Source organism: Equus asinus, chromosome 11, assembly GCF_041296235.1.
Source record: "Equus asinus isolate D_3611 breed Donkey chromosome 11, EquAss-T2T_v2, whole genome shotgun sequence".
NCBI lineage: Eukaryota > Metazoa > Chordata > Mammalia > Perissodactyla > Equidae > Equus > Equus asinus.
The window spans coordinates 81296814-81368902 of record NC_091800.1 but is presented as its reverse complement, the minus strand read 5'-3'; the positions used below and the strand labels follow the sequence as shown (position 1 = coordinate 81368902).

The 72089-nt window shown below is 44.0% G+C and overlaps 2 long non-coding RNA genes across 2 annotated transcripts; both read right to left on the bottom strand.

Moving 5' to 3' along the window:
* Nucleotides 1-4863: 4863 nt before the first annotated feature.
* Nucleotides 4864-14766, bottom strand: LOC139046523 (uncharacterized). The gene is made up of 3 exons (XR_011506660.1): nt 14512-14766; nt 11795-13518; nt 4864-11689 (listed from the first exon to the last, which is right to left on the bottom strand). It is a non-coding gene; the product is annotated as an uncharacterized lncRNA (long non-coding RNA).
* Nucleotides 14767-40863: 26097 nt separating this feature from the next.
* Nucleotides 40864-52219, bottom strand: LOC139046580 (uncharacterized). The gene is made up of 3 exons (XR_011506732.1): nt 49241-52219; nt 45553-45764; nt 40864-41645 (listed from the first exon to the last, which is right to left on the bottom strand). It is a non-coding gene; the product is annotated as an uncharacterized lncRNA (long non-coding RNA).
* Between the last annotated feature and the right edge of the window lie 19870 nt (nt 52220-72089).

Here is a 72089-nt window from a genome sequence, read left to right as displayed (position 1 = left end):
TTTGTTAAGGTTTGTTTTATGGCCCAGAATATGGTCTATTTTGATGAATGTTTTATATGCACTTAAAAAGAATATCCATTTTTCTCGTTGAATGGGGAATTTATGATGCCAATGAGCTACAGTTGTTTGGCGTGTTGTTCAGGTCTTGGATTTCCTTGCTAATTTTCTGTCTTCTTCTTTGATCAATCTCTGCAAGACAAGTGTTGACATCTCAAAGTACAGTTGTGGTTTTGTCCGTTTTTTTCAGTTTTTGCTTCATATATTCTGGAGCTTTGTGTTTAGATGCATATACATTTAGCATTATTATTTCTTTTCGATTAACTGATGCTTTTATTATTATGAAATGTCTATCTTTATCCTTAGTAGTTTTCCTTGTTCTGAAGTCTGCTTTTTCTGACATTACTCTCACCACTTTAGGTTTGTTTAGTGTTTTCTTGGTATATTATTTTACTATCTTTTCACTTTTAATTTATCTATATTGTTATATTTGATTAGGTTAGGTTTCTTATAGACAGCATATAATTAGTTTTTCTAAAAAAATCCAATCCATCGTCCTATGCACCCCAATGTTCATTGCAGCGTTATTTACAATAGCCAAGACATGGAAGCAACCTAAGTGCCCATCAACAGATGAATGGATAAAGAAGATGCGGTGTATGTATGCAACGCAATACTACTCAGCTGTAAAACAGAACAAAATCATTCCATTTGCAATAACATGGATGGACCTTGAGGGAATTATGTTAAGTGAAATAAGCCAGTCAAAGAAGGATAATCTCTGTATGACTCCACTCACATGAGGAATTTAAAAATGTGGACAAAGAGAACAGATTAGTGGCTACCAGGGAAAAGGTGGGGTGGGGGGTGGGCACAAAGGGTGAAGTGGTGCACCTATAACACGAACGACAAACATTAATGTACAACTGAAATTTCACAAGATTGTAACCTATCATTAACACAATAAAAAAAATCCAATCCATCAATCTCTTTTAATTAGTGCTTTTAGGCCATTTATATGTAATGAAATTATTGAAATGGTTAGATTTAGATCTCCAATTTTATTGCTCAAATTGTCTCAGATTTGACATTTGGGAACATTTTCAAATTGGCTACTATGTTCTTTGACACATCTCCCTCACTTTAGGGGCATTTCCCTACTTTCTGGCACCACAACGTGTTCCAGGCTCATCTTGCGTTTTCCTTACCCCAATCTTGAAACAGCTGTTTCTGCCAAGAGCTCTAGTTATCCCTGGAAAATGATGGTTAGCAACCAAAATATGTGTGCTAACTGCTCATTGCTACCTTAGTGTCATTCATTGTTTCTAGGCTGTCTTCATGGGCAGAGAAAGGAAGCATTTATATGTATAAAATGTGGCATATGTACATCTGTATGTATTGCAACATCTACCTGTCTGTGATACACGTTAGTTCACGCCTTTGACTCCAATTCTGCATGAGGGCGTTAATGTTAGCATTCCCCCTTTCTTCATTTGTAACTTATTACTCTGTCAATCAGAGTCCTGGCTGTCATTACTTAGATATATTTACTTAGTCTTTCAGTCTTGGAAGACGCAAAAATTAGTTTCAGAATTTCTATCCCACACCCTTGTGAAAAACAAATTCACCAAGTAGAGTACAATATTTGCACATCATTCTGTTTGTCTTAAAGTCCTGACCATTTTTTTAATGAATCTATTTGCACTGCTTGTGGCCGACCATCTGCTGTTGACCAGTCACCCGTCCACTATTGATCTCTCCGTTGAGGTGTGCTTTCCTGTTACTGCAGCCCAGTCATCTTAATTGGGAGGAGAATTTATTTTTGGATAGTATGAAATAGACCTTTGCTAGAAATACTGAGCTAATAGAGGGCAAGTTCCAGAAGGCATTGCTCCAATGGCCCTTCCAAATTCAGCACCTTTCTCTGCCAGCTTCACATTCCACACGGAAAGTGCTCTCCAAAGGCCTTTTTTGCTTGACTGGAAGCAATTGAATAAACATAGATATAATGGGAGGGAAGGGGTCAAAATGGTCTTAGACACCTTAGAAAGAAGTTCTTTGTGGTGGGGGATGTTCTTGCTTACTAGGTATGCAAGGGAGGGAGGTGAGGAGTGGAAATTGCTTAATTTCCTTCTGCATGATCAAGTTATTATGACTCTGTCCTCATTTAACTTTTGATTCTTAGAAATTACACCTCTGGTTTGGCAGAGCTTGACATTTCTGTGTCCATTTCTTTTGAAATCTTTTGTTTGTTTGTTTCTTTGTATTTAAGAGAATTTGAAAAGAAATTTGAGGGAAATTTCTCATAAAAACTAGCTTTGATCACAATATTCATGGAGCTATTTTTTTTTTTTTTGAGGAAGACTGGCCCTGAGCTAACATCCATGCCCATCTTCCTCTACTTTGTATGTGGGACGCCTGCCACAGCGTGGCTTGACAAGCAGTGCATAGGTCCACACCCGGGATCCGAACCAGCGAACCTGCGGCCACTAAAGTGGGACGTGCAAACTTAACCACTGCGCCACCAGGCTGGTCCTCCTTTTTCTTTTTTTTTTTTTTTTTAAAAAAAAGCCACCATCTTTGATGTCTTTGATGTTAGAAAGTTCATGTTCGGTTTCTAATTTACGATCTTCTGAATAGTCTAGAATGTGTATAACTTACATCCTTAGTCTCTTGGGGGAAGATTGTTTTGCTACTGTATTTTGGGGACTTTCAGAGCTATGCCATTTTACATGGAAGAGGGGCCAGCCTATGTTATGAAGTAATCTAGCAGTTATTACTGGTCTTGTTAAATGTGAGCAACTAATTGAATATCCAAGAATGAGGGCTTTTAACTCTCCTATCAGCATTTAATACTGAAAACTTTGTGTTTGTTTTATAGATGCTTTCCATGAAATTAGAATATATTTCTACCCAGTGCACAGATAATGGGTAGTTTCATCGTCTCAATATGCTTGTATCCTCCAGAGACGTGTTTAACCAAGACATCAGCCTGCCTTTAATGTAATACTGTGTTTTAAGAGAAAAACAGAACTGAATGCAGATGATGTTATTGAGTTAGTTTAAAAGATGATGACTATATGGAATAGGATTTAAATAAATAAACACCAATGCAAATTTGATGAACTTTAGTAATTATTTTTAATGATTGTTATTTATGACTTGCTCTAATCTAAAATTTGATTCTAAACTTGAAAAGAATAATATGTTATTTTAATATTTCCTTAGAACATTTTATTATGAAGAATTTCAAACATACAGAAAAGTTGGAAGAATTTTACTGTGAACACCTTTATACCCAATGCCTAGATTCAACCGTTAATACTTTACTATACCGCTCTTATCTGCCATCGATTGATCTATCTATCCTTCAGTATTTATTCTCAGTAATGAATTCTAACTTGGAGTCGGACTCTAGGTTGAATGACTGTTGGACGTCAGGGAAACTTGGCATCAATGCCCTTGAATAGCACTTGTCTTCAGCTTCCCCCAGTGTCATTCTGCCTCTGTTCACCTTGTCTGAGCTGTTGACACCAGTTGGAAAATGGCTTCACCATTTATGTCTTAGTCTTCTCTCTCTTTCTGGCCAGAGCTGGCCCTGCCCAGCACTTCTCAAGGAGCACCCTGTCACTCCCCATCCCCTGGTTTAGCTTTCCCTCCAGGATTTAGCATCATAGGATGCTGTTATACATCTTTGTGTACCCCCAGAACCACGAGAAGGGAAATTTTGTTTTCGTTCATACGTAACAGAGCTTAGAACTGCGTCCTGCATCGAGCACTGAAATTTGTAAATGAGGAGAAAGGTTTATCTGACGTCTAGCCTCTGTTCCAAACCACTCTTCAATAGTCATGAAGTTTTAAAATATCTTTCTGTCCCCAACGGTGTTACTTAAGTTGTCAACATTTATTGCAGAAAAAAGCCACAATTGTTAACCATTGAAACATTTGTTCTCTTTTCAGACAGGTGATTTATAGTACTTTTATCAAAACACTAAAGGGCACAGCCCTGTCTGCAAAATCTCCACGGACAATGGCTTCTTCAGCCTAATGACCAAAGTTAAATCTTTCCTCACTTTATATTTTATTAGTTGGCTTTCTAGTGGGATCTCTCCTTGCACTCCAGAGATTCTCTCATTACAGATAAACTCCCAAATATGTTGTATGCGTATGTTTGTTCTCTTCCTGATTATAGTCTGCCTATGCAAGGAGGCCCCTCATACCTCAAGCTTCTTTTTCCTGGTGAATTAAATGGCAGGAAATGACTAATAAAAGGAATAAATTACTTCAGTGAAAACCTTATTCAAATAATTTAAGGACCATCATCCTTTGGGGAGGAGCAAGCCTATTTCCAGATGTTAACTTCAGTGGCACTCACAAAACACAAACGTGCGAGGAGTGGTTGTAGGAAGAGACGTCTCTGGGAATGCGGAGAAGGAAGGTGAGGAGGCCCCACAGGGTGGGTGAGAGACTGGGCAAAATCTTGAGACCCAAGGTCAGGGCTGCATCTCAACAAGAGGAGATGAAAGTCCCCTTCTCAGAGACTCTCCTTACAAAAAAATAAACGTTCTCGGCTCACTCCTCAACGAGCAGAGCTGTAAGGTCATGCTTCCTTCTTAGCTGAAACGTGATGCATTTGGCAGAAGGACACCAAGTACAATCCAGCAAAGATTCCTTCTCTTTCCTTTTATCATATAATATTCCAAAGCAGCAGCCTTACAATTTTTCGCCAACTGTAAAAGAAGTTTGAAAAACTCTGTACTACATATTCCTTTCTAAGATAACAGCTAAACACTTTATGGACAAGTTTTCATTATAATTTCTAGTGTACAGTGACTATTAACTTCTTAAAATAAAAGTGGTACATCATTTAAAAAAATAAACCCAGTAGAATCTAAATATTCCAGTTCTTCGATACCCACCATCATCCATTTAAAAAAAATATGAACCAGTTCTTTAAGCATAGAAATTTTTCCATTGTTCTCTTTTCTTTACCTGAATTGTACTTTCTCACAGAATTGTATGTTCATCTAATATATTTTACTGATCAGCTTCTATACATCTTTTTGAAAACTGTGGATAAAAATTTTAAAAGATCTGTATTCCCTAGTCATTTCTAATGACCACAGTGCTCTATATTTTTCTTCTAAATTGAGTTCATTAAAATTATAACCTGTAGAAATTGATCAAAATAACGAATATATTATAGAATCTTATGTATCATTATTCAACATAAAAAGTAAAGTTTTATTGAAAATGTATCTGTTGGTGAGACGGATGGGCTTTTTGACAATTAGTTTATGTAATCACAGACAAATATTATTTATTGATAGACTAAGGCAGGGCTCAGCGTCAATTCAATTCTTAACTTTCATTTTCATAGTTTTAAGTACTGAAATATCTTGCTCAAATGAATTAGTACTTAGAATTGGGAGGAGTTTCATTATGGCCATTCAATTATTTATACTTCTTTCAGCTCGTATGCAAAAAAAGTTACATAGTGATCTATCATCCAAAGTATTTTAAATTATTGATCATCTCCGAACTCAATCAGGACTTTCGTCAATTTAATTGATCGCAAAGAATTTGAACTGACTTGACTTGCAGAATGATTCATTACATACTCATTAGAATCATATGTTAAGCAAATTTTGGGGTATTACGCTAAAAATGCTTTCCTGAGAATCAGCAAATAACTATTACATGCCAGTTACTCTTTTGCTTAGAGGCACCTTTTTTTTTTAAATTCAAAATACCAGAAAACTTTAGGAAAAAAGAAGTATTGTAATTCCAATATACCTTTACCAATGCAACATGTTTTTAATAAAATATGGTTATTTTACCATCGATTTTAAATATATTTTCATCCAGACCTTGGGGTTTCAGACACCAGCTGAGGTGTGGGTGCATGAAGTGATTCACTGAACTCCTCCTCTTTACCAAAAATGGGAAACACGCAGAGGGCGTGTTTGCTGGCAGCCTGGTATTTCCAAGTACCCTTTTTGACAAGTTTGGGCTGTTCTTATCATAGATGGAGGGAGTATTGTCGAGCCTGCCGTCAGATTTTTGCCCAGGTAGGTGAGGCACCATTGCCTTCAGTGCGTCTTCCTCTCATTCTCTCTGTTGTGTTCTCTTGGTAGCCTCCCACAGGTGAGCAAGAATTAGACAAAAATGGGGGCGATAGAAGGCTTTCTGCCATTAAACCAAGATTGCCCTTGTCACATTCCCCTGCATAGCAGGTCAATTTCAGAAATCTTACCCTGGGTCCAAACCCCCTCTTTCTGAGGTTACACTTGCTTCTTAAGTGAAATAAGGTGCATCAGACAGGGGACGACGTGAAGTAGGGCTGACATGCTGCCTCCCCCCTTCCCTCCCTTTGGCACAAGAGGAGGGGTCTTTATGCCCTGGTAAAATGCGCTATAATGAGGTGCACAAAGGGAGAAAGAAAAAGGCTCCTGTGAAGTGGAGGAAGGTCGGTTAAGAAACGAACGTGGAAAAGGACGGTGCAAAGCTTGGGGAAAGAGCATCTGTAAAAAGGGTGTCTGGAGACTGACTGCCTGAAAACCCTTTGTGCCCCATACGCCCTGGGAAATGTGCATGGAAGTGCACGTGCCAATGTGAAGACTGCTGTTCTAAAGGACCCAGTGAGCTCTAGAGAGAAAGGAAGAAAAATGAACATTTACTGAGCAGAAGATGTGAGCACCACAGTGGGAGAGATTTACAACTGTTATCACCTAGGTGAGGACTGTTTATCAACAGGAGTCTAAAAGAGAGAATCAGGCAAATAACACAAGAGTTCTGAAAGCATTTAAAAAGGTCTTTTTAAAAGTCAAAAGACTGTAAGAACTAACAGAAGACCTATTCGCTATCACTCGTGGCCATGAGGAGGTGTGCCCTCCTGGGGTGATGTACTGTTTTACAAGCCACCTGATTTGGGTGGGAGCCGAGGGTCTTAGTGGAACCCTGCAATGATGCTGGGGGTCTTGCTGACACTGCTTGAGTTGCCATGGTTTTCTTTCTTCCTGTTTTTATGAGTAACAACTGTTCAAATGTATTGATTGTGATGCCTCAGGTTTATATTACATACCTATTCATTAATCCATGTAACCTAAAGGAAAATCAAGAGACGGCATCTAGGTGTTGGGGCTGGCCAAGCCTAGTGCTCATTTAAAGACATAAACTTCAGAAACAGCAATAATATGGAATATGCCACATCCCAGAAACTCACAGCAAATACCTTCTATTGTACTTTGTTCTCAATAGAAATTATTATTCACATTAAACGAACACACACACTGAGAGAAAAAAATCTAAGCCTTGGCAAGGCAGGTGCACTGTTTAAGGTCTGAGAGCCAGCCAGTAAGACGCCAAGCTGGAAATCCTAGTCTCGTCCATGTGATGCCAAAGCCTGGAAGGTTTTTCCATTACACCTCAGGGAGTAAACATCAGAGGGGTGTCATGAGCACAATATCCTGACTCAGATATGTCTGAGTCAATTAAAACAGTTTTTGTCCTTTGTAGGAAATATTTGAGTGACCACAAGGCCCGATGCCTGAGGACATGATGGAGCAGAAGCCCGCTCAGAGATTCAATGCTGGGATGTCCACATAGGTCGAATGTTTCCAGGTTGTCATTGTCACTGACATCACCAGCAACATTTTCAGAACTCTTTCTTAGGTGATCTGGAAAATAGAGATGCTTTTAAATGAGGGAAATTTATAGGGATGAGTCTGGTCATAGTAAATTGAAACGGCACATTCTTTTTGCCATTTCCTTGAGAAGAATTCTCCTTGAACTCATAGCAGTAATTTCTTCTCTCCTGGGCAGCTGGGTGCATTGACGCGCTTGGATTGTACTGCTGCAAATCGGGCTCCACCGCCTGTAACTCAACCCTGCATCAATTTTCCTGGTACCTGAGTGAGACTGGTCAGCCTCTAAATCCTCGTATATCCCTTTGATTTCCTTTAAAAAAAACCACAGAAACATAATAGGCTACACGTTACCCACTCTCCAGCTGTCTGTTTGCGACACTCCAACGTAGAGATCTGAGATTGCTAAGCTTGGGCTGTTAAGAGTTTGTAAAAAGTAATGAGTAGACTGAATGCACAGTCGGTGAACTTATTTCCTGGGTACAAACATATCAATAAGAAGAGAACAGCATCCATGTTGAACCAACCTTCCTCTTGTAACCACATGTCAATTGTCTGTTCTTCCTATTTCCTTCCAGGTCACGAGAGAACTATTTAGTACCCCAAATCCTGATTAGTTTATGATTAGTACACAAAGTATCTTATCTAGTTAACTTTTTCTAATCCTTCCAAATAATGTTCTAGTTATTAAAACAATTTTGAATTAAACTGAGAGCATTAATCATTGCTATCTTGGTTAAATGATGCTCCATGCTTTTCCATTAACGGGGACAGATCAAGCTTCGAATTAGGAGCAATGGGCACCTGACTATGAAACGTGAGTGAAGGGTGCTAAGACTGTCCCTTCATCAAAAAGTAAGGTTTTTCTCCAGAGTTGTGTTTCTTTGGGTTACAGAGGCTTTTATTAAAATGCATATTTAGTAGGAAGGCTAGCACCTCAGGCTGTAGTAGTTAATGCCTTTTTACATTTTAGTTGAATGTTCTCTGAAGGCACAATCGCCATGCTGGGAGTGGGCCATGAAGGGTGGAGAGCACCTGCCAGGGTCAGGCAGAAACACCTGGAAATTGAAAGGGGGTGGGATATGGCATCCATGACATCAAGGGTAGGTAACCCGAAACAGTCAACAACAGTTTAAAGGTGTACAGATCCAGTGTCTGGAAGCCCATGGAGAAAGTCTTTACTGAACACCTCAGAAGTGTGCATTAGGTGACACACATGGTCACATCTGAAACCTCCTCAAACCCATGTCTCCAAAGACCCATTCGTTATGGTGTCATGGTGTCCGCTTCCGCCAGGACTGGCCCAGCACACGAGGGGTGGAAGAACACAGGCTCTCGTCTTTCTCAAGATCTTTCCATGTTGAATATTATGTCAAATAGCTAATTAACTGACTCGTTAAGCGCAGTGCACACCAGCCGCTACGCCAAAACCCAGGGGGAGAGTCTCTGTTTTCTCTTTCCTTAAATCAACCTGAAATCAAGAAGCAAACCTAAACCAATTCACTTCATTCGTGTTTATCACATTATGACACACAAAAATTCTGGAAAAATGTGAAAATACTGTGTCTGTGATCTCATTTCATCTGAATGTGATGGACTTGGATAAAATGGCTCGAAGTAACTTATGCTTGAAAAGCAGGATGGCGCGTCTGCTCACTAAATGTGCATTCTTTCCGTTTAAAATATAAAGCATGAATTACTGCCCTCAATGGAAAATAAGTGAGAGACCATTTCGTTCCTGCTGATTCGGTGCTGGTATTGGAAAGGAGGTAAAGGCCACAGGCTCAGAAAGCGTGGGCCCCTTGGATGTGATTCCGAGGGAGCAGGGTGGAGTCAGCAGCCACACAAAGATGGCAGCCCTAGCATCTCATCCACTGGGGCCAGGTCCCTTCCCAAGTCCGGCTCATGACCCAGAGGGCAGTTGGTGTCACAGCCTCTTGAGAAACTTTATCGAGAGAGATGTTGGTGGTTGAAGGGTTTGGCCTAAGTGCTGTTTGCTTCACGCGTTCTTTCTCCACTTCGCATTCACTGTCTTTGTGAACCAGATACTTGCGCCCATGAAGCAACAATTGTCTCTCACCACCTAAATCTGGTGCTTAATATAGATGACTTTTCTTTCCTTGGCACTGACTAGCTGGCAGAACCACAAAGCAGCACCACGTACAATTATGTTTCTCTTCCCCACCATGTGTCATATTCTTTATGAAGTAGACACAATATTGAAAGTGAAGGCAAATAGCTTAGCATAAAATTGACTGAAACGCTAAGCACAAGTGAGGACTCACGTTCTAAATGGCGGAGCCTATGGAATCATGTTTGCCTTTCTCTAGCTTTATGTGTTTTGAGATCAGAAGTTTAATATATTTAGTTCTCTTGCTTCGGAGTGTAACCGACAGCACTTTTCTCTTACGTTTTATGCAAACAGAATATTCATGACAAGTCCAAACTTAGGCTCCTGGGGGAACAATATAGGAAACTGAGTCCCATCACTCCCAGTTTCCCATTGGATACAACAGGGAGCCACACCAACATCCTAACTTTGCAAGCCCCAAGTTCCCTAACTTAGCAATCGAAACACTGCCTGATTGAGGCCCAGATTTTACTATGAACTAGGCAATGAGAAAAACCTGAGGCGTCTCAGGTGCCAGAGAAGCTCATGCTTCAAGCCTCCTTGGAGTGGTTGTGTCTGTGTGGGCAGTAAAGCCAGAAGGAACGTCTTTAGTTTATATCTGTCAGCATCCCTCTGAGAAGTTGGACCTGGCCACATTGATCTTCCCAATCTGTATCAGGAATGCAAATTCTATTCCTTCCAGGGTATTTTAAGGATCACATTTCTCAGTCATAAAGCCATCTGCACTAGTGCCTTTTGACTAATTGGATTGGTCTAGAATCCATTGATGAATGACTGAAGCCACGATGGGGCCATCACCGCAAATGTTATGATATGATATTCACAGAGAATCATCTCTTTGCTGGGCCTCAGCCCAGCTTCCTAGGTGTCGCCGGCTCCAAATACATTGAGATGTGGGTTTCTGATTGCTTCAGCTCATAAATATGCTAATTATGAACATCAAGTGACCACGGAACACGTATCTAAAAAAGATTTACAGGCATATAAAAATAAAATTAATGGCACCTCAACACTAGCAGAATGTGTTAAAATTGAAGTTAGCACACAGTGTCTGCAGGCAGCCAGCGAGTCAGAGAGACTCCGAAGAGGAAGAGTGTGATTTGTGATTCCGAGCCGGGTGGAAAGGGTGCGCTTTGGAGAAAATGCCGACTCAGATGTGGGCACCCCCGGGAAGCGTGCCCGCCAGCTGCCATGCTGGAGTCAGCTGCTGGAGTGATGAAAGCTGCGGCTCTGGGGATTATGTGTGAGGTAACTCCGTGGAGAGGAGGCTGGCTCGGCGTCCCTGATGCTCCGGGGAGGCCCCCTTCTTGGCACGCCCCGGGGAGCTGCTGGGCGGAGCCGAGCCTCGCCCTTGGCTGGCCCGGGGGGCAGAGCTGGCCCCACAGGGGCAGGGCGCTCCGGAGAGGACGCTCTGGGCCATCGGTTCCACCCGTTTTTTGCCTTCGTGGGTGCTGCTTTTGGGAGTGGAGACACTTCTTCTCCATGGCCTTTTGTTATGCTCGCATTTGCCACTGTAAAATAAAATACCTTCCGTAAAAGGGCCACAAAGAGGTTTATTCCCGCCGAACAGAGATGTGGAAAGTCGCAGAGATTGCTAATGGTTGTCAGTGGACAGAACATAGATTAGAAAATAGATTGTACAATGTGATATTAATTTCTTTGAACAGTATTATTACATAAAACTATTTCCCTTAAAATTGGTCTAAGAAATGGAAATTAGAGAAACAAAACCTAAAAGATGACAAGCCCTTAAGAGGAAATCACGCCTCTTAAAAATCTAACCAGAGGTCGGCCCTGTGTCAGAGTGGTTAAGTTTCCCGCTTCAGTAGACAGGATTTGCAGGTTCGGATCCTGGGTGCAGACGTGGCATGGCTCATCAAGCCACACTGGGGTGGCGTCCCACATAGCAGGGGGGCTTTGGGGAGAAGAAGAAAAAAACAAGGTTGGCAACAGATGCTAGCTCAGGGCTAATCTTTAAAAAAAAATAAAAAAATCTAGCCTGGCTAGATGCCTAAAGCACCTGTAACGTGCTCTGTGCGCACGCGCTGAGTCATCACTGAGGCGCAGGAAGGCGCCTGCGCACTGGCTCCGGGGCTTTGGTGAGACAGCGGCTGGGCAGAGACGGTGCTGTCAGGCGTTCTGTTGGTCCACTGGCTTCACAGAGCTTGAGCCGTCAGCCCTCAGGAACCTCTTATTGCTCACAGGGGCTTTTTATCCACATGCCTTTTATCCACAGGCTTTTGCCTCCTAGCATCTCCGAGTCTGCGTTCGTCTGCTCAGTTCTCCTCTCGCTTTGCTGCGGCCTCCGCCTTCTCTGCATGTGTGTAGCCGGTCGCTTCTCCATCTTACGCATCGGTCCTCCCTCCCAACCTCAGCCTGCCGTGACCTGTTATGGCCCTGACCCCACGGCATGGAATTTTCTAGTTTCAGAATGCTGCCACTTGTTGCTTTATTCTTTGTTATTTCCACATCCACACTCCCAAGGGAGGGATTCTGCCTGGCTTAGTTCGTGTTTTCATGCCAGGCAGCTTCTCGAGTTGCTGGTCAGCTCATGGCCTCCATCCCTCGGGTTCCACAGGGATGGTGGCTGGGGACGTGTCAGCAGGAATGAGGAGTCAGAGGGGGCAGGCACATTTGCTGGCGAGTCCTACATGGCAGGGCCATGAGAGAGGGTGAAATGAACAGGGTTCAGTGAGAATGCTGGGGTGTCCATGGGAGGCTGCCCCGAGGAGGCGAGTTTTGAAGACTGAAAAGATCAGGAGGCCACAGCAGGCATTTCAGAGTGAGATGAGAAGGAGTAAATTCTGTGAAGGCACTGAGAGAGGTGTTTGACCAGAGCGCGTTGGTATTTTGAATGACTGTCTGACCCCATCAACTTAGAGATTTCATTGCTTGAGCTCCATTTCAAAAATAACCAGACCCAGGCCCAGCTCTATAGGTTGTGCCCAAGCAGAGCGCCAAGCTAAGGGGCAGGCACCCAGGAGGGCCATGCCTTTTTGACTTTGCAGAAGGTGCCATCCAGGCTCGTTGTGTGAGAAACAAAATTGAAGGTATCCAAATAGCCAAGTCCTAGCATGGAAACAAACCTTTCTATGTAATCCCCAAATTCCCCAGGGTTGCTGTGCCAAGTCGCTAGCATCCACTTGAATGAGAGCTCCTTTCTGCGCTTGTTCACACCCTCTGAACAAGGAACCAAAAATACAAGTGGAGCAAAGAATGGAGAAATAAAATATTTTAACAGTGTCCACGTTCATTAAATTATTGAGAATTAGCCCCTCTCCTTCTACAGTCTGCACGATATTTTGGAATGGCTTCCAATTTGACCAAAGGAAAGCCCTTGCAGTTTCCTCCCAGGGTGTGAGAACCTTTAAGGGCAGACGCGGCATCTTACCCATTTTGGTGTCCCCAGGACTTTTTATGAGCTCTCCCTGGCACACAGGAGCACTGTGACGACCGTCAAGCAGGCAGCCTAATGTGAGGTTTCTTGATGTCTTTGCATGACGATGTAAGTGTCTCCTCTCCAGGGTGGAGCGCCTGCTCAGGAGACCTGGGACGTGCCTGTGGCTGAAGTTGGGGACCCAAGGTCATCTTGCCTCTGCGACTGCTGGAGCGAAGCTGAGGCAGATTTGGGGCATCAGTATGTATGTTGCAAACTGCAACTGCTGTTCCTGGAGCTGGTTGATTTCATCACCATGTTGCAAGAGCAAAACATTGGAACCTGGAATCGGGACACCTGGGGTCACCCTGAGCAGGGAAAAAAATGGGACTAGCTGGTCAGAGAGCAACAGACTCTGGTCCTTTTGAGAAAGACAGTACCGTTTCTCTTATCTATCTTTGCTATCATTTACGTGTTTAAAAATATGCTCATTAGCTGAGTGTCAGAAGATCTGGCCATATTTATGGGTTTTCTATAAGGAAGTATAAAAGCCTAAAGAATAGCGGGAGTCTGGGTCAGTAGCTAACTCGGGGTTCTGATGGCGCAGCGGGGTATGGCAGCTCACAGACCTGCCTCGTGGGTGATGCCAGCTGACCTTTCACGGTGTCTCCAAGTCCGCGTTCTCCTCTGAGCTGGAGGAAGGCTGCTTGGACCTCCATCTGGATAATTAGCCACCTCACCCTGAGTCCAGCAATGGTGCTCGGCCCCAATGACAGAGCAGCCCCACTGCCCCCAGGCAGCTCATCCTGAAGCCAGGAATCTGCACCATTTCCCAGAGTTTCCCTAGGGGGCTAAGGCTCAGGTGTCCACAGCTGTGAAGAATGGAACAGCAACGTGCCTTTCCTAGCTCCTCCACCTGCTCCCTGGTGCCACTTCCCCCCTGCCCTTCGGAGCTAGGGAGTCACTCAAAGAACCCCTTCATCTGAATCACTGTGTCAGCCTCTGCTTCCAGGGGAACCCACGCTGAAACAAGCTGTCGAAGACAGAGCATCGAGGGTCCACTGAAAAATGTGAGTAGGAGGGTGGCCCCTGCAGACAGCAGGCAGGGACCACAAAGACCAGCCTGAGGATGGTGGGCCAGCATGCATCAGGGACAGACTTTCCCAGAAAGAGAGCTAAACTCTCTCATCTCAGACAAGTGAAGCAGCGGCTGCAAAGGCCTCTCCCCCCACGCCCCTCTCCTCTTCCTCCCACCACTCCCTCCCACTGGTAAATGTTGCCTTAACTGGCTTGTCCAATCCAGACAGTATCCAGGAAGTGTGGGGCTGAGACACAAGGAACGAAAGGCATTTTGGACTTACTGTTTCCACCAGCCTTTCTTGGAGGAGCATTCTTTGAGTCCAAAGGCAGAGTTAACTTCTTCGTTCTCTGAGTGTCTCTAGAACCCCACTGGCACCATACATTAGTTCCCAGGGCTGCTGTAACAAAGGCATGGATTGTCTCCCAATGTGGAGGCTGGAAGTCCGAGATCAAGGTGTCGGCAGGCCTGGTTCCTTCGAGGCTGTGAGGAAAGGAATGACTCCTGGTCCCTCTCCCTGGCTGCCTTCTCCCCGTCTCTTCACGTTGTCTTCCTTGCTGTATGTCTCTGCGTCCAAATTTCCCTTTTCTAAGGAAACCAGTCCTATTGGATTTGGGCCCACTGTACTGACCTCATTTTAACTTGATTTCTTCTGTAAAGACTCTATCTCCAAATATGGTCACATTCCAGGTCCTGAGGGTTAGTACTCTAACATACGAGTTTGGAGGGAACACAGTTCAAGTCATACCTCTCCCCTCTGAACACCTTGTGTTATCATTATTCTTCGCTTCTGTCCCCTCAGTAGACCATGAGCTCCTCAAGGTCAGAGTCTAGGGTTTGGTATTCTTGTCTTCAGCACAGCAGCTAAAAATTTTTAAGCCCCCAGCAAACATGTTAAAGGGAAAAAAATCAATAAAAAGTAGGTGTTTGATGAATATTGTTGAATGAATGAACTGCTAGCCAATTTACACTAAGGTGCAAATGACTGCCCTTAGACCCTTTCTGAAAACAGGGCTTTCTTTGGGTGAGGAGTTGGTGTTCAGGAGAGGAAAGGGACTGTGGGCCTCCAACAAAGGTGAGAGGGGAGCAACTGACCAAGGGAGAGGCAGGATGCTAAGGACAGTAAAGATGTCCTGGGACAAGAAATACTGATTTTCAATTTTTCCTGGGGCTGACCCTGCCTTTGGGAGTTTTGAATTTAAAATCTTAACCTTGAAACAAAAAAATAAAACTGAAAATGAAATAAAATCTTCACCTTGTACCATGATTTGCTAACCAGGTTGGACACTCTTGGTCGAGGAAGGTTGCAAGTATCATTTCCTCTTCCCGGCTCATCTAAGAGGATGTTCTCTAATTTCTAGGCTGTTAATGCCCAGCAAAGGTGTCTGGGCGACCCTCCTTGTCCCCATTACCTTTTCAACTGGCTTGTCGTAATTCCTTCTTCTGTATAATGTTCATAAAGGGCTGTGCACCCATGAATGGATGAGCCTGCAGAGAAAAGAGGAGAAGGCAACCTTAAGGGAAATTTTTAACTTGCAAAGTTAAAAGACTTTAGAGCTGAGCACATGTATGCTAATGACACACAAATGACATACAAATCATATGCACATCCATCTCTCATCTACCCACTTCTCCTTCTGCTCGCATGTGGCCCTTGGGAAGCATCCTCCTGGACATCATTAATCTAAAGAGTTGATTTAACAGCTTTCTCATTCTTTAACCTTTTGTTATCTAATTGCCTTCATTAGCTAGGATAATGCATAAAGGCATTTCCCAGAATTTCACAAGTAAGAGCCCATAATTTCCTCAAAGGGGTTTTTATTTGGTGAATAGTCATACACACACACACACACACACAGAGACATGCACACACACACGAAAAGCTCTATATTGAAAGATGTTATAGAAATGAGAATGCAAATAGAAGCACATTGAGAGGAATGCCATCTTTATGCCATCCTTAAGAATTGCCCTTTAAAATTTGTTACCCTGTGTCTTTGGTAAAGCAAAGCAATCACATTCAGGTGCCAAATAAGTCTGACAAAAGCTGGACCAAGAGATAGTGAAATCATCGTAATTAAAAAGCCTCCCTTGTGTATATTGTTGGCTGTCAGGCAACTTGTCCTCAAAGAGTTCCCGTGTGTTTCTACGGCCACCGTGCGGAGCATCTCTGCCGTGTCTGAGACGCAGGAGGGGACTTATTGCTCGCATCTCCGTGTGTTCAGATGCTGGGACACTGAAACCACTTAGTAAATGTTTGAGGACAGAAGACAAACCCCAGACCTGTTTCTATAAGGCCCATCGCTTCAGGGCAAACGTAGCAGCAGTCTCCAACAGCAAGTTAAACTAACAGAAATTCCCATTTGGATGAAGTCACTGGGAAGCGGAGCGTGTGAAAAGAGCAGCCAAGATTCAACCAGCGGGCACCCTCCCCCCGCTTCAGCTTCTTTTTGGCCTCAGCAGATTAGCAGGTACTCACTGCATCCCATCTGTGGGTGAGCCCCATAGCATGCACTGGGGAAAACAGACGGGACAGTGTACGCCAGGCACCATCAATTCAAATCACCTATAAAACAGCATCCTTTTAGCTAGTGCACATGCACAGAGATCTCACACCTGAGTTTTTTTCTTTCTGGACTGCAGTCAAGAGCAGGAATATGAAAATATGAAAAGGTGTTTGATGGGAGAAGGTGGACTTCCTCTCGTCATTCCCTGGGCCATGGTCCTGGCCACTCGATGTAGACTGCAATGGGCAGGAAAACAGTCGACTCTCTTTAGAAATGTGATATCCAATCTTATTAACGTTGAATTGCGCTTAAAGGAGTTTAAGGGGAAGATTTTACTATAAATCGACACTCACATTTGTGGGAGTATCTGCAAAATTGTATTTCCCTTTGTACATTATTTATCAATTTATTTTATCACTCACAGACGTACCTGTAAGTTGAACATCTCACAAACATAAAAGAGAATAGACTCAAAGCAGAAGTGCCCTTTTCAATGGAGCCGCCACCCAGGCATCTTCTGCAGACAGAGCCAACCAGGAATAAAGACATGGACATCTTCTGCTTAGTGCACACAGGGCAGATTCAAACCCAAGACAATCCAGCTCCAGAGTCTAAGCTTTTAATCACCGTGTTATGCTGCCTTGTTTTCTAGTAGACTCACATGATTTCCTAAAAACTTCTGTAATTTGCTAGTCAAATGCAAGAGTGACTCCAAGGATTAGGGACTGGAGGTGATCCAAAGCAAATTAGTTACTTTCTGAATTGGGAGGAAAACTTACATCCAGAAGTGCATTAAGAAATAGAAAAAAACGTTGCTTGCAATCTCAGTGCAGGAAGTGGTGGAGCAGTCTGGTTATCATCTGAGCTGCAGGACGGTTGAGTTCTGTTCTGCCGGGGATGGGAGCGTGCATCGCAGATGAAGCGCAGGGCCAATTCTTCTCAGGAACCAGGCTACACACTCAGCTGAAGCAGAACAGAAAATGCCTAAGGTTTTGAAAACTGTAGCCAGGGAGGAAGATAAGGTGGAAAGCAGCCAGTGAAAATCAGAGAAGTCCCCAGCGGCCCCTCCACTGCTTCCCTGTGGTCCGAGATGCTGCGGAAGGGGCAGGACCCGAAAGGGAAATGAGAGATAGTTGTCAGCGAGCGGGCATTCTGGAACGAGTCTTCAAAACAGCTACGTGCTTCCTGGAGAAGAGCATTCAGGGCTGTCATGAAAGTGCCTCTCGTGAAGCCCACTCTTGACTAATCATCCACCCGTAGAGGGGACGGGGCTCCCTCTAACTCAGAGCACAGCTTTGAAGCCTCTGAACCTGTCAGTTAGCACCATCTCCAGCCTAGCTTCCGCTTTCTCCTCCACCCATCTTTTGGCTACACCTAGCTCTCAAATATGGACTTAATTTTTATTAGTTGTTCTCTAGCAGGTAAGATATTTTAGGCACGAACAATCTTTTTAAGAGGACTCAGCATTGGCCAGTTTAGAGTCTTCGCAAGCAGCAATTGTTATAGGAAGAAGTATTAATTTAGAGTATATCAAGTTGAATCCTGAAGGGTGAGTTGGAATTGCTGGAGAACCTGGTCAACTCCGGCTGAGCACCCTGGAGTTTGTGGGTGGCTTATGGGAACCCGCTGCTGGTTGAGCATCCAGCTTGAGCTCATGTCATGCTGGGCTGCAATCGCTGCTTTCTAGTGGCGAGACGAGACTGGAGGTGAGGGGCCCCAGCTGGGCAGTGCTGGGGGCACCTAGGCCAGAAGCGATGGCACATGCCAACATCACCGATGATGCTGGTGGGTGAATACTGAGCACTGTGACTGGAAAACACCATCTGAGTTAGATCAGTGGGTGAGTCTGACCTGTTTCAACAGGGGGAACCCACCTGGGGATCAGGAGCTGAGATGTGGTGTCCCATGGGTCAGGGACCTGGAAACGGAGAAATTGAGGGGCCACAGTTTGGGGGTTGGCAGTGACGGGGGATGGTCCGTATGAACTTCCAGTTTCTGTGCCTGGGACTGGTTTGTATAAACCCCTGTGTACATTTCTGCAGGTATCCCAAATTTCTTAAGCTCCTTCGTGCCATGGACGTCCTTGACCTTGTGACAATGAGTATGGACCCCTTTGCAGATAAGGTTTTTAAATGCATAAGATACATTGGATATGAGTCACTCTTTTCTGTTAAAATAAAGTTCTATCCTCAGACTCCTTGGACGCCAGTTTGAAACCTTGGAGGGGTCACAGTGAGAGAAAGAGCGAGGTGTTCTCTAATAACCCTCCCCAGCCTGAGAACAGCAGCTCTATCTGTATGTCACAGACAGGGAAGCAGTGGGTCTCAGAGGTTAAGTCACTTGCTAAGACCCAGAGACCAGGTGTGAGGGATTTCAGCTGGGACTCAAAGACGACTTTTCTGCCTCCACAGAGCTTGTTCCTCCTTCTAGCCCATGTCTCGACTGAGTGGCAGGCTGAGGCTGGCGAGGGACCTGGAGTCAAGGTGTGCTGTGGATCTGCTGAGCTGTCAGGTTGGAGGAAACACAGCAGGAACACAGTCCAGGAGGCCGTCCTCCTGTCCATAGACCAGCGCTGTGGTTAATATCGAGTTCACGGTTAACTAAGATTCTTACGTGCAAACTCCTGAGTGGTTAGAGCTCAAATCCGTTCAAGTGGTTAGACCCCGTCACTTCAGTGTAGCAATCTGTGGATGTTCATAAACGAAGGCACTGGGTCGCTTTGTGTCACCGTAACACAGCACCTGCTGCTATCTGACGCATCAGATGTGTTCAATAAATACTTGTTGAATAATCAATCATTGAGTTCTTTGTGTTCTCCAATTAATTTCATTCTGTGGTTTGGCCCACACCTCTACCTTTAACTTTTCTTAACAACAGAAAACAAAAAACCCACACACACTTTATGTTTTGGAAGAATTTTAGATTTACTGAAAAGTTGCAAAGACAGGACAGAGACTTCCCCTCTATCCCTGACCCCCCATTGTCAACGTCTGCCATGACCTTGGCACACTGGTCCAACTAAGAAATGCCATGAGTGCGTTAGTGTGAACCAGACTCCTGGCTTTACTTGGATCTCAGCAGTTTTTCCACGAGTGTCTTCCTTCTGCTCAGGGGTCCCATCCAGGGTCTCCCACTGCGTTAGGCGTCACCATCTCCCTAGTCTCCTCTGGTTTGTGACACTTCTCATCTTTCCCTGTTTTTTCTGACCTTGACAGTTTGGGGGAGTACTGGCCAGGTATTCTGTAAAGTTTCCCAAATCTGTGATTGCATGATTTTTTTGGTCACGATTAGATTGGCGTTTTGGGGTTTAAAATGCCCTTTATAAGACATGCAATTCCTTTTGCCATTTTTGGCTTTGTGTTGTTCACAGATAATGGTGGAGCCTTTTTTCTGTCATCATCTAAGTTACTAATGAAGCTGGAGGTGTGGGCAAGGACAAATGTCTCTGCCCGCCTAAAACCCTATTTTACAATGAGGTGGCTTTGACATGTCCCCTGATCAGTGTCTAGTTATTATAGTTTCCTTTAATGGTCCATTCTAAAGCTGTTTTGTTTATTTTTATTCTGGGATAGGCATCAAATCTACCTGCTCACCCAATGTTCTCCTGCTCTTGAAAACGTGTGTTGGGGTTGTGCACATGAGAGTGTATGCATAACAGCATGTACACGTGCTTGGGTTGTGCACATGAGAGTGTATGCATAACAGCATGTACACGTGGTTGGGGTTGTGCACATGAGAGTGTATGCATAACAGCATGTACACGTGGTTGGGTTGTGCAAATGAGAGTGTATGCATAACAGCATGTACACGTGGTGGGGTTGTGCACATGAGAGTGTATGCATAACAGCATGTACACGTGGTTGGGGTTGTGCACATGAGAGTGTATGCATAACAGCATGTACACGTGGTTGGGTTGTGCACATGAGAGTGTATGCATAACAGCACGTACACGTGGTTGGGTTGTGCACATGAGAGTGTATGCATAACAGCACGTACACGTGGTTGGGTTGTGCACATGAGAGTGTATGCATAACAGCACGTACACGTGGTTGGGTTGTGCACATGAGAGTGTATGCATAACAGCACGTACACGTGGTGGGGTTGTGCACATGAGAGTGTATGCATAACAGCATGTACACGTGGTTGGGGTTGTGCACATGAGAGTGTATGCATAACAGCATGTACACGTGGTTGGGTTGTGCACATGAGAGTGTATGCATAACAGCATGTACACGTGGTGGGGTTGTGCACATGAGAGTGTATTTATAACAGCATGTACACGTGGTTGGGTTGTGCACATGAGAGTGTATGCATAACAGCATGTACACGTGGTGGGGTTGTGCACATGAGAGTGTATGCATAACAGCATGTACACGTGGTTGGGGTTGTGCACATGAGAGTGTATGCATAACAGCATGTACACGTGGTTGGGTTGTGCACATGAGAGTGTATGCATAACAGCATGTACACGTGGTTGGGGTTGTGCACATGAGAGTGTATGCATAACAGCATGTACACGTGGTGGGGTTGTGCACATGAGAGTGTATGCATAACAGCATGTACACGTGGTTGGGTTGTGCACATGAGAGTGTATGCATAACAGCATGTACACGTGGTTGGGTTGTGCACATGAGAGTGTATGCATAACAGCATGTACACGTGGTTGGGGTTGTGCACATGAGAGTGTATGCATAACAGCATGTACACGTGGTTGGGGTTGTGCACATGAGAGTGTATGCATAACAGCATGTACACGTGGTTGGGTTGTGCACATGAGAGTGTATGCATAACAGCACGTACACGTGGTTGGGTTGTGCACATGAGAGTGTATGCATAACAGCATGTACACGTGGTTGGGGTTGCACACACGTTCACACAGGTTAAGTCATGGATCGAGTTACTGAATCAGTACATGGTGAAAATGCTGTCGATACAGTTTGCGGGGGTTTCAGCCAGGCATTTAACGAGGTGTCTCAACATCCTACGGACAAAATGGAATGGTGTGGACCATCTAAGAGTGCAATGAGGTGACTTTGTTTCTAGTTGAGTGACAGTCCTGAGTGTTGGTTAATGACCTCGTGATTACCTGAGGAGTTTTCTAGCAGGGCTTTCTCCTGGGCTCCATCCTGATCCACACTGTAGCCACAGCTTGTAGAAATGCAAAAGGTGGGGTAAGAAAATGAGTGGATGACCCAAGTCTGGTAGAGTTACTTATCTATATATCTAACTCCTTATATTACTTAAAAGTGATTACTTAAAAGTAACAACACATCAAAATAATCTTGACAAATGGGCATTTTTTGGGCAAAACTAACCAGAAATATTAATATAATCTTACACACCAGTATCTAATTTTTTCTTGAGGGTATTAGTTTCTTGTGGTTGCCATTAAAAAGTACCGCAAACTCTGGCTTAGAGGACAGAAATTTATTGTGTACTCTTCAGGAGGCTGGAAAGCTGAGGTCAAGGTGTCAGCAGGGCTGGTTCCGTCTGAGGGCCGTGATGGAGAATTTGTTCTGGGTCTCTCCCATCTTCCGATGGTATGCTGGCGATCACTGGCGTCTGTTGCCATGTAGAAGCATCTCCCCATGTCTGTCTCCATCTTCACATGACATTTTCCTTGTGAGGTGTCTGTGTCCAAATTTTCTCTTTTTATAAGGACACCGGCCTTATTGGATTAGATGCCCACTCTACTGCAGTATGATGTCATCTTAACTAATTACATGTGTGATAACCAAGGAAGGTCACATGCTGAGGTACTGGGGAGTTAGGATTTCAATACATGAATTTTGAGGATACACAATTCAACCTGTAACAGTTCTGGTTACAGCAAAACTTAGTGGCTTGAATCACACAGTTGATAGTGCTCACAAATCATGTACGTCTGGAATTCAGACAGCACCCGTGGGAATGGTTTGTCTCTGCTCCGTGATGTCTTGGGCCTCAGCTGGGAAGACTCATAGGTGACCCCATGGTCAGAAATCATCTAGAGGCTTGATCATTCACACATCTGGTGCCTGGGCTGGGATGATTCAAAGACCAGGACCGCTGGCTAGAGCACCTGCCTATGGCCTCCCATGTGTGTTTGGGCTTCCTCCCAACATGGCTGCCTCAAGCTGGTCAAACTTCTTACCTGACAGCTCTGGGTTCCCCAGGTGAGTGTTCCGGTGAATAAGGCAGAAGGTGTATTGCCCTTCATGATCCAGCCTTGGAAGTTACAGAGCATTATTTCCATTCATACTCTACCAGATGAAGCAGTCACAAGCTGCCAGAACCAAGGGAAGAGGAGTTAGATCTCACTGTTGATGGGGGAGTGGCAAAGTCATACCGTGGAAGGACCTGTGGACAGGAGATGTTGCTGCCCATTTGGGGAATATACAATCTGCCACAAGCAGTCCTCCTCTTAGATGGAGTTAAGGCTAGCTGGTTGTGAAACAGTCTCGTACAGACCATCGTGAAAACCCGCCTTTTGGGATTTTCCTCATTCTTTCTTTTTTTAAAAAATTTTTTTCTGTTAAAGAATTCCTTGGGTGTATTTCCCATTCGTTCTTGATTCAATTTTTTCGTAGGAAAAAAAACCTATTTAAAAATTCATCCTATGGCATACAAGACTACTAATTCAGTTTCTGTTCCACGGGACCTTGAATAAATCATGCCAGGCCCTGGTGAGATTTATAAGAAAGGTTTTGAAAATAAGAGAGAGTCAAAGCAAAAGCAAAGTCCTTGAACGCGTGTAACAATTCAGTGCTGGTGCTCAAAGAAAACCACTGCAAGTAGCTCTTTGTTCCAAGAAAATTGCACAAATCCTCATGCAAATATCAGAACACAGTGTTTTCGTCTCAGGGAGAGAAGATACAGGGCATATTATCCACCAGAATAGAAACTGCAGACAAGCCTTTTCTGTCTCGTGATTATGGGGCTAGCATTCACCAACAATAATTCAAATTCTTCCCAGGCCACAAAGGGCCCCGCATCGCTCTCCTCACTATCTTGACATCACAGGAAATTCCAGGTACCATTTTCACCACCAATGAGGCAGGTTTGGGGCTTTTCCCTTGCTGCTCACAGCAGACTCCCACCTTCTGATGCCCCCTCTCGGTTCATGGTGGGCAGGAATCACTGCTTCTATTCACCTGCAGACGTTCCAAGGTGGCTGCTGGAAACTGTCTTCCAGAAAGTTCACCCCCTTCCAGGAAAATTAGCCACTATGATGGCTCAAGGACGCCCTCTCCCCGCTGACCCCACCCCACACCTACACAGAGAGAGCAGACCTGGAGGTCTCAGGAGTGCCGTTCAGAATTGTTTTCTCAGCACGTCCCTCTGTCTCACCATCCGTCTCAGAACCCAGGAAACAACCTGTCCCCAGAGAGGGATGCACACAGGTCATCATATCGTCGCTAACACTTCTGGCCCTGGGAAGTCTAGGGCTTTCATGAGAAGTTAGAACCAGTCTTAATGTTTACGTAACGCACATGGTTGCTTTCTTTGGGTTGGTTTCTCTACCTTCTTGAATTACATGCTGATTCTTTCTGTTTCTTTAACTCTTAGTGATGGAAATATGCAAGGACAAAATGTTTGCCTCTGTGGACAGCGTTAGCTACAAATTCTAAATTTGGCTACTTAGTGGCCCCAATTATTTATTTTAAAAATAATCTGTAACTCCAGTTTTTATTTCCCTTTGGCCTAAGTCTTATTTATTACAATTTTTATTCCTGAATTCTATGTTTTAATAAAATGAAGAAACTATGAAAAGGAAAAACGAAGCATAATAAAGCCATCACGCACATTCCCACCGCTCAGAATGAAAAACTGCTATCGCTATCTGAGCTCTCTTCCAGTAGTTTTAATAATTGCACGTATAATAGACACATACATTCTTCACAAGAGAACGAAAAAGAAATGAATATTAGAGGCAAGGCCAAATTCTCCTTTTACAGCTACGCACTGTCCAATTGCTAACTCCCAGCACCCAAATCTCACTAGCATGAGCTAGGTGTGTACCGTTTAGTTTATTTACATATTTTTTAATTTCTTTATAGGAGTCTATTGTACTCTGCATTCTATTCACTCATTTCCCTATGGAAGCCTGTCTCTGTGCTTCTTCCTCTTTTTTCCTATTATGAGCATTGCTGTAATGCATCTCTCCCACTTACCTCTCACTGTGACCATGCAGGAGCATTTCCTTAAGGCATGCTTGTAGAAGGGACAGAGTGGAATTGTTGATTTGCACATTTCTTATTTTTTTATGAATATATCTAATGATGAGGAAGCTCTTCTTTTGGTGAAGAAGATTGGCCCTGAGCTAACATCTGTTGCCAGCCTTCCTCTTTTTTTCCCTCCCCAAGCCACAGTGGATAGCCTAGTCATAAGTCATTCTAGTTCCTCTATGTGGGATGCTGCCACAGCATGGCTCAATGAGTGGTGTGCAGGTCTGTGACCAGGATCTGAACTAATGAACCCTGGGCCGCTGAAGCAGAGTATATAAACTTAACTACTTGGCCACGGGGTTAATTAGAATTAGAATTAGAATGTACGTTTCTAATTTCAATAAATATTCCCTAATTGCTCTTCAAAGTCCTTGCAGCAATCCATGCTCAGAGGCTGGAGTTTTACATGTAATCTTTTACTAATAATATCTAGTTTGCAAGCGTTCAGAGCATGTGGCTTATGGTGTGGAGTCGTACGGAAATAGTATATACCATGGTATTACAATCTTCTTGAATCTAACACATCTTACTTTAGGTTTTTGATACAATATTTTTGATGCATTAAAGTTCATAACTCTTTTATTTTCAGTTTAGATTATCCCCTTTATCAATAATAAATAACCTCAGTCCCATTTGATTTTTTTCTCGTATATCTTAAAACTGTGTTCAATTATACCATCGCTTTTTTTTTTTTAGTTTGTATTTGCTTAATTTTTTCCCGTTGATTTATTCACTCACCCTGGATATTTTACAGTATATTATATACTCTACTGTCTTCTAACGTGTCACTTCACAAAAGAGAAATTCAAGAGCAATGTGATATTTGTTCCTTTTAGGATAACTTGTTTATGGCCTGCATGCTCGTGGAATTTTCCTTCTGATTGCAATAAAAATTCAATATTCCCAGATGTTTATTTCCTTTGATTTTTCTTTAATTGTATATTTCAGTCTGTATTTATAAGTCGTTTTCTTCTATCATATTTTTATTCTCTGCATGAATATCTTTGCTCTTCCTCATCACACTGCCTTTCTCCTCTGCACGCTGGAGAGCTCTTCAAACTTGTCCCCGTGACTGGTCCGTTTCCTACAGTGTCAGCTCCCCTATTTGCTCTTCCACCTCCCCGTTCACTTGCTTCATTGCGTTTCTTGAATTATTTTTAGTTTTTCATTTTCTCATCCATATCTCCTTTCTCATAAGTCTTATGGATTTTTCCTTTGGCTTTCTGGAGGCCTTCCTCTCATCCCATTAAGGTCATTAGACAGTCTAGAAAGCCCTATTCCAGAAGTTACGTTCAGTCAATTTTCAGAAGATTTTCCTGCCTCTGACAGTTTAGGGGGGTGACTTCCCTATCCTTTACCTCTTGGGTTATCCCCGTGTTCTCTGTGTGGGTACAAGCGCCTATGTACTCATCCTGAAGAGAGACCTCTTCAGACCCAGTATCTACCAAATGGCGGCATAGACCAAGCGCGGCACCCAGCATCCCAGTGCCCTGTGTAGGGAGAAATGCCCTTTCACGTCCACAATGGGAGGTGATGGGGATGGCCGGGAGCTCTCCGTCAGTGTTGGTGAAGTTTCCTCTCCGGGTAGTCTATAGAGATGGTCTTCTCAGTGCCTCAGCTGGTCCTTAGATTCCCCACAGCGACAGGATACACACAGCTGTCACCAGGCTCGTCCACCATTCGTCTCTTCTCCCTCCACGAATACTTCCCTCGTGGGAACCACACCGTCCGGAGTTTCCTGTGTCTCCCAGACTTTATGTTCCTTCTCAAGTTTGAGTGTTTCCTCGTTTTTCTTATTTTCGCGCAGACATGGTAAGAATATGAAGAATGGCGGTTGTGGTGGTGTGTTTGTGTAGACTGGGAGCTGTGTGGACAGTCACTTCAAAGCAACACTCATTTATAGACGACGGTTGGCTGCCAAGTTTTCTTTTTCCCGAGCAGGAGTAGAGAGTGGAGGAGGGAGAAAAACGCCTTTATCGCTGTCTGTCTGGCAGCTTGCTTTGTTTGGACAGGAAAGAACACATGTGTAAGATGCTCATTTCAGTGTCTCCGATTAACATCCCATGGATAAAGTTTTTTTCTAAGTTATGTGTAATGCGTTGTGCATCAAATCGTTATCAAATGGCGTCAGTTCAATGGAACAGTTAAGTGAAAACATGGTGAAACAGCTCTGTACAATGAGTGCCTGGAAGCCAGGGAGTCACCGACTCGTGGTTGGTGCTCAATAATGTGGGGGCTGACTGGCTGAATTCACCGAAGAAGGAAGGAAGGAAGGCAGGCACGAAGGAAGGAAAGAAGGAAAGAGGAGGAGGAGAGAGGTCTGCAAAATAATTATATTTCAAAACCTGCAAGATAATTAGCAACATGCATGAAATGAAATAGCAGAGGTTTCTACAGTAGAAACCTGTAGATCAACGTAAGTAAAAATCCTAATTAAAAAATAAACTGCAGGGGGCTGGCCCCGTGGCCGAGTGGTTAAGTTCGCGCTCTCCGCTGCAGGCGGCCCAGTGTTTCGTCGGTTCGAATCCTGGGCGCGGACATGGCACTGCTCGTCAGACCACGCTGTGGCAGCGTCCCACATGCCACAACTAGAGGAACCCACAACGAAGAATACACAACTATGTACCGGGGGGCTTTGGGGAGAAAAAGGAAAAAATAAAATCTTTAAAAAAAAAAAAAAAAAAATAAACTGCAACATTAAAATAAGCCAAGTACCTTTTGTTTTATGTGCATATATGTTAATATTTTATAGTTAAGAGCCATAGCCAGGATACAAATTCTTTCCAGACAGTTTTATGGATAGTTTTGTTATAAATTTAGAAGCATAGGACGTATTATGTTTTTTATAAACGTCACAGCTTATGAAGTCCCTGGAAAGCTGGCGAAAGCCCCAGCTTTTCCGTATTTCGGTAATGATTCCCATGCGGTTCTTTCGTGTCTCCCCGTCTTCTGCCAAGTGCCTCCACCGAACAATCCACTTATTTTGCATTAACTTCGGCCGTGCTCTGAGGTTCCTGCACAGCCTTGAAAGCATGCGGTGGGGCTCGCCAAGTGTGCGTGCATGTTTCTGCTTTCCTTGGGGCTCTCTGCTTGTTTCTGCAGCTTTCGATTCCAGGCTGATTAAGAGACACAAGGAAGGATGCATTGGAACTAAGCTTCTCACGCTTGCTGGGAATAGATGTTCTTTGAATACTGTCTCTTCAGAGAGACGTCCTGCCCATGCAGAATTTTCCTCTGATAGGTCATTGAGGAGTCTTCCTCACACTGAAATTTCCTTGTTATTTTCCCTTCAGCAAAATTGGTTTCCCGGGTAAACTGTGACATTGTGCCAAGGAGCCAGATGAACAGCCTGGAGTGCTCCTGTGTGTGGTTCAGGATTACTTTCGATTTTTATGAAAGTGGCTCCATTTGGCCACAAGCCTGCCATGCCCTCAGATTGTTATCCACATGGAGTATTACCAAGGATGGTGTCCCAGTAGAAAATCCTGTGACTTTTCATGAGGAACACATGAAAATCACAGTATTTTCTGCCTGCCAAAAAAATAATTACCTTTAAAATTACGATGTGCAAATTTTTGTCAGAAATTCTACTCACAAAGCAATGTGAGTTGGTAGCTTTTTATGTCAACCTGAGGATCTATGAGTAGGTCATGGCCCCAAGAGTGTTTGGAAGACACAGGTCTAAATACCATCCTAATTAACGCCATTAGACAAAGATTAATTAGTTTACCATGGATTCACAGGGCACCTGGAACATGATTGTTCCTTACAAAGGAAAAAAAGCATCCCACTACACTTAGATGAAAAGCTAATTCTGGAGTTTATAAGACCTGACAAAGCTTAAACAAGCTAATAATATTTTAACAAAGATTCTAATAACATGTTGATGAATAAGACCAATGGGAAAGCATTTTCAATTATGCCATGACATGCTCTTGTCCCTTGTACTATAAATAAGAGAGTCATAGACAGTCACTCACATTGCTGCCGGCGGGAATTATTTACCATCTGAGGTCACTAAAGCTTATTCTGGATCACAGGTTAATGACACAATGTTTTTTTCTAGAAGGAATGAGTTGTGTGTATGTGTGTGTTAATTATGTCATTTGCTAATTCAGTTCCTCTCTTCATTAGGTCTGGGTCTATTTTCAGCAGATGATATCAATAAAGTTGATAAGAAGGGCACGCGGCACGCCCATGACTCCCACAGGTGAGCAGGCTGCCCGAGCTTTTCTACGCAGAGCAAAGGAGTTTGCCTTTAGTATGAGAAATATATAATGACAAAAAGTAAAAGAAGAGGACCCAAATATTAGGCACTAATAACCTAGAAAGAAGGATGGTATGAGAGAAAAAGCTTTAGGGGCTTACTAAATTCAGAAAAATATGGCTATATCATGGAAGGTCACAAAAAGTAAGTCAGATACAATTTAATTTTATGTTTGAGGCTAATGACAGATAGTGTCTCTGCTTGGAGATGGGAAGCTGTAACAAAGGAGAATTGTCAATTCTGGAATTTCCCAAGAAAGCCTTTCCCATTGTTAAGAATTTTTAAGGAACATGAAAACTTTTAGAACGGTCTAATGGCTAGTGACATGACATTCTTCTAAACTTCCCTTCTTCCCAAATTATTTGCAAGGCAAAATGTAGCTCCTAGGATGGGGAAGTTTTCTGAAATTGTGACACATTGGAACTGGCATTCACTCTGAGTCTCTTAAGTATCATAAGCTTTTGGCCTTATTTCACTATTTAAACCTCCTAGCGACATACGAGTGCCATTATTGTGTCTCTGAAAACTGCTACCCCTTGAAAAAAGGCTCAAGTCCAAACAGTTTCACTGGTGAATGTCTTCCAAATTTCTAAACCTTTACAGAACTTTAGAAAGAGTTCTTTTTATAAAGTCCACAAAGCTACCATATCAAAATGTGATGAAGATATCACCCTGGTATATACACACATACACAGATATCTCAGACTAATCTAAATCTGTAAATTTAGGTTGGTTCATAAATATTAACATAAAAAAACTCTACTTAAAATAACAGCAAATAAAATTAAGAAGCATCTAAAATGTAATTCTCCATGACCAAGTGTGATATGCCAGGGATACAAAGAAAGTTTTCAACTAAAATATATATAGTGTATATACAGGTGAGGTGATAAAAAAGAATTTATTATATGGGAACACTTTCCAATGCTATAGCATTTAATTACTTGGCAAGGACTCTTAGCTCTTAAAATCCTTTTTTTAAAAAAAAGAAATGTATTTTTGTGTATATTTACATTGTATAAATATATAACCCCCAAGAAAGGAGATGCCGAGGAGTGTAGTAACTACAGGACCATAACTCTAGTTTCCCGTGCAAGTAAAGTGATGCTCAAGGTGCTGCAAATGAAGCCTTTGACCCTATGTGGAGCAAGAAATGCCTGCTATCCAAGCTGGATTTTGAAGACAGAGAGGCACAGGAAATCTAATTGTGATTATCAATTGGCTACTGGAGTGTGCCGAAGAATTTGAGAAGAAGGTTAGTCTATGTTTTATAGACAGCAGTAAAGCCTCTGAGTGGATCATGAAAAGCTGTGCGCTGCCCTGAAAGAAATGGACGTGCTTTAGTACTTGACTGTCCTTATGCGTGACCTGTACTGTGAACAAGAAGCCATGTCAGGACAGAATATGGAAAGACAGAGTGGTTTCCTAGAGGCAAAGGTGTCAGACAGCATGCAGTTTTTCTCCCTAACTGTTTAGTCCGTATGCAGAACATATCATACAAAAAGCTGGGTTAGACTCAGGTGAAGGAGGCGGGAAAATTGGTGGAAGAAATATCAACAATCTAAGACATGCAGATGACATCATCTTACTGGCAGAAAGCAGCAATGCCTTGACATGACTTCTGACAAAAGTGAAAGAAGAAAGTGCCAAAGCAGGACTGCATTTGAACATCAGGAGGACAAAAATTATGGCTACAGAACTACATAACTTTAATGTAGATAGCGAAGACATTGAAATTGTTAAAGGTTTTGTTTACCTTGGTTCAGTCATCAATTTAAATGGAGACTGCAGCCAAGAAATCAAGAGAAGATGGGGACTTGGAAGGGCAGCAATGAAAGAATTATGAAAGATCATCAAGTGTAAGAAAGTGTCATTAGAGACCAAGGCCAAGGTTACCCACACTCTCGTCTTCCCAATTAGTGCGTATGGTGTGAAAGCTGGACCTTGAAGAAGGCTGACAGGAAAAAAAGGATTCATTTGAAACCATTGGAGGAGAGCTCTACGGACACCCTAGGCTGCCAGGAAGACAAACACATGGGTCCTAGAGCAAATTAAGCTGCAGCTATTGTTGGAGGAAAAGGATAAAACTGAGGCTGTCCTACTTTGCGCACAGCATGAGAAGGCAGGATTCTTTGGAAAAGACAACAATGCTGGGAAAGTAGAAGGCAGCAGGAAAGGAGGAGGACCAAATATGAGATGGGTTGACTCCATAAAGGAGGCCATAGGCATGAGTCTACAGGAGCTGAGAAGGGGTGTTGAAGGGTGTTGACGTGGTGGACATCACTCATTCATTGGGTCTCCAGGAGTCCGAGCCGACTTGATGACATGTAACAGTGATAAATATACAATACAACATTTCCACCTCAACATTAAGAAGATAAGCAACCCAATAAAAAGCACCAGAAGATTTACAGAGGTGCTTTACAAAAAAAGATGTACAAGTGGCCAAAAGGCTCATCAGAAGATACTCAACATCTCTAGTCATCAGAGAAATGGAAATTCAAACCACAATGGGGTACCAATACACACACACCCACGAGGATGTTTAAAATCCTAGTTTCCTCATGCCTTTTTGCAATCTCTCTCTCCCTCTACCCCAGATAGTCACTGATCTTATTTCTGTCACTAGAGATTAGCTTGTATTTTATAGAATTTTATATGTGTACACTATTTAATCTTTTGTGTCTGGTTTCTTCTGCTCAGCAAAATGATTTTGAGGTTCATGCATGTCATCGCATGAATCATCAGTTTATTGCTTTTTATTGGTGAGTGATGTTCCATTGTGTGGATATATCAAAATCTGTTTATCCTGTTGATAGGCATTTGGGTTGTTTTCATTCGGATTTACTACAAATAAAGTTGCTGTGAATGAATATTTGTGTACAAGTATTTGTGAGAGCATATGTTTTTATTTCTACTGGGTAAATATCTAGGAATGGAATGGCTGCATTTCATGATTGGTATATCTTTAACTTTTAAAGAAACTGTTAAATGATTTTCCAAAGTGTGGAACTGAATTGCAGTGAACTGAAATGTTTTCACCCAAAGACCTTGAATCCCTCTGGAACTCACCTAATAAGGCTTTTGTCCCTAACACTTTGTTGAAATGTTCTGGCCAAGGACATCAAAGACCCCCATGCTGCCAAATTTAAAGTGGGGTCCTCACGCTTTGTGTTTCTTGACCCACCAGCAGTCTTTGAGGCAGTCGGTCACTCCCCCTGTCTTGGAATGCTTTATTTGCTTCTTTCCAAGAAGACATACTCTCCTGGCTTTCCTCTGCCTGTGCTGTTCATTCCTTTCCAGTCTGCCGGATCCCCCTCTGTAGGATCCCCTCTTCTAGCAGTCCAGATGCAGAGAGCCCAGGAGCTCGGCCCTTCTCTGCCCACGCATGTTGTAGGCATCTCATCCAGGTCTGTGCCTTTAAATGCCATGGGTTCTCTCATCTGTCTGTCCGCTCCTCCATCCAGCTCTCTGTCTATTATTCCTCTCTCCCCTCACCTTCTTTCATTCCTCTCTCTTCACTTGTTTAATCTTTTCTATCTCCAGCCTTCACTTCTTAATTTGGGCTCCAGAATCCTATATCCAGATACCTAGTCAATTGCTTCCCAACATGTATATCTAAAGGTAGGCACGCATGTATTTAGGGAAGATCTCTTGATTTCTCCCCCAACTCTAGGCCCCCAGCCCTGTTCCAATCTAGATCTCCCCATCTTAAAAAATAACAACTCCATTCACCAAGTGGCTTACGTCCCCAAAACTACAAGCTAACACTGGCTTCTCTTTTTCTCACACATCCCACAGCTAAGTCAGCAGCAAGGCTTTTGGATTTAATTCCAAAATACACTCAGAATTCGAACACTTCTCAGATCTCTACTGCTGCTCCCCAGCCCAGGGCACCGTCCACATCTAGAAGGATCTCCTGAAAGCCCCCTTTGACGTTCTTGCTCCCCTGCTGTCTCTACTCCACACGACAGTCAGGTTGATGTCTTTACAGGATGAGTCGGGTCACATCATCCCCTGCTCAGCAGGCTGCCATGGCTTTCGCTGAACCTGGAATCATGTAAAATCTCAACAATCCTGGGCAACAGGGTCCTGTGTGACCTGGTCCTCTTTGCCCTCATCTCGTCACACGTGCCCTGCAACTCACTTTGCTCCGTGCTGGCTCTCCTGTTCCTCGAATAAGACAAGCTCATCCAGCTTCTGGGAATTTGGACTTGCTCTTCCCCTTTCCTGGAATGCTCTCTATTCTGTCTTCTCACGAACTGCCTTCTCGGTTTTTTCTCAGATATCTGATCTCTTCAATCAAAACTTCCCTAAACATCGGGTCTACACAGCCTGCTCAGTCTGTCCTCACTCCACTTTCCATCAAGGCACTGTCACTACATGAAATGACACAAGGTTTAGCTGACTGTTTATCATCCATCTCTCGCTAGGACTAGACCCTGAGTGGTCAGCGACGTCATCTGTGGTTTCAGTCAGGTCTAGGCAACACTGCCCTTACACATCGCCTGAACGTCCCTGTACTGATGCCACAAACATTTGTTTTTCACTCATGACGAGCCTGCTGTGGGTGGGGTCGTTCTTCAGAGCCATAGTCCTGTGTGCTTGGCTGTTGCAATCAGGCTGCGAGATGCTCTGCCATCTTCTAGTTACTCCATCAGGAACTCCTAGGCAAGATGCTGGAAGAAATCCAGTAAAGAGTTATGCACTAGATCTTAAGTCCTTTTGACCAGAACTGACGCAAGCTACTTCTATTCGTACTTTATAAAACATGCCACGCGACCACACCCAACTTCAAGGATGTGTGGCCCAGAGGAAGAGGGGAACCAATGGGGAGGTGGAGCCGCAGACATGCCTCCTCCACGGGCCTTACTAAAGCTTCCATCCACAGCACCTAGACCTTGGCTACCAGGGCTTGGCTTAGATTAGATCCTCAACAGATGTTTGTGTGATGTCATCAAATATGTCCAGATCTTGGTTTATCTTGCCCTGGAGGGATGATACTAAGAAAACCAAAACACTTCTGTCTGTGCTTCCGTCTGCTCTGACCCCTGCTTCTGGCTCACTGTGTTACATATGCACTTCTCTTGAACTTCACTTTCCCTCCCGTTAGCAATGATGTATTTGCTGATTCATTAACACAGCGGTGTGAGTTAGTTTAATATATCATCCTGCCAGGAAGAATTGATATTACATACAGTGGTTTCAGCCTAGGAAGAATATTTTTTGTGAGGGATATCTTTCTGGTACTTTCAAATTACAAGACAGAGGCAACTGCCTGCTTCTGAAAGCATTGCCTAGACCTGACTGAAACCACAGATGACATCTTTGCCCACTCGGGGTCTAGTCCTAGCGAGAGATGGATGATAAACAGTCCGCTAAACCTTGTGTCATTTCATGTGGAGACAGTGCCTTGATGGAAAGCGGAGTGAGGACAGACTAAGCAGGCTGTGTAGACCTGACATTTAGGGAAGTTTTGATTCAAGAGATCAGATATCTGAGAAAAAACTGAGAATGTTGTTCGTGAGAAGACGGAATAGAGAGCATTCCAGGAAAGGGGAAGAGCAAGTCCAAATTCCCAGAAGCTGGATGAGCTTGTCTTATTCAAGGAACAGAAGGAGAGCCAGCACGGAGCAAAGTGAGTTGCGGGGCACGTGTGATGATTGTTTTCTCTGATACTTTTGATCTTGTTGGTTTTAATTGCTGGTCATGTTACCTCCTGATATTGTGCGATTTATTCCAAGCTCAGCGCAATGGACTAAAGTTAGAAGAAGCAGCCTGTTTTTAAGCATTCCTTAACTTTTGTTGGTATCGAGTAGGTCTCGTCTCTGCTCAGAGTGACGTGCTCAGCACGCTGGAGGGCTGCGAGATCATCTGCTCTGCCTCACAGACGAGCAAAGCCGAAGCCTGAGATGCTGAGGGGTAACCCACAGTTACCCAGCTAGTTAGAGGACCACTAGGCACAAGAACTTCTAGCCAACAGCCCAATGGTACAAAAAACCAAAAACATATAATTTTATTTTTACTGAGGAATTGATTTTTTAAAAATTCTTGAAGATGGGAATTAAAAATCTATCTTAATTCAAATACGTCTGTATGAAAGCACTATCTTCTCATCAGAAAGAATACATTACTTAATTCCCACTGTGTCCTTAGATCATTATAATAGAGTCTGATTTTATGAAAAAAACCACACACAAAAAAACCCTTGGGGTTTCCTTGAAATTTCATCCTGCACTTCTGAGAAAATGACACAGAAATCCTTGTCTTTGAGAGAAACTAAGCGGGGCATGAATTAAACTTTTTCTAGCAATTTTTTGTACTCTATAGATGTCAAACCCTCAGAACCAATATCATTTTCACTGTGTAGGAGAATTAAATTCTTGCCTGCTCTTCTTGAGCAGAAATCGTGGAGCCTATACATTTTTGGAATAATCGAAGGAAGAACTAAAAAATGAAAGGGAAAATCTGTTTTCTTTTTCAAAGGCCATTGAAATCTCCATAGCGCTATCTGCTTCAGCAACACATTCCAGACAAAGGCAACAGAGTGGAAACGTACGGGCTCAGACTCTGGAACCAGGCCACAAATGCAAATCTCACCCCTTCTTACTACTGTGAGGTCTTGACAACCTACTCTCTGCCCGTCTCCCCACCTGTAGAATAGGGAGGTTAGAAATAGTAGTACCTACCATATGGGGCTGTTGGGAGGGTTAGATTAGATGTTAGAACAACGCCCGCCACAAGTAAATGCTATATAAGCGCACATTATTTTGACTGACTTACTGCATGTCCATTGGCCACACTCACCTCTCACATAGCAGTGGCGCTGCTGTCTTAGAGGTGTTCTCTGAGGGGAATAGAAAGGCCATCCTCCCAATTAATAGTATTGGGTCCCCTCGGCCACCATTCCGTGGAGGTATCTCAGACTTCAATTTGGTGCGTGTAACTACCTGAGTGGTATGAACTAACTGCAGAGACCGTGGGGGCCGCCCCATGCCGGAGTGATCAAAACTCAGGCAGTGCAAGGTGGAGAATGCATTCTTCCTCTAGAAACCTCCTCTTCCGCCTTCTGTAGGTCCATGAATGCCCTGCCCATCCACAGGTCACCTAGGAAAAAAGGTTTGAATCCATCTTCAACCCCTCCTCTCTCAACCCTACATCCAGTGCCTCCTCAAATCCTGCCCATTTCATCTGATGGATGGTACCCGGCTGGCCGTGCTCTGGCCTCGAGCATGCTGGGAAATGTCCCGTTCATGCTGCATTTGCTGCCTCCATCAGCGTCTGCTGGATTGAGGCTGTGGCCTGCCCTCCACCCGCAGAGCCCCCAGTCCGCCCAAGTGTTCTTTCTCAACACTGACAGGGTGGAGGGCTGTGCCGTGCAGAAGCAACACAAGATAAAATAATTCACGGCTCCCAGTTTCTCCAGGATAAGGCCTTTTGCCTTCTGGTCCTGTCCGGACAGATGTGCCCACCCCCTTTGCAGGGGATTGCTCTCCATCCTGTGAACCTGGGCTCCAAGCCTCCTCTACACTGTCTCTGTGGCCTGCACTGTCCCACCTTACCCAGCCCCAAGCTCCTCCCCACTCTCCAAGGCCCGGGAACCCATCCTCCACCTCTCGTCAGCCTTCATGCTCCCTGAAAGGCGCCTCTGGGCCTTGCTCGGCTCACAGCTCTCCCAGGTGTGGACCTTGCTGTTTCCAACTGTTTTCACCTTCCCAGCAAACCAGGAGCTGCTGGAGAGAAGCAACCAAGCCTTCTCCATCACTGCATCCCCAGGGTCAAACCTGACACACTATAAATTCTCAGCCAACGTTGTTAAAAGAACCATCAATTGTTGAGACAGGCCAGACAGAAACCCTTGCTCCCCACGTCTATTCTCCGGATTGCCCTGAAGTGGCCACGGCCCCACCCACCCTTTGTTTTCGTTGTTTGTCATCCCCAAGTGCAGCAGAAAGTGCGTGACCTTTGTGGTCAGGCTGTCCAGCTGCACCACTGAGAACCTCGGTAACCCCCAGCAAAATCCCTGCTTGAGGGGACATGCATCTAAACACCTGGCCGGTGCCTGGTGCCCAGTGGACGCTGCGGGCACTGGGTCTAAGCTGGTCTGCACATTGCAACCATCTGGGGCTCCGGGAACCATGGGCATCGCAGCCCCTGTGATTATCATCTTTAACCTGTCTGGGCTACGGCCTGGAGTTTGAAAAGATCCTGGAGCTTCTGATCTGTGCACATTTGGAATCGCTGGGTTCACTAAATTTCCCATAATATACAACAAAAACTCAAGACATCATAAAATGTGTTTAGCATACATTGTATAATTTAACTGTGTCCAGAGAGCTGGGAAGAGTTGAACGCAGATTTTACTTGGGGAGGCAAATTTGTTAAGGCAACGATATCATTTTTATGAGTCTGGATTAGTTTCTCAGATGATTTCTATCCTCTCTGAGGGAGGAGGACCTAGGCTTTGTCCACTGCACTGAGAGAAGGAGAGGGCAGAGAGCCGACAGCACAGGCGGGCACTGGAGGGCATGTCCCCGGGCAGCGCCAGGCTCATCTCTCATGGCCCCTGGGGCCTCTGCGTCTGCCAGCAAGAAACAGACAGGGCTTCCTGGATCTGAAGGAGAACGTGGATCCCCAAAATGTCACTTCCTTCCTGCTTACCGCTCGGTTCTTTAAAATAAGATGGCAGCAGTGTTGATGTCGAGTCTGCAGTCAACAGATAGCGGCAACTATGCCGGCCTCCGCTCCAGCGGCTTCCGAAAAGTGTGGTTTACACCCGACAAGCGTGTGGCAGACCAAACCATTCATCCAGCTGGGTCAGGGACCAGGCTGAACTTTCCTGTGTCTATTATAATGACTTCCCTTTCTGTCTGTCATCCCCGTTGGACGGATTCCATGTGTCTTTCTATAAGCAGAAAGTTTTCCACATTTTTCTGTCATCATGCTAGTATTTTGAGCTGGATCACCTTCATTAGAAAAGAACATACACTAGGTGTTTATTTTTCCTTGAAAGAGTAGAATATTAATATTTGTACTTGTAAGAAGGAACACCTGTTTTGTTTACACAATTGTATTTTTCAGACACAACACATCATCATCTATAGAATCAATCGAATTGCTTCAATATTTAATACATTTGTCACACATTTGTCACTCTAAATTATGTATATAGGCAAGGAAGCTGTCACCATTTTGAAATTCTAACAACAATAATTATAAAATTACAGTGAAACTGATAAGCGTTCAACAATCAGATGGTAAAATGTTTGTGCTGAAAAACAGATGTGTAAAAAAAAGAGATATCATGGTACCATTAAATCCACAACTGGGGGCTGGCCCAGTAGCATAGAGGTTAAGTTCGTGTGCTCTGCTTTGGTGACCCAGGGTTCACGGGTTTGGATCCCAGGTGTGGACCTACGCACTGCTCATCAAGCTACGCTGTGGTGGCATCCCACATGTAAAACAGAGGAAAATTGGCACAGATGTTAGCTCAGGGCCAATCTTCCTCAAGAAAAAAGGGGAAGATTGGTATCGATGTTAGCTCAGAGCCAATCTTCCTCACCAAAAAAAACCACAACCAAACTTCTGATAATACTAGGGGGAAATTTCATGTTTTCATGTGTTTTGTCTAATGAGACGCAGAGGTGGGGGGAGGACAGGTCTGGAAGTGTGGTGTCCCTGCTCTGGGAATCCCAGCCTTCGGGAGGGACCACGAGTCATCCTGTACGTGTGAACATGTCCCCACGTCCTGATTCACAAGACCCCGGTAAGTAGGCGGATGTGTAGGCTGGAATCCTTTTCCAAAAGACTCAATGTCTGGAACAACATGAACTAGGAATACTGGTGGGAAGACCCGCTCTGTAAATAGCGCCTATTTGGCTCTATTTGGTTGGCTCCCCACCACATCCTATCTGTGACATTTGAGAGTCACTTCAGGGAAGAGCACCGGCCTTGGCTGCCTTTGGCGAGTTCTCATCCACATGCAGAGCTGAAGGGAGGGTCTGGGGCAGCCCGGCGGTGCCTCCATAAATCCAAACGCCACGGAGGAAGCCGCCCTTCCCTCGCTGGCTGCGTCTGCACTTGCCGCTCTGGAACTTCTTCGTGGTGCATGCACACACCTCAGCCCGGCTTCTCCCGCACTCCCAACGTAACCTCTATGGGCCGCATGACAACATTCAACTCACAATTTCAAGCTGTCCCCTTGCTCTGTGTCCCTGAAGGCAGGACCTGGGTCTTGTTAGTCTCCGTGCTGCTGGATCCAACCATGGTAGCTGGTGCATTGTCAGTGGGCAACCAGCGTCTCTTGAACACGGGGCCATAAATCTCTTCAACGCCTTGCTCCCAGGCCTGTGGGCTACAGCCTAGGGCACTGGAAGTACCAGAAACTCTTACAGGGGCAGCATCTCAAGCCCACCCAGACCTACAGCATCAATCTGCCTCTTAACCAGATGCCCAGGGGTGCGTGTACACACGGACATTTGAGAGGTGCTATCCTAAGGCTGTGTGGAGCTGCCTGGAGGGCACTAGGTGGACCTCTGTTGGGGACGGTCTTTGTTCCTGAGCCCACTTGAGATAAGGGACTTCCAGGGAGGCCTGGAGAGAAACGGCAAATCACGCATCTCTTATTCCTTATTGGATGCCGCACCCCCGCCTGCTTTATCTAAGAAACGAGGTTAAAGCATAACATCCTGAGGTTGAAGCAGCTATTTCTATACCGTCACGGAACTTTTCCATTTCAAAAAAAGAACACTGCAGTCTGAATACCACTTGCATGTTTGTCCCATTTTAGCTGAATATGGCACCTGGAACACTAAGTCCCAGACCTGAGTGTCATGTAGTACAGCCTACGGCTTCCTAGGAGGAGAAAGAACGGAGCACCACTCGGCCTCAGCTACCTAATTTCCCTGAAACTTAGCCCATTTTCTGATCCATGACCTAGGGATACGCTACTTTCAGCTGAGCTTGACGATGAGTGGTCGCCCTTTTTATGATATTGCCTCACAATTATTCAATTATTTTGCCATATCTGTTTCTAAGATTTGAGCTGGATGTCAAGCTAGACTCCTGGGGACCCTGAACTCTGTGTTTCTGAACTGTTTTCCCGAGAGCGACTCATATTCTGTGACCAGGCACGTCTTGCTGGCATCTTGGCGTGGAATTCTCCAGGTGCCCTTGTCATGCCTAAATGTGACACCTGGAATGTTCAGGCTGCCATCGAGAGCCACCTGGCCCTTCCCTTAGTGACGAGGAGAGGTCACCTGGGCATGGAACATAGACCCAAATCCCCAGATCCCCAGTCACTGGTCGCTCTAGAGCTCAAGCTGAGTCTAGCACGGTGAACCCACCAGGAGTTGGGATCTGCTCCCCTGAGACATGGCAAAGCCCAGCGACCTGAGCCCTCCTTGCTGCATCTGCCCCAAGCCACGGGGACTCAGGTGATCTCATCTGGGGTAATTTATGGAGCTGATGACACTGAGATCCAGTGTCCATGGAAGCAACACCAAGAAGAAAAAGAACTACAATGCCTTTGAAGCAGCACCACGTGTGGGTCCTGGATGCGTTGCCTCCCGAGACGGTGACCCTGGCTCCCCTCCCTGTCTTGCAGAGTTCTGCACAGTATCTTGAACATAAGAAGTCTTCAATGCATGTTTTTTGGATTAAAATTCTCTGAAATACTTTATTTGGGGGTGGCATTTCAACCTTACGTCTGGCATCCCTAATTGCTTGATTGACACTGAGCAACAATAAATAAACATTTTCTACATATCATAATATTTGGAGCCTTGACTTCAAAGGTGAACGCAGCCGAAGAGGAAATGCCTGGTCTAATCAGGAACAGGACCAGAAAGAGCAGGCCTCGAAACACCGGAAACAGGGAAAAGAAGATTCGTCTGCTTCTGAGAATCAGCTCTTTAAAATAGAAGGATAACGACAGTTTGCTGTAAATCGAATTTTACTGAAACAGACCTGAAGTGACCTGCTTAGGGGGTGGCTGCCGCCTCCTGCCGCAGTGGGTGGACACCACGCCTGGGGCCCCCTTCAACCTGCCAGTGCCCGTGGCACATGGAACCCAGCACGCCTAGTGCTCTTTCTTTGGGAGAATAATGTGACACAACCCCTAAACTCATTTCACTCCCAGTCTAAGTCATATTTTTACCCTCGGACCTTCCGACCTCTGGCGGGGCTGAAAAGCGCCCCATCACCCTCCAGGAGCTGCCTTTGACTCCTCACTTGCCCGGCGGCCTTCCCTAGCGCTTTGTTCTGAGCAGGTCCTCAGGGCTGAACTTGTCCCTCTCCGCTCTGTGTGACGTTCCTTCTCTCGCGTGGTTTGAGTTCTGTGGCCCCGAGAGAAGCTGCAGGGATGTCTGTCCTGAGCCGCGTGCGGGCACAGCTTTCTTCACGGCACCACCAAACATGGGCTGCAGGGCGCACAGGGCTGTGAGTGGAGAGGACCAAATACATAAATAAATACCAGTGTGACAGTCTTTTAGGAAAGGGAGACTAGCGCTGCATCGCACACCTCATTCTCTTTCCTGTGCCCTGTGTTTCAAATCCAGTAAACGCCCAACTCCAGGGGAAGGGTCTTACCCCCATTTGCACCCTGGCTGTTGGCTTTGACTTTGACCAACCAGCTCACCCACAAAATGAAGTCACAGCTCATGGGAGCTCCCACGGCTGGAGTGGCCTCCGTGACCCAAGGCTACAGAACACCAGGGTGACCCGTGCCCAGGAACGTGTTGGGATGAGTGGGTGGTGTTCATATTAAAGTTTTGTCTGTCACGGCCGTGTCTGGACAAGCCCATTTTTATAAGAATATGTGGTCTCTCTCTCCCGCCCACGACAGCCTAAGTGCAGTGGACAGCTCAGCAAGGACATCGCCCCACATCTGACTGTCTCGGTGTCATGGTTTTCCCAGGTGGATATTTCGGACGTTCTAAGGTCTGTTTTCCATCGACACTCAGGAAGAGATCTATAGTCCAAGCTCACGGGATTGAGAACTGGAAGGAAGTTAAAGTGAATCTCACTGATCCGTCTCGCACGGACCAGCCAGATGAAGCCAGAGACTCCTTCTCAGCCTCAGGCCACTTGTCTTACTGACGGCAGAGCCAGACTACAGCAGACACCTTCTCATTCTTTACCGAAAGAGATTGGGTGTGCCATAAACACCAGGTTTCAAATGTGTCACATCACAAGTAACACAGCGAAATGGTAGTAGTATGTTCTAGAAAAAAGTGTGTTTCCATTATTGATCTTATTCTACAACTTAGTTTCTGTGTGGTTTTTGAGCAAATCTCTTCGTGCTTCTAACAGAGTTGCTTCATTGGGCAAATTAATCTAACAACTCTTAGCTACCTAAAAAGGTAGGGCTGGATCCACTGATGTGTCGAGGCCCCTTCTGACTCTCAGACTGATGCTTCATGGCAGAGGATGCTCTCTGCTGCATCCAGACAGGACTCCTGGCCTGCGGGTACGTGCCTGTGGCATGCTGGCTGGCATCTTCACTAAATGCTTGGGATTTATGCTAAAGAGGCTGTTAAATACTTTGAATTATCACCTCCGTATACAAGATATCTTTTCTGAAGTCCCTTATGTTTCCTTTACATTCTTTTAAAGGTGTGTGAATTTGAGATAAAGATTTTCCTCCTGTTCGCAGTCACCTGACATTAATTTGATCTGAAGCCCCTAGCACCTTCCTTTTCCAGTAGTTTTTGGATTCTTTTGAGTCATGTCCTCTGTACAAAATCATCAACCTGCTACATCTGTTTTATTTTCAATCAGAAAGTCTCCCAACTCTCCAGCCATATCCTAGACTTCGTTCCAGATTTTTCCAATCCATAAATTCCCCACTTGTACTGAATTCCCATAACATAGATATAATTTCTTTTCATTTTCCTTTGGAAAAGAAATTATGCTAAATTTACTGCATGTATGTGCTTATTTGACTTTCTGAATTTTAAAAATATTCTTGAATTATCTTCTGCAAGAACTTCATCTTCAACTTAAACAAAGAGTTGATTAACCTTTAGAGAAACAAATTTTTGCAGAATAGGAAATGTCATAAATTTTTGTTGGTTTAGTCATAGAAATATGTTGTCAAAAAAAAGGAAAGAGAGTTTAAATTCTAGTTCTTTTAAGAAAAGATAGAAAATAGCTTATTAAGTACAGTCATGTGCCACATAATGACGTTTTGGTCAATGACTGACCGCATGTAATATGGTGGTCCCGTAAGGTTGTCACCTTGTGTCCTAAGTGTGTAGTAGGCAGCACTAGTTTGCACAAGTACACGCTATGATGTTCACACAATGACGTAATTGCCTAACGACACATTTCTCAGGACGAATCCCTGTATTTTGAATACAGTCGTGTGTACTAAAGCAAGGGCATAACCAGTTAAATTTTGTGGCACACCATATTCCAAACACTGATACATATCCCATCCTGCATAGCGGGTGTTGTGCAGTGTTGGCACTCTTCCACTGTTTGTAATTGTTTCAAGCAATAGAATGTGGTGAAATGCTACATCTCTCTTCAGGCAAGGTGGGAGAAAGTCAGATGGTTTCCCTCTCTCTCTCTCTCTCTCTCTTGAAGATTGCCCTTGAAATCTAGCCATTCTGTTATGAAGAAGCCCAGCCCAAAGGGGAGTCCACGTGTGGGTATTCCGGACACCTGCTCCAGCATCCTCTCCTACATGTGAGGATGAGCCCTCAGATGACTCCAGCGCCTCACCTTGGAGTGCTCCAGAGGAGCTCCAGACCCCGTGGAGCAGAGCTGTACCACACCCGATGTGTGCTGTCTGTGCTGACCCATAGAAAGCGTGGAAGATAATAAATGATTATTGCTGTATTAAATCACTAAACTTGGAGTAATTTGTTACACAGCAGTTTATGAATAGAACAGGCTTTTAAAAACCTGTAGTGTGTAAATTACAAGTAAAGGTAGTTTGTATGTGATTAAATGTGAAATACATACAAATGATAAGTATGTAAATTACATTTCTTTAATTATGGTCACAGAGATTAGGAAAAAATACAGTATGCTTATTTGCACACTGGTTTTATTATTTAACTATAACTCCAGTTCTAAAAAAATACCATTTAAACATAGTTTTGAAATTTTAAACAAAATTTAAACATAATTTTTGGGAACACTTGTCCTACTGGTGCTTTTGTTCATAAATTAACTTAGTTCTTTATTTCGCAATTGCATTCTAAATGGCTACACAGGTAACTGACTAAAGGTTCCTACATGACACTAATAAAAAGTGCTCCCTCAGGATAAGTAAACATTCATGCTCAACAATCTTCTGTGGTTTCTTGAAGAGTTATGTCTTTGCCTAATTCGAGCTTAATGTAACTTTTATTTTACATGGACTTTATACGTATATTTATAGAAAATATATTATACATTACATTTATATATACAAAGTCCTTGTAAAATAAAAGTGTATATATAGTCATGTGAAATATGTAGACTAACCAGGTTATTGCTCACCAGACAATGATTCAATATAATGACATATATGCATCATATATACTAACGTAGTATCATATTTATTATAAAATTCTACTCCCAGAAAATTTTAGTATACATACAAATTTATGCCACAGATTATGTTCAAAAATTGATTTCTGACATGACCAATTCAAATTAACTTTGCAAAAAAGTCGACCAAAATGTGGGGCTATTTATTGATGAGCCCAGGTGGCAGACGCATTCTGAGAGTCCATGGGGCCAAGGATACTCATCCTTCTTGTATTCACATTTTTTTTTTTTAGCAAAATGCGGCTCTCAAAATTAAATTTTATTTAGTTTTATAGGCAAAGAATTTCTATTCCTTCTAAAATAATCACTTTGTTGGAACGTTTAAGCATCCAACCAGAATAAATTTTAAGACACAAGTGTGACTGTGGTACCAAACTCTCCTAAGATCTCACGCCCACCCACCCCCACCCCCCCACTTTCCTTGCCTGTGTAACACGGGGTTATTTGGCCACTACAGGGAGAGCGCTTCTGGCCCACACTTAGATCTGTAGACTGTTTAAAAGTTAGCATGCCCCAGATGCTCTTAAAAATTTCTTTTGAGCTATTTTCAGGACATCGATGTTTATCCTGGAAAGAAAATAGCAATGTAGCAGTTGCTCTGCTTTGAAGCACCATTCTCTTTCATTTCCCCACCCAAGGACCACGTCCCAGCAGAGCCTGGGGTCCTGGGAGAGGTGTGGAGTCGGGACGCTGAGCCGAGCGCGAGGCATGTCCTGCTGACCCCATGCTTCTTCCCGGAGGCCCCGGTGGGGCAGCCATGGTGCCCTGGCCATGTCCTCACGAACTCGTGGGATGCTCACCTGACAGCTTTAGAGGGCTGCACTTCAAAACTGGAGTCCAAGGGCAGTGCCTGCTCCCGTTGTCACAGGCTGATCGGTTCCACTCAGACAAACAGGAGGGCTTCCCCGCGCTCATGTAACGAGTCAGCCACGACTCCCTCGCAGGAGGATGTTCCTAGGTCACCCATCAGCTGGTCAACCCGTGTCTAGTCCTCTGAATCTCACAGAAATTCCTGTTATACGTGTAAAATAAAAAGTGAGAGCATTCGTAAGGAAATGCATTCTTAGATAGAAAAAGATCAGTTTGTGCTCTGTCAGTTCTCAGATACTTGGGGGAGAGAGGAGACTGGAACCTCACAGAGAGCCCAGCCTATCCCCAGGCGCCACCCTCCTACACAGCCTCGCCTGCTCTGCACTGCCTTCTTCTCAAGGCAGGTGCCCCGGTGTCCCCTCGCTCCCTGGAACAGTGTGGCAGGCACAGTGGCTGCAGAGGAGTGAGGGCCTGTGAGCTCAAGAACAGGAAAACAACTCTAAATAGTGAGCGTTGTGACTGGAAACCCGATTGTCCATTTTCTGTGGGCAAATCCTGGCATATGTCCCAAGTGAAAACAACACTGAATGAATGAACTTTCCTCACGTCCACAGCCTTTCCCCTCCCTCCCTTCCTTCCTTCCCTCCTTCCCCTCTCTCTCTCTTTCTTCTTTCTTTTCGCTCTCTTTCTGCTTTGCTGCCGGTACTCTTTTTTAACCCTCTTTTTCGTCAATGTACTCAGTGTCTCCATTAAATACATTCCAAAAATGTTATTTTGAAGCGCATTATGCATTAACTTGGCTCTGGTTTCTAACTAGGGCAGGCTGTCCTGTGTCGTCACTGTTAGGCCTCTGCTCAGCAGGCCGTCACAAAATGAAAAGCTGTCCTGGATAATGGTCCTCATTTGACTAGTGTGGAGACGAAGCGGCCTCTGGTTTTTGACACCTGTCAAAACCTTGCCAGAAACCAGGGACAGTCAGGCCTGCTGTGGTTTTATTTTTTCCGTGAATCACTATCAAAAAGTACTGGTGTGGCTGTCTCTTAAGTTTCTAGGATTTTTGAGATGTTTTTCATACCAGTTAAAAAGATTATTTTATCAGTGACCTTTGTAGACTAACTGCAGTAAACAGGAAAATATGCAGCCACTATGAATTATGTAATACTTTGAAATTGTCTAGACAGTGTTAGGAGGGCAACAGATGGAGCAAATTCTTAGAAATGAAAAGCAATTTAGCAATAGAATTCTCAGCCCAGATGATCTCCGTCTCTCTCCTGTCACAGTCACTCTGGCCCTCTCCTCTCCCCTTTTGCTCCTCAACCCTTTGGCCCCAAGACACGAGAGGATTTATTTGCAGTCGGTTATGGTCTACCCTTTCTACTGATTTAGTAACGGGGTGCAATGTCAGCTATGTGCTCGTCTGTCATATTTCTTTCTCCGTCTCCTCGCTGCCTGGTAAAGTTTAAATGGGTGAAGAGTCAAGGGTTTTATGGAGCAAGTAGAATTGGTGACTGCAGAAGTTATGGCCACGGCGCTTTATTTACATAGTAGGGAGAGAAGGGGGACCACACGTAGATCCCTTTGGGTTACATTGTTGTTTAAACACAGGCATTTTCTCCCTCATAGAAGCTCTTTATTCCTCCCATTACAGGAAACAGTGCGTGCTCACAAGCCTGTCTCTGAGCATATTTACATGGTGGGAGTGAACTGAAAAGACAAGAAAGACAGACTCAATAGTCTGATCTTCACTTGCTGAGAGACCAGATGAATGTCTGATGAATGAATAAATGTGAAACTATTGTCAGCAGAACTTTCTTCCCAAATGACAACAAAAACAAAACAAAACTCTATGCCGAGGCCTGTGGAAGCTACAAGAAAATAGAAAACGTTGATCCAACCTTTAAAAAGCTCACACTCATGTGGGAACAAAGTGACATGCATAAGGAGGTGACGATTATGATGGGATCCCCTCAAAGGACCAAAGCCACAAAACAATGGAAAAAATCCAGTCCCCTTCACACGGGGCAGTCAGAGATGGGTCTGCGGGAGGTGCAAGAGGAGCTGGCCCTTGAAAGAGGGTAACTCCAGTCAGACAAAGGGGCAGGACAGAACCAGGTGCAAGAGGTCGTCACACTCTGAAACCGGGAGTGACGCTCAGCAGGGAGAAGCAGGGACGGCAGGGGAAAGAGCTTGAGGACAGGCTGGCATCTGAGTCCACGTGGAGCCCAGGCGTGGCACACGGAGCACTGACAAGTGTCACAGGAGTTTCACACAAGCTGTCACACACACGTATGCCCGCCCGGACCTGTTGCACATACCATGTGGACTCACATACGGACCATACAGGGTCAGTGCACTGACCTGTCTGGTTCTCTCCCTGTTCTGTGGTGGCCCAGAGGCTGATGCCTTCACTGGGGTTCCCCCACAAGCAGACCATGAGACAAAGGTTTATGTGCAAATAGTGTACATGGAAACACGACCGCAGAGTCGGGGCAGTCAACAAAGGGTGAATATCCAGGGTGTGTGGTGCATTTGCACAGATGGCCACAGTGGAGATGGCTTCAGGAGCACAGGGACACGGTTATCCCACGCAGGCCCTGGGCTGGATGGTCACACACCCATGCCGAGCTCCTCTGTGCCTGGGGCAGTCCCCCAGTACTGAAAGGCTTCGGCAAGTGGAAGCCAGTCTGCAGGCGCTAAAGCTGTAAGGACTCAAAGGTGGGGGTCTGGGCAGGGGCAGCCAGGGAATGCCTTTATCTCCATGAGAGCTGTGACACCCAACACAGCGACTGGCTTGCAAGAACTTGTTGAGTGTCTGATGAATGAGCAAGTGTGGAACTACTGTTGGCAGAACTTTTTTCCCCAATGAAAGTAAAGCAAAGTCACCATTTCTACAGAGCTTCTTTCTTGGAATTTTTTTCCTGACTGGATCCTTCAGGTCTCTTAACTGTTTCCCGCTCAAGAGTTGGAGGGCGGCCCCTCCCTGGGTGGCTGCCGCCATCTCCTCTGCCTGCCCCTGCCTGAGAGGTGGGGGATCGGGGAGGGATCCAAGTCCATGCAGAGGTGGAGGGAGAGGAGCAGGGGCTGCCATGTTAGGAATTTGCAACGCTCCCCACAAAGACAACTGGGAGACTAATAGGAAAAGATACCAGGAGATGTATGTTGAGAAAAGAGTTTGGGGGCATTATTGGAAAACTGAGTCTTTGAATAACTATTTCTTGGAAACCTTAGTAGGAACCATAACAACTTATGAATTCCCGGTAAAGTTACCTTTGGTGGGCCGCCTGCTCTTTCTGCCCTGGGAAGAAGCTCAGTGTTTTCTGGAAGCATACACAGCCGATGCTGACACACCATGAGAAATGGAGAATGTCCCTCCACAGAGACCGCTTCGTCATTTGTCCATCTCTTTTAAAAGGATGCGGGTGATTCAATTAGTGGACTCAATTAAAATTGATTGAGAGCCCCCAGACGCCGCAGGATCCGGTGTCCTCTCCAGCCTTCTCACCTTTCATTGGCTGGAAATTGACCTCCTTGCGGTTGTTGCATGAGAAACATTATCAGGGTCTGTACGCGATTACTTGAGAGAACAAATGCCACCAGCATTTTCCATAAGCCTTTAACAAATAACCTTCCCCCTCAGCTGTGCCCTCCCAAATCAGTGGAGCCCCCTCCCTCGCTTACCTTTCTTCTTTCCTTGTGCTCACGAGAGCGACCAAGGATGCGTGTTGCATTCAGAGAGGAGAGTCAACTTGCTGGTCAAGTCGCTAGATTTCCACTCGCCTCTGTGGAGGTGAGGGATGCTGGTGCAGTCTTCCAGCTCAGAGGACAGTTTCGTGTGGAACAGAAGCAGGAGACAAGAAGAGGATGAATGGCTGTGGGAGGAGCTGCAGCGTTCTCCAGCTACCGCTTAGACAGACAAGACATATTGGGGATAGGTTTGTGTTCACCGAGGCAGGATTCTAATTCATACCTATGACTAATAGGAAGCTAATTTACGTTGCTGACCTCAGAATAAAAGTTAAGAGAAAATATGTGTATTTATTTATGATGTCCTATATCTTGCCAGTTTTGAATATAACTGCAAGGTGTTTTATCATTTAAGCTGTCTATCACATACAGGACTGCTGCCTTCATGCTTTACACTACTAACAGCAAGAACACCTGGTAGGCTGTTTTCACTTTTTCCTACCCATATCGAGGGCCTGGAAATGGGAAGAATGTGGATTCATGTCTTCTTCCTGATGTCTGAAGCTGAGGTTGTATGTGTCATCACGGGATGGGGATCAACATTCTCTGCCTTTTTGCAGGAAGAACGTTTGAATTTGAGATACAAAATTTTAAAAATACCTGTTTGTCCCTTGATGCCGTCTAAACTATATAATACATGTGCCACAGCTGCCTTGCTGACTGTCCATTCGCCCACTTGCTGAGCACTCCCCGGGTGCTGAGAGGATGGGCCAGATGAACACGGCTGGCTCTCTTGAGGGGCTCAGAGTGCATTGGAGGGGACCCCAGACTATCCACACAGTCTATTCCCTGGACTCCCCTCCTCCATCCTCACCTGGTTGGGTCCTCCTTGATTCGCAGGTCCCGGTTGAGGCATCGTTTCTACTTGGGAGCCTTTCCTGGCTCCCCAAAGTGGGGTGTGTCCCTGTCTCGTCGTTCTCATGACACGCACATCTCACAGTGTATTCTTGTAATTGCCCTTGACTTGTCTGAATTCCTATCGTGCTACCTTCACAGAAGTGGGAGCTGTTCTGTCCTGTGCCTGGCCACATAGCAGAAGACCCTTAAGTGATTTATGACAGAATGAATGAAATCAGCAAGCACAGTACAGGGTGACGAGCTAGTTGATGCGGTGTGCATGCAATGGAGATTTCAAGTTGAAAGCTTCCAGAGAGTTTGAGGATAAATAAGAGTTCACCCAACAAAGAGCAGAGAACAGCACAGGCAGAAAGCCCACATGCACAGAGGCATCAAGCCGCGAGACAGCATCATTGGGACTTGCAAACAAATCTCCACTACACGATGCAGGGCCCCCGAGTGCAAGAGGAAGGAGCGTCCAGAAGGGCAGGTGGGAGGCAAAGCAGAAACGTCATCCCACAGGCACACAGTGGGGCGATGGGTGGCTGTTCCTGGTTCTACGGCGGTCACCGAGGAGCTGAGGGACTTCTCAGGTTATGAAATCCAGCAGTTCTGAAAGGAGTGTTTATGGAGTAGCTCCATTCAAGGTCTCCGGGAGGAACTTTCTAAATGGACTCTCCTAAGTGCTGCTTCCTGAGGCTCTGTTCTGGGTTTGGGGGGCCTCCCTCTTACTCAGCAAACACTGACATAGCAGCTATGTCATAGGAGCACACGGGCGCTGTTCTAAGAGTTTGCGCCAACGTTAACTCATTTAACCATCGTCATAATCCTGGGAGGAGGCTCTCTGTGATCCAGTGCACAATTGAAGATACTGGGGCCGAGAGGTTAAGTGACTTGTACAAGGTTGGGGAGATGCTGACTGGTCTGGCACCACCGTGGGGCATTTCAAGGTCATTCTGACAGTGACCGGGTTAGGGACAATGTGGAACCTGTAGCCCTTCCTCTGGTGCACAAGTAGCCTCGCACTGTGGTGAGGACACAGACGGAAAGATCAGGATGGTATCCCAATGTGTTCGTGGCACACGGATGCTGGTATTGTACCATTTTTGTTCATAATTGTAGTTACAAAATTACTAACCGGTCTGTCAGGGAGGACGGACTGAATCATCCCATCCCTCTGGTGCAGGCTTCAGGAGTAAAGAGTCATGGCTTCTGCACCCAGCGCCCCCTTCCCGTTAGAATCTGCTCGGATTCCTTATAGATTCCTAGTCCGTATCTGGTCTGGTTTGTGCTTGGCGCAATTTTCCTGAGTTTCCAATTTATTCTTGTGAGCCCAAGAAGGGCCTTCTGGGGATCGGTGCCGGCAGGGCGTGTCCCCCTTTGTGCGAGAGCCAGCCCCGTCCTCTGCAGCGGCTGAGGCCTCCTCCGGGCCGCCGGCCGCAGCATCTGCTCTCCTTTGTATGCGAGCCGCAGAGGCTCTGCCTGGCCGCCTTTTGTCTGAGCTCTTCAGTCTGCGCTCATTGCCTGGCAACGCGCCGGGCCTCCAACTTCAGAAAGCACTTTCCCTTCTCTTCATGTCATGTGTGTACTCACCCAGAAAGATGACAAAATGACTCCGGAGTCGATCGTCTTCTCCTCCACGGCTTTTCTTCGCCTCGTGGTCCATGTGCCCCAGATGGGTTATTTGCGGCTAATGCCTGATTATTTTTCAAGTGACTGTTCTGTGTTTTTCCCAGAAATGTGGTCTTTTTCTTTCTGTCTGAAAGGAGACTGCAGAGTCTGGAGGGAGAGTTTTAAAATGAATGGCATTTTCCTCAGCTTCTTGGTAACGGACGTGATGGAGCCAGGTGTCTGCTTTGCGTCCTGCCGTGAGCCGCCCTGACAAATGGGGACACGATGTTAGCGGGGACCTATTTCTGTGTTTTCCTTGTCGCTACTCCGGGCTGGTATTTTCTCAGAAATCATGATGACAACTAGACTTTTTTTCTCATACATCTTAAACAGGCACTCACATCACAGTCCCTCCAACTGGTTGACAGAAATCGGCATAAAGCCATCATCTTGTTTACCTAGACCTGACCCTGTGACTCCTCAGGATTCCCAGTCCTTTACTCCGGTCTTACTGTTTTTAATGTTTTGTGGCGATAGGATGTAACTTTGAAGTCGGATGACCTAAGGTCAAGTTCTTTCTCGAATTTTATGAGCCATACGATCTTGGAGCGGGAATGACAATGAAGACAATATAATAACTAAAGCTGTATCCACGTGTTCCTTTTCCTCGTGCCGAATATGTGCTATGCACTTAGCAGGAATTGTCACACTTAAATCTCACAGGCACCTGAGGAGGCAGGTGAGTCTCTCACCTTATCTGTTTAATGTAGTTTAATGTAGGGTAATTAAGTTGCCTTACTAAAACCCAGAGAAGGCCCTCGGGATGAAAACAAAGGCCTGTGTGAGAGCGCTTTGCTCCCTCAGGGCACGCGCAGATGTGCAAGGCTGCTGCTATCAGAGCTTGTTACCTACTCATGGCTCATGGTGCAAGCGCACAAGATGTTTTGCCAAGAGGGGGTAAAGTCTACACTGCTCAGCTCAGCATGCACCTCTTAGTGGGGGTCCGTGCGGCCCCTGGGACTGTGAGCACAGCACCGGCACAGGGCAACAACTGAACTCTTCTCACCCCACAGCCCCGTGTCTGAGTGACCTGCAAACACGACACAAATTCGAAATCCCATCGCCCATGCCTCTTTTGTAGCACGGATTCTAACAATGTTTTCTTAATTTTCTTCTTTTAAAGATTTTACTTTTTTCCCTTTTTCTCCCCAAATCCCCCCAGGACATAGTTGTATATTCTTAGTTGTGGGTCCTTCTAGTTGTGGCATGTGGGATGCCGCCTCAGCATGGCCCGATGAGCGGTGCCATGTCCGCGCCCAGGATTCAAACCGGCAAAACACTGGGCCGCCTGTAGCGGAGTGCGTGAACTTAACCTCTCGGCCACGGGGCTGGCCTCTGTTTTCTTAATTTTTAATAAAAAGCTGACATTTCTCTGTAAAACTAAGTCTGAAACAGCAATTGACTCTAATTGTAATTTCTACTAGTGACACCATTTCCTCCACTGAGTAATTGTTGATTAAGGACCAATAATTCTACTTAAAAATGATGTTGGACTGCTACCAATGTTTCAGTCATACATCTAGAGCTAAATTATTGTGGCTGTATTTTAAAAAATTGTCCCAGGTTATGTGTTAAATACAAAATATATATGTAGTTTGAACTGAGCTATAAACATTTGCCCCTAGGTGTTGGAATAAAATTGCATTTTCCAAGAACAATCTATGATCAAAAGGCAGGATTTTATTAAAGGACAGCAGATACTTTATGGCCCTTATGTGCATGCCTGTGTGTGTGTGTGTGTGCACGTGTGTAGACAAAGACAGTGTTAACGGTTGAATTATGTTCCTTCAAAATTCGTAAGTTGAAATGCCAACCCCAGGACCCCAGAATGTGACCTTATTTGGAAATATGGTTTTTGCAGATGTGGTCAAGTTAAGATGAGGTCATTAGGGTGGCTCTAATCCAATATGACCATGTCCTTATAAAAAGGGGAAGTTTGGACACAGAAGCATGTACACTGAGAATGTTACGTGAAGATGAAGGCAGTGACCAGGGTGATGTGTCCACAAGCCAAGGAACATCAAATATTGCCAGGGAGCCACCAGAAGCTGGAGGAGAGGAACACTCTCCCTCACAGCCTCAGAGGGAAACAGCCCTGCCCATGCCTTGATCTCAGACTTCTGGCCTCCAGAACTGAGAAAGAATAAGTTTTTATTGTTTAAGTGGCTCGGTCTGTGGTATTTTGTTATGGCAGCTCTAGGAAACTAATATAAATCTATAAATGATAGATAGAAGGATGTATAGACAGATAGATGAAAGATAGATGATCTATCGATCGATCAATAGACAGATAATAGATAGATTATAATTAGATAATAGATTCAGCAATGGGCTTTGTACCCACAAATCCTTTTCTTGTCTGTTTTAATATATATATACATTTTTATTGAAGTAAAATATACATCCAGAGAAGTGCACATATATTAAGGGTACAGACTGATAACTTTCCCCAAGTGGACGCGCCTGTTGACCACCATCCAGATTAAGACACAGAACACGCCCACACTCCAAGAGGACATCTCATGCTCCCGCCCAGTCACTAATCCATCATGTTCCCAAAGGCCACTGCCACCCTTATTTCTATCAACATGGATTAGTTTACTGATTTTGAAATTAGTAAGTAAGGAATCATATAAGATGTGCTGTTTTGTATCTGACATTTTTCCCTTGATAGTACAGTATGCAATTCATGCATGGTGTTGGTTGCAGCTACATTTCGTTCATTTCACTGCTAGATAGTATTCTATTATATGAATATATACCACAATTTATTTATCGCTGATTGTTTGCAATTTGGCACTATCACAAATAATAGTGCTAGAAATATTTCATTGAAGTCTTTAGTGCACACACATTTGTATGCATTTTGGGTGAACACATACAAAGGAGTGGACTGCTGAATTGTCGGGTACACATATGTTGAATTTTAGAAAAACTACCAGTTTATAGGAGAGTTCCAGTTGTTCTGCATGTTCACCAACATTCAGAATTGCCGTTTTTTTCCCTCTCTCTCTCTCTTTTTCCTTCTTGCTGACTTGCTTCCTTCTGTTCTCTCCGTCTCCATCTCTATTTCTTTCCTTTCCTTCTTTCTTTTCTTTGTTTTATAATTGTAGCCACTCTGGTGAATATGTACAATCTTACTTAATCGTATTTTCATTTCCCTGCTAACTGAGTTTGAGCACCTTCTCATATGCTTACTGGCTGGTTGGACAGACTCTTTTTTGAAGTACCATTTCAAGTCCAGGCTCTTTTTTTTTCTTAAATTTTCTATCTTTTTTTCTTTTAGATATGCAGGAATTCTTGATTTATTCTGACAAGTCTCCTGTTAGATGTGTGTACTGCAAAAGCTTTACTCACTGTGTAGTTTCCATTTTCAGGTTCTTAGTGTCTTTTCATGAGCAGACGTTCTTAATTTTATTGAAGGAAAATTTATCTTTTTTCTTCCCTTCTGGGTGGCACTTTTTGATTTCTGTTTAAGAAATGTTTGCTTATTCCAAGGTTGGAAAGACACTTTACATTTCATGTTTAGATCTACCCCCATCTGGAGTTAGTTTCTGTGTATGGTATGAGCTAGGAGTCAAAATGTATTTGTAAAACACGGACACTCTGTTGATTCGGCAGCATTTATTGCAAAGATCATCCTTTTCCCACTACACTATCATCTCACCTTAATCTCATGTTAAATGAACGCATATGAACGGGTCTTTATCTAGGTTCTCTTTTCAACTATTTGTTTATCCTTGTGATAGTAACATACTATTTTAATAACTGGACTCATGTAATAAGTCCTGATATCTTTTAGTACAAGTTCTCCAATTTTGTCATTCTTTTTCAAGATTGTCTTGGCTAGTCATATTTTCAAAAAACCGATAGTATTTTGATTGAGATTGTGTTGAATCTATAGATTAAATCACAGATGACATTCAGTTCCTCAATCCATGAACATAGTATATCTCTTTATTTGTTTAGCTATTCTTTGATTTATTTCTATAAAATGTTCAACTTAGTTACTTTTGTTAGATTAATTCCTAGTTGATGTCTTTTTGATGTTATTATATTTTATATCATATCTTATTTGTTCATTGCTGATTATAGAAATACAACATATTTTTGTACGTGAACTTTGTTACCAGTGGGCTTGCTAAATTGGCGTATTAATTTTAGTAGTTTGTGGACCCTTTTGGGCTTTCTAGACATATAATTATGTTGTCTGTGAATAAATACAATTTTATTTCTACTTTTTTAATCCTCATACATTTTCTTTTCTTAAAATGTTGGCTAGGAACTGGAGCAGAACTATTCAATAGAAGTGATAGCAGGCATGCTTTCTCTTTACTGATCTTGGGGAGAAATAGTTCAATATTTTATACTGAAAAATATGTTTCCTGTAGGTTTTGCTGTAGATCGCTTTTATCAGATGAAAGTTTCCTTTTCTTCCTGATGACATGTTGAATTTTATCAAGCAATTTATTTGTATCTATTAGGATGACCTGATTTTTCTTAATATAATGAATGATGATGATCAATTTTTGAATGTTAAATCAATCTTACATCCCAGGAATATATCTCAGCTTTGTTCAATGGCTTGTACATTTCATATATTGACTGATTCAGTTTTCTAATATTTTGTTCAGGATTTTTGTATCTACTTGAAAGAGCAGGCTTATAATTTTTCTTTTTTGTAATGTCTTCATTGGACTTGTATTATGATTATGCTGATTTCATAAAAGGCTGAGAAGTCCTCCCTATATTTCTATGACCTGAGATATTCTGTGTAAGATTGGTGTTTTTTGTTCTTAAAAAGTTTGGAAATTGTTACCAGTGAAGCCACATGGTCTGGACTTGTGTGGATGTGTGGGGGAAGGATGAAGCTTTTAAATTAAGTAACAAGTCTATTGTAAGATATAGGGCTCCTCAAATTTTTTATTTATTTAGGTCTTTATTTTGGTAGGCTGTGTTTTTTTAGGAATTTATCTTTTTTATATAAATTTTCAAATTTACTTGTATAAAGGTTATATATGATAACTCTTACAATCTTTTTGATGTCTGTAAGGTCCATTTTTTATTCCTAATTTTGGTAATATTTGTCTTCTTGTTTCTCTCTCTTTTATTCTCTCAATCTTGTCAGGAATTTAACAATTTTATTACTCCTTGAGAAAACTAACTTTTTGACTTATCTATTATCTCTATTGTATATTTGGTTTTATTCATTAATTTCTACTCTTATCTCTATTATTTCTTTTCTTACATTTCCTTTCGGTTTAATGGGTTTGGGTTTCCAAACTCCTTGAAAGTTTACAGAGATTATTTAGTATTTAGCATTGCTTCCTATAGAATATACAAATTCAAGGCTATAAATTTCCTTCAAAGTATAGCTTTCACTTTACTTGATGAATTTTATTATGCCATATGTTCATTATGATTTAGTCAAAAATAATTCCTAGTTTCCTTTGAGATTGCTTCATTAACTCATAGGTTTTCTATAAGTGTATTACTTAATTCCCAGTATTTGGTAGTTCCTGGCTATGTGTTTTATTGATTTCTAGCTTATTTCCTCTATGGCCACATAAGATCATATTTATAATTTCAGTGTTTTGAAGTTTGTTGAGACATGTTTTATGGTCCAGCATATTTTCAGTTTTGGTAAATGTTTATATACGCTTACAAAAAAACCATATTCCTCATTTGTTGGTTGGTGACTGGTGATTTCTTTTTGGGTGCAATTAAAGAACACTTGCGTTCCTTGGTTCACTCCATTGGCTTCCTGGAGAAGAGGAAAAGAACTTGAACGTTCTGAAATCGTATGGAGCTGGCAGCAAGAGACAAACTCCCTTGGTGGGACACGGTATTCATGAAGCAGAGTGGCCGCCCAACATGTGAACAATAGATCCGCCTCCATTTGAGGTCTCTCACATCACTGGGGACACAGATTGAGAGATATTGCTCATCTTTGTGGAGGAGTGCAGAAATATTTTAGGATACTGTAAAGGTGTGCTCTCCTCCCTGGGGTCCTAGGCCTCCCAGTTTTCCTTTCTCCCTTTCCCTTGTACCTTCCCCTTCTTTGTTCAGGCTCTCATAGGTTCTTCTCAGAAAGGACCACACAGCTCAATGCCAACAGACTCTTTCCTGTTCTTGCTGCCTCTAATCTCTTACCTCCACAAACAAGATTGTTCTTAGAATCCAGGCAGGTAGGGTCACATCCTTAAACTCCTTGAAGTGGCGTAATACAATCTACACAACAAAGTCCACACATATCATCGTGGCCCAGCCCTTCTCTTGCATCCTGCCCCATGACTTCAGGCACTGTGTGGCCCTTCTCTGTCCAGCCACCTAACATTTAGCATAGTCCACTCACTCATGATTTTATGCTATTCCGTCAGCGTGGAATGCTTGCCCCTCCTCACCAAAGCCTACTTATTGTTTATGCTTCAGCTCCCTCTTAGCATCCTCTCTGAAAATTTCCCTAAACCCCTTCATGGTCCCATTTTTTGTCCCTTCTCTGAGATCCTATCCCATTTTGTTCCTACCGCTCCCATTTCTTTTCCATGCAGTGTCTTGTGTTCTTCTCTACTTGAGTCACTAGAGTGCCAGCCCCTGATGTGTAGGACCCTTGTTTAAAGTATTTTTGCTATTCCCACCAGTATTTTATGTGGATCTTTGCAAACTTCAGGAATGAACATGGAATTGAATTCCCTATAGTCTGTTGTTGCTCAGAGCAACTTGTAAACTATAAGCACTTCTTAAAACCAGTTTTTCAAGTGAAATGAGTCATCTGAAGGTCAGGCTGTATCAATGTGATATTTTGTAAGTCTAAAGCAGGAAGCATTAAGAAAGCAGTAGTTCAAGTTGGGGATAAGCAAGATTAAGTAGAAACGGAAGCATGGGTCGCCTTCTAACTAAGAAGATTAGAATTTCCACTTTCTGTGTATTAAAAATAAATCTACTATCTGAAATCAAAGGATGTGGTCAAGGGGTGTTCCCTCTCCCCCCTTCTTTGGAGAGTTTTGCTTCTTGATGGTCAGCCTCAGTTGTCCCGAGTTCAAAGATATCAGCGGCAGCTTGAGATGGGAGATATTGAATTGACTTAGAAATATTATAACCAAGAAGGAGTTTAGAAGTTTCTCTCAATTATATCTCACGTCCTCATACTTTTCTGTAAAGAAAGGAAGAAAGCTATTCTATTGCACGCCATAACTTAGTGGGCCTCTCATCATCCCAGCGCCAGGCTAGAAACCTTGACTCAAGTTTCGATTCTGCATGTCTCTCATTCCACTCCTTTTCTGCCAACAACCACTGTTATTCTTCCTCTGAAACTGACCTCAAATGAGATACTTCCTTTCCACTCTGTCCCTTCTAATTACTCCCTGCCTACATTGTTTCTTGCTGGTTCTCTAGCCATCAGAGTCTCTCCTCTTGTAGCCACTCTGCATATGTCTGCAGAATTATCTTCCTTAATCAGGTCACTCTGTGCTGAAAAGCACATAGTGGATCTATATTTCATTTCCTCTGCCCAGCTGTCCACTCCATACATAGTTTGGGCCCACCTTATTTATCCAATTCTGTTTCCTCCCTCTTTTCAAAATTCAACATCTAATTCAGAGTCTGTAGGACACAAGGGTTAAAAGTGTGAATTTGGCTCCATCACTTACAGGCTGTGACACTTAAATGATCTCTAAGTGTCTCAGTTTCCTTATAGGTAAAGTGGGTGTATTCATATCACCTTACAAATTTATGGTGAAAACAATGATTATATATATATATATATATATATATATATATATATATATATAAAATGCCTAGGATGGCACCATACCTAGTCAAAGTTATAAACATAAGGAAGATGATAGTTACTACAATCCAGTAGATCTGCTTACTTTTATCAGACTTGAATTACCTCCTATCTCTCTTTTTCTACAGAATTATCTAAACTCTGTAGCTTTTCAAGACTGTGACCACAACCCACATCGCTCACACAGATTTAGTTCTCTTTGCTGCGTTCGCCCCTCGTTTGTTAGCGTCAGCTCTTCACAGACCAACACGCTACCTGCTCGTTTTGTGATGGCTTATTTCATGTGCCACCTTGACTGGACGTGGGATGCCCAGATTAAACATCATTTCTGAGTGTGTCTGGGAGGGTGTTTCCAGATGAGATTGGCGTTTGAATTGGTGGACTCGGTAAAGCAAATCATCCTCCCCAGTGTGTGTGGACCTCATGGAATCCATGCAGGAATCAAACAAAAGGCAGAGGAAGGAGGAGTTCGCTCCTTTTTCTTCCTGCCTGCTTGAGCTGGGATGTTGGTCTTCTCCTGCCCTCAGGCCGGGACTTACGCCACCTGCTGCCCTGGGTCTCAGGCCTTCGGAGTTGGACTGAATGACACCGTCTGTTTTCCTGGGTCTCCAGCTTGCAGATGGCACATCATGGGACTTCTCAGCCTCCAGAATCACGTGACCCAATTCCTCATAATAAATCTATCCATCTATCTGTCTATCTATCCATCCTGCTGGTTCTGTTTCTCTGGAGAACCCTAATACATCTTTCAAGTAGGTTATGTTGATCTCTCCAGCCAAATTTTAATCTTCATTCACTCATTTATTAATCCGTTTTCTCAACAAATATTTTTTGAGACCATGTGCCTGGCTTTACAAGCTTCTGTTCAATAAATGCATCCTTGGTTTACCTGCAATCTGTATCTTTATACTATGGTAATAAACTACGGTTTAAAAGGTATTGTTGACATTTTTACTTCAACAAATATTTACAGGCATTAAACGAGGAAAGATAAGACAGAAGCTTGCCCTCAAAGAGCTCACAGTCCAGCAGGAGACGCAAACTTACAAACTTAGCATTTTAGTATCATATCATCAGAGCTCATATTTAATTATGTCCTGGAAATGTTTGCATTTGCATTTTTTCCCTTTTGGTAAAATTTCCAGTAGGCATTCCTTTATATATTTTTATGTATATTCCATATATATATTTATATACATATTCCATATATAAAAATTCCATATATATAAAAATTCCATATATATAAAAATTCCATTCATATATAAATTCCATATACATATTGTATGTTTCAGGCTTCCCTGTATATTCCTACCTGTAAAAAAAATTACTTGGTTAACGCCTTTTAGTTTTCACTATGCAAGAAGGAGTTCCTGTTCAAAGGAGTTCTGGAAATGATGCACGCCAGAAGTCCCCCTTGGAGATTTACAATGAATATCAGTGTGTCAAAGGCTCTAAGAAGGCCTTCAGTAAAGGAAATGATTAACTTTGCTCAATTCAACATCTTCCACACTTATATGATCCTAGACATTTTTTCCTGGGGAACACAGTGCTCGAGTAATTAAGACTAAAATTCTATCTCCCAACAAGGAGTCATCACGTGACTTTGTAGAATTGAGTGTACTCCCAATGGATCTGAAAAGATCAAATACTACATGAATAACCATGCTACTATGGCAATTCTACTATTTATGTCAATGTATGTGTGCATATGTGAAAGTTAATTATCTGGTTAAACTTATTATCTAAATTCCTCGTATTCTGTTTATTTATTACCTAGCTGGTAAAAGTTAAAAGCCACAGAGACATGTTAAGATACATTGCTATAATATTCATGTTTAGCTTTTTAATTATCTGTCTTTTCCTGAAAATGTCAGGAGCCTATGTGATTTGGCTGTAATTAAATTTGATTGGCTAATAATCCAACCCCAAATTATCCAGCATTCCTCTATTTTAGTGCTACTTTGATTTCACTTTGAATTCTCATCATAAGTAAAGTGTCCATTCTTTGGTTTCTAGCCAATTAAAAGAATCTATAGGCTTTTACCATAAATTCATACACTAAAGTGGCTTTTGAGATGTGTGGAAATTTCAAAAGATCAATTTTTTCCTTAGGAAATAAAATATCCTTTTGTGATAGACAGACTAATGGACCCCAAAGACTTCTCCGCCTATCCCCAGAACATGGGAATAAGTCATGCCACATGGCGAGGGCAATCAGGGCTGCAGACGGGGTTCAGTTTGCTCGTCAGCTGACCTTGACATGGGGAGAGCATCCTGCATTGTCCACGTGGGCCCAGTGGAATCTCAAAGGTCTCCATAAGCGAAGGGAGGACACGGGACTCAGAGCCGGGGTGACGCACGAGAGGAGCACCCGGCCGTTGCTGGCTTTGGAGACGGCCAGCAGCCACGAGTCAAGGAAAGTGGCCCTCCCAACATCTTGATTTTAGCCCAGTGAGGCTTATTTTGGCGTTCTAACCTGCAGAACAGTGAGATAAAAAATGTGTACTTGCCTCCAGGTTTGCGGTCATTTGCTGTAGCAGCAGTAAGAAAAGAATGTGCCCTTGAGGGATTTGTGGGCACGATGGTTGAAAGACAGCAATTCTCCTGAAGCTCAGGGTTGGTTCAAGCTATTTAGAAAGAGAGTTTCAAAACTTTGTGCATATTAGTGAGAAAAAAACACCACTGTCCATGCAGCCAAGAAGTGGCCTTTAGGCAACTGCAGTGGTTTATCTAGGTCCCTGGGCTGTGAGCCCCTCCCGACCTGAGCGGCTCGGGTCATCTGCGCATCCTGCTCCTGCGGGCTCCAGACCAGTTCTGGCCTCAGCCTGGAGGCGGGAAGAAACTGCCTTCTGTGGAGACTCCTGCTTCTCCCTGTGCTCGGAACACCCCTCCTGGTTGTAGCTAAGAGGTCTCAGACTGACTTTTGTGAGAGCCTCTCTGCCCTTTACAAGAAACTCACTGGGCCCCGTGTCGTCTGCTACTGGAGAACCTATTGGGTAGTTCAGCTCCCCTCCTCTGGGCCTTTCTGCTCTCACAGCCCGTCCCAGGAACGCAACCTCACATCCAGGCTTCTACCCTTCTGGAAATCCTCCTGATTCCAAACAACTGACCCTGGGATCCTGAATGTGCCAGCTCCGGGCACCTGGTCCGATGCTGCCCAGGCGCATCTGTCCAAACGTCCAGCTACCCCTGCACTTTGGGGTCACCTTAGTCAATCAGTTTCCCTTGCCCACAAGTCTGATTCCAAACCTAACGCATTCTTCAAGATCCAAATGTGTTTTTTCCAGCAGCTGCCCTCTGCTCCATCACAGAGAGAGCACGACCTCACACTTGGAACTCTTTCACTGCCTGAACCATCACCTCCCGGCTGATCTCTGAGCATCCAGCTCTCCCTTGTTCCTGCAGAGCCCTCACCACCCCACTCTGGATTCTCCTGACCCCACCCCACTCCACCAATCACGCCCTCAGGGACTTTGCTGGGTCTCTCGATGACTTTTCTCTATAAAGAGGGAAATTTTTTCTATGTATTCCTTTTTGTTTGTTTGTTTTACTATTTTTTATTGTGGTGAAATATATGCAACATGACGTTTGCAATTTTAGCCAATTTTGCATCGACAGTTCAGTGGCATTAAGTGCATTCACAGTGTTGTGCACCCGTCACCTCCATCCATCTCTCGAGGCCTTTTCATCTTGCAAAACTGAGACTCTGTCTCCTCTGCCCCCAGCCCCTGGCACCCACCATCTACTTTCTGTCTCTATGACTTTGACTACCGTAGATAGCCCAAAGAAGTGGAATCTGATAGCATTTGTCCTTTTATGACAGGCATATTTCATTTAGCATAACATGGTCAAGGTCTGTACGTTGTCGCAGGTGTCAGAAATTCATTCCTTTTTGCAACTGAATGATATTTCGCTGTATCTACATACCACATTTTCTTTATCGGTTCATGTACCTAAGTCCACATTTTCAGTTCCTTTCAGTACACACCCGGCGTGGGACACCTGGCTCACAGGATAATTCTCTGGTTCGCTTTGTGAGGAACTGCCAGTGTATTTACCACAGTGGCTGCACCATTTTACCTTCCTACCCCAAGTGTGTGAGGGCTCTGATTTCTCCACATCCTCGTCAAAGCTTCCTATCTTCTTGATTATTTTTTTTCTTGACTGTAGCCATCCTGGGGGTGAGGTCTCTTGATCTTTAATCACTTCTTCCTGGCTCCTTTCCCTCGCGCCCTCAGTCTTTGAGCAAGCCTTCCCTGGGTGGAACTTTCCCACAGAGGGTCTCCCTTCCTACTTGGAACCTCACTGTCTTCAGTCATCGCCTTTGGCTTTGTGCCTCCTATTCTCCCCATAATCCAATGGATCACGACTCTTACACCCTCGGCTCTGGTGAAACTTTCATGTCTTAACTCTCTTTCTCAATCCTTACCCAACTCGATTCTTTCTGCCCCTGTTACCCAAGGGCAGTCAGGGCGCTGGCGGCACAGAAATCCCTGAGAGCTCCAGAGAAAGGTTGGCTGTCAGCCCCTACACACAGAAGCAGAACCTGCCCCCTGGGCCGTCTTATATGCCCATCACTGTCTGAGAGGCACCGCTCTGCAAAATTGCCCTCTGATACCCACACCATCTAGAAGCAGCCTTAGCCCTGGCTGTGTCCACTGCTTCCTCCTTCACCTCTCTGGACGTCGTTCCTCACATCTTTGCTTGTTTACTTCTTGGACTCTCCCTTCACTTGGATCCTCCTGGGTTCTGTCCCAGGCTTCCTTTTGAAACTCAACCTGTTCTCCCAACATCACCTCCTTTACTCACATGGCTTCCATGGTCACTTGTACAGCTATGAACCCTGAACCTTTCTGTCCAGCTTATTTCTTGAACTCTGCCAGCTTCTCTGCCAACTGGAGCACTCCAGCCTCATAGCCCCGCTAAGTCCGTGATCCTGAGCACAGCAGAATCAGGCTCATCCGCAGGCTCTTACTCCTGCTTCTGAAGGGGACATCACCATCTCCCCACTCACCCTCAGGTCAACTCTAACCCCTTCTCACTTCCTTAACACAGTTAGTAACCAAAGCCTGTCAATTCTAGTTAACAATCAGATCATGTCAGAACTACCTAGAGAGCTCCAAATCATCCTGTCTCTTCCAGCCCCCAGCCGTGTGGGCCCCGAGGGCCCCCCTGTGACTCTCTCTCACCCAAGCCGCGTTCTCACGCCTTCCTCTCCCCTTGGAGCCAGACAGCTCTGCTGCAGTGCAGATGCCCATCCTATGTGACCTCTACAAGAGCCTCTGGCTGGATTCTTGCCTCCAGTCTCATCTCATGGCTACCTGTTATTTTTCAAAAATATATATAATCCCGTAATTCCCTTAATTAAACACATGCAACGTCTCCCCATTACCTAATGTCTAAGGTCCAAATTCCTAAGCAGGACATTCATGGTCCTTCACGATCTGTTTAAAGCCTGTCATTTTCTTAGCCTCATCCTCCAGGTCTATGTTCTGGTTCAGTGATTCTCAACACCAGCTGTGCATGAGAATCACCTGTGGAGATTTAAGACACCAAAACACCAACACCCAAGATCTGCTGTAAATCAGAGAATCTGGGGCTGGGACCCCAGCCTTGGTGGGATGAAAATTAGAATAGGAGTAGCCAAGAGTTTCTGAAACTCAAGGGCACACTGCTTCCCATGGACTTCTCACAGGTGGCATCTTAAATCTCTACCCTGTAGCAAAGAACAATTTCTATCTGGGGGGGAAATGAAAGAGAAAGAAAGAGAACATTCTTTCCTTCGCAAAGGCAGCCCTTCTTGTAATATCCATAATGGAGCTCACTTTCATTCCAATTTAGTAAAGATGAAAGCAAATGTAAGAAGTCCAGTAAAATATGATCTTCCAGGAATTAGGACACGCCAGGGGATGCATTAACTTAATTGGGCTAAATTAATAGAACGGAGGACAGTCACAGCATGGTTTTCATGATGTATCATAAAGCGTATTTGCTGTCTAGATTTAAGAGACAATCATAAAGTGGGTGTATATGTGAGTGTGCACATGTTTATGTGTTTATGCATGCATGTGTGAGGATACCAGTGTGAGTGTGTCAGTGGATGTGTGCGTGTGTATGGATATGTGGTCTTGAATTCTCCTCTTTAAACTTACTTTGTCTTTGAAGCTTGACTTCACTGATTTTCCAACATGGAATTTTAAGAATCCTTAGTGTGAATAAGACTTAACTGATCTTTGAAATGATGATAAAGATCATTTAAAAAATTCCAAGCAAGTTAAAAGGGGAAAAAACATATTTCACCCCATATTTGGGCTCATCTTTAATTTACTAAGATGCCATATTGAATTTTCCATCATGTCCTCTATATCACTCTCCAATTTGACTCTTTCAGTTAGTAAAATGTATTACATTTAATGTTATCATTTTGATAGATTACCATCTCCCCCAATAATCTGGAAGCTGGCTGAAAAAACATTTCTTAGCCTTTTATTCCAAAGGTATAATAAAATACAAATATATTTCAAAACTTTTAAAAAATGATTCTTTTGGAAGATGGTGGTTGCAGTGTGTTTTGTGAAATATCTTGAATTCCCACCCCCTCCCCAATAAAAACTCATAGTACAACTGGGACAGCACAACAGATATTACACAAACACTTTTGCAACAAAGCTAGGTGACAAGACATCCCCATGACCTTCAAAATGCCAGAGAGGGAACAATGACCGCCACAGACATGAGGGGAATCATAATCTGTTTGGCAGGAGGCAGATGGAGGCAGCGTGATAGCCGATGGAGATGAAACAGGAGAACCAGCAGCAGCCTAGAGACTCCACCGGAAAGTGCTGGAAAGAACAGTGGCGGAAATGGGAGGCTTTGCAAACTCCAACTTGTGGGTGAGCGCCAGGGTCAACCCTCAAACGGACCAGGCAAGCTCCCTTCCAGAACAAAGTCCCAGGTAGAGGAGAAGCTGCTGGGGATAGAATCCCAAATGAGCAGGACAGAGACAATCAGAAAGGGGTGGGGCTGGGAGCTGCTGGTGTCAGAGCCAGGGAGCGTCGGCAAGAACCAGCCATGCCCTGGTTATTCACGAAACAGTAAAAGAGGCAGCTCTAGAGCCAGGAAGCTCCTCCAGCCCCTTTATCCCTCCCAGAAACTCGGGAAAACGCATCCCAGGGAAAAATGAGCAACAGAAAGGATCACGGTAGAATTGCACACAAAGTTATTTTCGGAAAAATGAGAAAAAGGAACAGAATAACGTTTCTACAGGTAGTGAGACTGCCCCTGACAGACATGTCCACAAAACCAATGAAAAATGAAACCTGCAATATTTCAATGTGAACTAAAAGAAGTTTTAAAAATAATAGAATATATTAAAGATCAACGTAACTCTGATTTAGCAAAACTTAGGAACGTGGTGACAGTGTTCAGGAATGAATTAGAATTAAGAGAAAAATTGCTTTAGAAATGAGATCCAAATTAGAAGAAACACACAGTGCCTTCACAGAAGGTGAAAAGGAAGAAAAGTTTTAAATACAGAAAGAAGGCATTCAAGGAGAAATGGAAAAATTTAGACAATAAGCAAAGAAGTTTCAAAATACATATAACAGAATTTCCCAAAGAAGAAAACAAGGAAATAAAGAATAAAAGCCACAATTCAATCAATCTTTCCTGAAATAGGGAAACTGAAAATACATGTTGCCATAGGGCACCACCCTCCCGAGCACATTGAACCAGCATGACCGGGACAGGTGGGCACGTGAAAGGCAGCAGGGCTGTGTGCGTGGTTCCCGTTTATGAGAACAAGCCTAGAATTTGACAATCTCAACACAGAAAAGAAACCAGTGAAGAGAATTAAAATTTCAAAACTCCTTACTTTGTTTTGAAGTGTGGAACCACAAGGTCACTGTGGTTTCCACACTTAGGACAACTCACTTTCCTTTTGTAGTGAGTTCATCTGACCCTCCATCCAGAAAGGCATCTCTGCGATGAGTGGATGTTGCCCACTTCGCACGTGCTCCTTCCAAAAGCGTTATCCACAGACCGCTGAGGTGAGGATGCCGAGAGGTAAGACGAACCGGCTCCCACGGCAGTAAATTCAGATGCGCCAGGGGCAACCCTGGCTGAGTGGAAAGGCAATTTCCCCTTGTAATTAAAAGAAAACAGATCTGTGTAGGCTGAAGTGTTTACTGACACTATCGACGTTTATTTCCTGTGTGGAAATGTCATCGGATCCAGGGAGTCAATAATGTTCACGCCTGCCCTCCTTTCCTAGGGCAGTGACTGCACTGTGCCAATAGTGAATAACATCATTTGGTGTGTGCAGCCATGTTCACTACGGCGCTTGTGAAGGTTCCCTCATCATTCTTTGATCAGAAGCTAGCAGAACTGCAAATTTTCTTAGGGATGTTTGAAAAGTTCATTCTAAGCATCTTTAAAAGCAACTAAATGCTCTGGCACAAAAGCTGGTCACTTAGTAAGCTCTTTCTGGGTGAAACGAAACAACAGATTTATTGGTAAGGATACTTGGAGACATTCTCCTAAAGGCAACCAAAATTGATAGAAGAATAATAGTTTTCCATCTTTTAGATCAGAACGTATACAAGATTGAACCATTTTTTCCATGTTTCAGTACGGAATGGCCAACAACAGATCTTAACAAAAGAAATAAATGTTTTTTATAGTAGGAATAAAATAGGGAAGAAATAAAAAGAGATATTTACTTTATTGCCTAATAAGTGAGCAAACTTTAAAGTCCTGTAGGTAATTTCCCAGGAAGGGTGTTATAAGTAAGAGGATTACCAGAGCAGATGTTACAGCCAAACCAAATGAGGAAATATATAAATATATAAAGAGGGTGTGTAAAATAGCCCCACGCCTCAGGATTCCACAGAACAGAAATGGTTTCTTAAATAAAAGAATGTACCACGCCAATGTCATATACTAATTTAGATTTTTAATTATTAAATTTAACTTTTGAACTTTGTTGGTAGATGCCAAAGTATGGCAATATCCTAACGACTTACTTTTCTTCAATGGAGGGTGAAGACCCATAGGAAATTATTCCATGAATACTCGTGGAAGGTCTAGCTCAGGGATTGTAACCCCAGGACAACTCCGCTGTCTTCTCATGGGTCCGCATTCACACAGCCCTCGGTTCCAGCTTCCTGAAGCACACATTGAGAGCCCTACCTAAAACCCTAAAGTGACACCCCCACCCCCACCCCGCCATCACGTCATTGAATAAAGTCCAAACTGCTCCCCCTGCAAGTAACTCCCTCCAGAATTCAGGTCTGACCCACTGGCCCTGTTGCCAATAAGGAGTTGCTTCCCCAGACTGGTGTCAATCTGGACACTCACCATTCCTACCCCAGGTCTTCATTTTTATCCTTTATTCTTCCATATATTTTCTAAATTTCAAGAAAATGTATAAATTTATAGCTAAAACATTTAAAGGGAGGCAATCGCTGCCCAGTGCTCCCAGCTCCTGCTGCAGTGTCCTGTGTCCGACCACCCTGGATCGTTCAGCCAGAGCTGCTCTCCCTCTGGGAACTCCTGAGGAAGTTTCTTTATGCTCCAAGTTCCTCCTACACCCGCTGCCCTGTGCTACTTTGTAGGGTAGATGATCTTTGTCTCGAAGATCTACATCTGATTCAGGTTTGTATCCATCAGGGTGAATCAGGACATTTAAATCTGTTTCTGAAGACGTTTGCAATAATGTGGGTAGACCTTGAGGGTGTCAGGCTAAGTGAGATAAGTCAGACCGAGAAGGACAGATGCTGCGTGATCTCACTTAGATGTGCAATCGAAAATAGCCAAACTTATTATACACACAACGGGTAGAGAGGCGGTTACCAGGGGCCGGGGGTGGGGGCCTCGTGGAGACGCTGGTTAAGGGGACAAACTGAGAACTTGTAGATAACTAAGTCCTGGAGACATCACACACAGCACAGTGATTACGGTCAGCAACACCATACTATAAACATCTGTCACCCCTCAAGAGGAAAGGTGACATTTCAGTGAATCCTGGCAATTTTTACTAAAGAATGGGGAGCCATGTCTTTACATCTGGGAGCATGTTGAAATTGGCTCCTGCTTAGCAAGACTCTGCCGAGGGGAGCCTGGTCTATACCTTGTCACCACCGTGAAGGAGAGTGAAATGTCACCGCTTTGTCTTCTCTTAAAGCGCCCCACTAACCCCAGAAGCAGTAAGTGTCGATGGGGCTCTGGCAGGAGATTCCTGTTTCAATAACAAAGTAAAGCTGTCGCTTAAATGGGGGAGCGTCCTAAACCACCTCAGACCCACTAAAAACCAAGGTCTTATAAGAAGGCAAGAACAGGTGCGAAGAAACGTGTTCTCAGCTGGCACCCTGGAGAAGCGATTAGATCATAAAGAATTCTTGGTATTTTAGGAAACACTTGTGCAGCTTAAAAATGGTACTTGGGGGGCTGGCCTCGTGGCCGAGTGGTTAAGGTCACGTGCTCCGCTGCAGGCGGCCCAGTGTTTCGTTGGTTCGAATCCTGGGCGCGGACATGGCACTGCTCATCAAACCACGCTGAGGCAGCGTCCCACATGTCGCAACTAGAAGGACCCACAACAAAGAATATACAACTATGTACTGGGGGGCTTTGGGGAGAAAAAGGAAAAAATAAAATCTTTAAAAAAAAATTTTACTTGGTTTCTTTTGCTGCCTAGATTTGCCAATATGCCTTAGACTTTTTTGCGCTTTCACTAAACATTCAGAACAAAAGAAAAAAATGTTGGAGTTCTAGCTTGTTATTTTTGAAAGAGATTCATTCTAAGTTAGACCCACCGCAATAGTGGGTTCTACCGTGAGGCAGTGTGAGGCATCAAAAAGGGAACAGATTGTGGGCTGACAAACCTGGGTTTAAAGGGCAGCTCTGGCATTTGTTAGCTGTGCAACTCTAAGTGGGTTAATTGACTGCTCTGAACTGCAATTTCATTATCTGTAAAAATGTGAATGATTCCCACTCCCTGCTGACTTGTAGAAGAGAATCAAAAGAGATGAAGAAGGGCCAGTAACATTTGGAAGTGCTACTGTTCTTACTCCTCTGAGGCTTTCACTCAGCCCTGCCACGTCATTACCAGGGATAATGGGGAGAGGGCTGTAAGTTCATTTTATTTAGTTAATATTTTAGTGGTCTTGCATAAACCTCTGGTCAGATATCAACCTCCTCAAAATCTTCTTGCTCAGGAACCTGCAGCCCTGGTACCCGGGACGATGTGTTTTCACGCAGTGTGGGATGGAGGGTGGGGAACAGGGCCCTGTAGCTTCACCCCACAAGGCCGGCTTGACCAGCTGATTCAGAGCGGCAGAGCAGAGGGAGCCGCTCTTCCTGCCGTGCCCCGCGGTGGTTCCTGAGCCCCCGCCACCTGCTGGCCTCGCTCTCCGGCATGGGTTCCTTTTTCCTGTCTTGGGTTTCATGTCTGTCAGTGGGGGTGGGCACTCAGCCACCCAGTGGTTTCTCTCGTGTGTCACCACACATCATTCACGTCCTTCCCAAATATGGGAAAGGTCAAATTCCCTCCCAAACATTGGTGAGGGCTCACTTATGCTATTATTTGCGCATTTGGAGACCCATTTTGTTTTCCTGTGAGTTAGCTGAGTAACACTTGCCAAATGAATTTCATTGAAATGGCTTTTACAGAACCAAGTAGTGGATGTTTTGAGATTAAAACAACATGAGAGAGAAAGTGGCTAAGTGCCTAAGTGCTGCCTGGTTAGGCATAGACGCTCAATGGCATTCGGCAAGCATCTGGAGGGTTTGCCCTCCCCAGGACTCAGACTGGACTCCTCACCATTTAGGATTTCGTTAAGGACTAAGGTTGTATCTGCCTAACCTTGGATCTAGGGTTACTGGGAAGATGAGCGGTGAATGACACAGCTATAATGATTCATATCCTGGAGCATTTTTGCAAAATGAAATGCAGCAATTCGCTGTGTTATTCCAAGCTGACCCTGTGTGAGAGTAGTCAGGACCCAGCTCACCACGCTATTTTTAATGAATGAGGTCACAGAGTATTTCTATGTACTCTTGGGGCAGTCCCTGATTGAAACAGGAAGCAACAAACTCACACTTTAGTGACCCTACAGCTCACAAACTTCCTGTTTCGTTGCTTTTAGAATATTTTATTATTTTGGTACAAGGTAGTAGACAGGCAAAAGAAGAGAAAGAAAATTAACGGATGAAGAAAGTATTTTTTTTACCTTTCTCCAAAACAGCCATTTTCTTCATTTTCTTCATTTAAAAAGAGAAGACAGATAAACAGACTGTGGTATATCCATACAATGGAATACTATTCAGTGATAAAGAGAAATGAGCTATCAATTCACAAAAAGACATGGAGGAAGCTCAAACGCATATTGCTAAGCAAAAGAAGGCAATCTGAAAAGGCCTTATGACTCCAGCTCTAGGACATTCTGGAAAAGGCAAAACTGTGGAGACAGTAAAAAGATCAGCGGCTGC